The sequence below is a fragment of the Gymnogyps californianus genome, chromosome 3 (assembly GCF_018139145.2).
Source record: "Gymnogyps californianus isolate 813 chromosome 3, ASM1813914v2, whole genome shotgun sequence".
NCBI lineage: Eukaryota > Metazoa > Chordata > Aves > Accipitriformes > Cathartidae > Gymnogyps > Gymnogyps californianus.
Genome location: NC_059473.1, coordinates 21,458,354 through 21,530,442, shown reverse-complemented (window position 1 = coordinate 21,530,442; position 72,089 = coordinate 21,458,354). Strand labels below are relative to the sequence as shown.

The 72,089-nt window shown below is 43.9% G+C and overlaps 1 long non-coding RNA gene across 1 annotated transcript; it reads right to left on the bottom strand.

The window, feature by feature from the left end:
* Positions 1-32,540: 32,540 nt before the first annotated feature.
* Positions 32,541-68,294, bottom strand: LOC127014822 (uncharacterized). Its single transcript, XR_007766223.1, has 3 exons — positions 68,234-68,294; positions 67,178-67,262; positions 32,541-32,884 (listed from the first exon to the last, which is right to left on the bottom strand). It is a non-coding gene; the product is annotated as an uncharacterized LOC127014822 (long non-coding RNA).
* Between the last annotated feature and the right edge of the window lie 3,795 nt (positions 68,295-72,089).

Genomic DNA, 72,089 nt, shown 5'->3' with positions numbered 1-72,089 from the left:
TAAATTTTATTAGTATTAAATGTTTCTAATGGGAGTTGACAAATACTTGAACTGAGTTGCTTTTTCTCCACACTTGGCAAAAGGAAAGGGACAAAAATTCCTATTACACAATGAGAAATGCATTAATACTAAAACCCATTCATCTCAATTTTGTACAAATATAATTTAAGACCTTTTACAACCATTGGTGAAATTACAATGTGCTGTGGGGAAGTTGCAAAAATTTTATGAGAGTAATAAAATTGTCATTGTAATACCATTATAGGGTGCAGGGACAATATAGATATTTGAATTACCTATTGTCCTTATGCCAGGTCGAAAAAGCTACATGCAGGAATTACAGCATGTAATGGAGACAACTGGTGAAACAAACCAGAGAAATGAAATCCAGGTCCACTTTAGCTGGCCTAAGACAAATCCTCATTAGAAACCCGAACTCAGAATACCCTTCCCACTTGTGTCAACAACAATGAAATTTAAACGGGCGGACTGTTTTATATTTGTGTCAACGGTAGCACAGAGACCAACTAATTAAGCAGAGATTATGCGTAATAAAATAGCGTCGCATCCAAAAAACTGATGTTTTTAGCTTCTGTGACATGTTTCCTAGGGTTTGCACTCAAGCCTGACTGAAGGTAATCATGGTGGTCCCCCTTGTTCATAGCCAAAAAAACTTCTCAGGTAGCTCATGGCAAACCCATGAAATCTTACCTGGGATTAAAATGGTGTTAACTTTCTAGAGGTGAAAATTCCTTTCACTGAACAATAGTGTTGCTGGGCTATATCCAGGGAAAGAGCATTGCTTTCTCCCTGCCTGTCCAAGAGACGAAGAAAAGGAAAAAAGAGAAGGGAAAACAAGAGAGGCAATTGCAGCCTTGTATGTTAGCAACATTTCACTGGCTGTGTTCTAGAGAGTAATAAAAGAATTGAAATAGTTCAAGCATCTGCCCTTGGCTGAGGGACTTGTAATTATACACTACAGACTCCATTCCCTTGGAACAACTGTCTTTGATTCCTATCTCTTCTTTTATTACAGATGAAATGCAAAACTCCTGATGAAACCATTACATTTCCACGTGAAATTCACAACTATAAGGGGAAACCTCTGCAAAGTTGCCAGACTTTTGAAGGGGGGCAGAAACATGTGGGCAAAAGTTGTAAAGTTCCCTTCCAAGTTTCAAAGGTCCAACCACTTGGGGCAGCCTGCTCTGGAGTTTGGGGTTTATTCTCCTCCTTTGAGTAAACACTTTGGAATGGCAGTAAGAAAGTTAATTTTATTTCCTCTTTATTAAGAGTTACCATATTGTGAACTCCCGTGGTTCAGCTGATCACTCTCCTTAAAATCACTGACTGTTTAGTCCTCACCAGGATTATGAGAACCATGGCAAAATCTCCCAGTAGACATTTCCGAACACCCAGCAACTCAGTGAGACCTACTATGCTTTTAATACCCCTTAAGGTTTTCATCCTGACTTCAGACGACACACTTCCACAGGCGGGAAAGACTTATAAACCTTGCTAGGACCCTCAAAGCGACAGCTGGAGCTTGCTCTGTCTGCCCAAGTCTTCGCCAGAGGAGGTGGGGAGGGAGCGTGAAAGAAGAGGCAGAGGTGCCAGCCGGTGCTTAGCCCCTCTTTCTAAGCAGGAATCCACAGTCAGGCATCTGCTTTGAAATCCCCAGCAGGGTGTGCAGCAAGCGGGAGTCCTGGAAAGTGGGTCCTGGTCAATGAGCGTGCCATTTTGGGTCCTCCTGGAGGGAGGACCCGGAGGACTTCAGTAGCGGCTTCTGAAAATGCAAGCTGACATAGTGCTGCTGCCTCTCCTGTGCCCCACCTGGAGGTGGCAGTACCAGGATCAGCGCTTATGGGGGAAAGCCACCACTTCACTGGCCACAGAGAAAACATCTAAGGGACTCCCCCCCATGCCCATACACACACGCTTGATATTTTATTGAAAGCAAATTCAGAGCACACCTTTCCGTGCTCAGACGGCCTAAGCCTGCCCCCTCAGCTAGGGAAGCTGTTCAGCAGCCTGAGCTCCCGTCACGCTTATTCCCATGTTTCACATGTTGCCAAGAGGCAAGAAGGTATTTCCCTACACTGCAACCTTTTATTTTCTGTTCTTTTTACTCTGGCTAATATGTCTTCTTGGTAACCACAGTATAATAAATTTCATAGAGCATGACCGGCATACTTAGTTCATATTATTCATTTGCAGTCATTTATTTTTTTCCAGCTCCTCTTCCCTTCTCGGTCCCCTCTCCCCAGCGCTCACTCTGTGGAATGATAATAATACACACAGAGAGCCGGCTGGCTGAGAAGGACTTAAAAACAACAAGTAAGAGGATCTTTCTGTGCTCACACCTGTTTTAAGATTTGTTATCCTTAAAAAGGAAAGCTGTAGGGATTCACTCTCTTTCTTCCTTGTAGACCCCAGTGGAATATACCATTAAACCACAGGGAGGAGAGAAAGCCTTCAGTGCACTTAAATATACTTATGTCAAATCCATCTCATTCTTCCTGCCTTCTTTCCTCAATCTAGCCACCGTTCCCAAGGGCTGGAGAACATTACAACCCATTCACTTTATATGAATGGGCACAGACAGACTTTTTCACCATTTCGATATGTCTACATTTGCAGGCATATCCTGTAGGCCAACTGAAACAGCCTTAATTTCAATTTACTGTCTCCCTGAGGAACATGCCATTCTCCTGAAAGTGGAAAAAATCCTCAGTGGCCGTTCCCTGCCCCCCTTCCCTCCACCTCAAGTCAAGATCTGAACTAGAGGGAAAATTTCTCCCAAGATTAATGGACTGCAGTTTTGATGCTTATAACAGGGCACATGATCTTTATTAAACAAGTAATGAACAACTTTCACCAAAGTACTGTATTTGGAAGGTGCTCAGTGTTACTGTACACGACTCATCTAAATCATTTTCCAAGTCCCTATAGAATGGTGTTATATTAAGAAAAAGAAACCGTTCCTCAGTGGTCATTTAACTCTGCCTTGTTTTTCAGCAGTGCTATCAGTAATGACAAAAACAACACTAATAAAAAAGTAGCCAAGAACTCGGCTTACTAACTTCGGATGCATGCTAGGACCAACTTAGTAAAGCATAAAGGTGAGATGATCCCACCTTCCTAAGACAAGTATTAGGGGTTAGCTATTATTGCAACAAACCATAAACAAAACAGATAACAAATAAAGATTCAAAGAATAGTGGGAGTATGGAAAAACACCAGTACTGCTTGCCAGGCCTTTGTGGTTACAGCTCTGATTTAGAGCAAACCAGCATGTAGAAATCTGGATTTAGGAGAGGGATGTGTGTTTCTTTGCAGAAACACCAATGCCTTACTGTTATTCAGGCTCTGTTGGTACCTAGTATTGCAGGATTTCACTGGGCCTTTGGTAATCGTCTGGAAAAGCTGACAATGTAGAAGTCAACGTGTAGTATTGCTATGGTGCACAGCTCTGCAAGGTTGTAGTTAACCATTTATCATCTAATAGCCACGCTACAAACCCAGTTGTATCTCCTAGTGCTGTAAATACCATGATATTCCAACAGGCTTCTTAGGAAAGTATCAGACACTGGAGCATATAGCCAAAGAGTGATTCATGTTATTACACCGAAACAGTTTTAGCTTTGCTGATGCATTGCTGAATACTTAATGTTTTCTGTGCCGTCTCTTTTGGGAGGATGATAGTTCATAGATTGATGGGCCTGGTCTAAGTTATCCAAGTGGCCCGACGCTCTAAATTTGTTCACAGTACTGCATTTAGGGCAGCTCTTTCTGGTGTGCTCACATTTGAGATGTTCAGTTATGAGCAGGCATAGGTGGGCATAAAGGGGGGGATATTCTGGTCAAAAGAAGTCAAGAGGATTTGGGCTGGGCCAGAACTGTCATCTCAGCTTCCCACAGACCAGCAAATTATGGTGACAATAGCTACCTCCATTGTGGAGGTTGAAGCTGTTCCTTTTTCTGTTGTAGGCGAGCATTTTATTTATTTTAGCTACACTGCAATTAAAAATAGCAGCAAACCAAGAAGTGGTTAGAGTGAAGGCACAGAAGAATCGGCCTCAGTGGAGAAATGAGTTTTGCTTCCCACAGTTACAAACAGCCTCCGCTTAGCAAATTGGACGTCTTTTCAGATCGCAAACGACTCCAGAAAAAACAAAGTCCCAACTGCAACTTGAAGGCCAGAGTTAAGTCTGCTGTACGTGGCCATGACTAAGTAAGGAAGACAGCAGTCTCAGAGAGTCTTTTCTCCTCTGAAAATGCCCATCTTTTGATCTGTTTTTTGGGGTGTCCCATTATCACGTAATGGGAATGGTAAATCTTTCCAGGGAGTATCCAGGGAAATTTTTAGACATAGTCAGGTTCAGGATATGGCACAAGGCCATCTCTTTACCAAATTAATAAATACTTTACAGCAAGCCATGAAAAGTCTTTGGAGCCATTATTCTCAAGGTTTGTTCTGGTCATTGCTTCTGTGTTAGCATTACACCATAGTTCCTTTGCAATCACAGATGCATAAAAGAAACAATATGCTGAGACTAATGCTTTTCATACTTAGGAAATCTTTTTCTTATTAGTAGCAAGCAATGAGGAGAGTACCCCTCTCCCATTTTCCGCTGACTGTACAAGTGTCCTAGACTGTGGTTTTTTGAAGAGAAATAGAGTTAAAGAAAGGCTAAAGCCTGACCTGCAATCCGTCAGAGGCAACTTTCGATGCTGCGTTTGCTCAGTTTGGGTTTGCCGAGGGCTGGAGGTGTTGGGGGGCTGCACCTGAGAACCACACAAGGAACGTCGCTCGATCTCATGGCTACATTTGGCGACCTGGGTTGGAGCTGCCCTTTGCAGCCTTCTTCTCGTGGAGCAAGGCGGTGTCACACTCCTGCAGAGGGGTGTACTGTACGTGTGAGTATGGCTATTTAACCTGCACAGTCAGACTTTCCAACGGAGTGTAAAGCATTTGCAATTATCATTTGACCCAAGCATTATGTTAATTGGCTTGATTCTTAACTGAGAGAAGCCTATTTTTCAAAAACCCAAGACAAAACCTATTAAACGTCAATTAGGATGCAGCCAGGGAAGGTGCAGATGAGTCTGGAGTAATTACCGGGCAGTGGCTGACATGCGAGTTCCTGTATTTTCAGCCAGAGCAGGTGATTTTGAAACCCAACCTCTCAGCAGCTGCCAGCTGGGCAGCATGTTTGCTCCTCAGAGGCTGCCCAGGATGGCCTTTCCCCCGCTGACGGCTCTCTGCAGTTTGCTGCACATGAACAACTTAGCACCGAGCAGGCTAGTGAAGCTGTCAGCTTTCATACCCAGAGGGTGGTGAACGGCAGGACCCAACCACTGGAACACCACTGCAGGGAGGTGGTGGATCAGGGCTGCGTTGGAGCAATCTCTGTGCTGCTGTACCCGTGCCCCTCCTCAAAAAAAGCCTGCAGGATAAGAAAGAGTGATAAGGAATTGGGTGACTTGTCCACCTCTGCATCCAGGAGTGGAGTACCTGCCTTGTCCCAAGAGATCCCCCTTTCCCACGTGTTGTGAGGAGCTGGCATCCCTATGCAACACAGTCTGCATGCTCAGGGATGGGGCAATGGCCCAGCTTTTGAGACAGGCTTTCTCTATAACTGGGAGTGAATCTCATCCTCTCTGTGCTCTCCTGCTTCATGCCAGCATGTGAGATAGACCAAATATGGGGCTTGAAGGGAGAGGCTACCTCATTCACGAAGCAAACATGTATACCTTGAAAAACCAGGCAAGCTCTCATGCGTGCTACATTCCAGCCTGTGACATGGTAGAGGACTGGGGATAATGTGCACTCTAACACCCTAACCCAGCACTTTCAGGTGGCTCTGTTATGAGCTTGGATAGCTTTTTTCCATATTATCCCCATTTCACATTCAGAAAAATGAAGCCTAGGATAAGGCATGAACTTGCTGAAGTTCACCTGACAAAGCACGGGGTATAGAATATGTCTTGTATACTGCCTGGTCTCTACAGCCAAGGCAAACATATTGCTGTACATTTAAAGAGAAAGGATCCTGTGAGCAGAGCTGGAGCTGCAGACTTTTCTTAAACACACACTCAAAGAAGAAACCATTTTTGGGGAGGAAACTATGCACCTGGAAAACATACTTAGTTTTAATGGATATTAATGTCTTGTAAAAACAAAACAAAGCCTAGAACTTAATAATTTGCCTAAAAATAAAGACCATTTTGTTTATAGTGTTAAACCAGAATTAAATTATCCAGCACATGTTTGATATTCTTGAGCCGAAGCGTTTTGAATCTGATACAGACAACAAATTAGGCAAGGCAACACGGTGCAGTGGATGGAGGGGGTGAGGAGACAGGGGGTAAAGGTGAGCATGCAAAGCATGCTGCGCCAGAACATCACTGACGCTGGCTCCTGAATGAAAGCTGAAAGACCCAGGTATCGGAAGGCAGATGGAAAAAATGGGAATGCAGTTCCATCTGCGGATACTGTTTCTTTTCATGGTTCTCACCGCCTGACCTCGTTTTCCCATCAGTTCCTCAGTGACGAGATCAAGGTGAATTACTCTGGGTGGGTGAGTCTTGACAGAGCAAACACAGCTGCTGGCGGGGAGCGCTGCTTTGAGAAACAACATGGAGAAAGCAGGAGGCGAAGGCTTTTCTAAGGCAGCCCCACTAAAGGTACTTCTCCTTTTCTCTCTCCAAGGCTTAGTTCCTGTCCCACTGCAGTCAATGATAATTTCCCTCTTGACTTCAGTAGGAGGATTGAGCTTCTGGAGGGCAATGGCTCCTGACCCGGTTTCTCCTCCTGTTATTATGTTAGGCACTACGCCTGAACAGCTTCTCTTCTGCAGGCTTAAATGTAGCCGACTTGTATTCCCTTCAGAACAATCTTCCCAGCCCTTATTTGTCTTCCCCATCAGATGGTTCAGACAAAGAAGCAGCTTGTATTATGCTGTGGCATTGCCGAGGTGAAAGGACTCTGCTCTACCCAAAGAGTGGGTTTGGGGCAGGGGCCCAAACTCAGTCTGCAGTGGAGGTAGAAGACCCTTCTAGGAAACTGAGGCTGCATTGCTTTGCCTTTTAAGAGAATAAGGGTGTACTTCTGCTGTACATGTAGCCATCTAGAGTGTACTTTGGCTTTTTTTGAGTCTTCCATGTTTGTTTCAGCATTTGAGTTATATGCATATTTTGCTATGCACATAATACATAGCTTGGCAAGCAAAAGATAGGAAGGGTAAATGATGGTATGTTTACCTTAGCTCATGGGGATGTCTTAGTGGTTTAACCTTCAAATGTGGTGTGCCTAACTTTTCTCTAACCACAGGTCCAAGTCCCAGCTGGGCTGACTCAGCCTTTATCTTCCTCAAGATAAATTCAGTCCCGTTCACTTCACAGTGGGTGGGTATTTCAGATGAAGCCTTAAAAATGAGAGTTTTGTCTGGTCTGGGTGGACCCTAATGATCCCTTAGCACTTTTCATGAGAAAAACATTGGTTGTGGGCCAGAATTCCCATTCTTCGCTACAGCAGTGTGCTGGGAGTGTGAAGAAAAGGCTTTATGGTGCTTAAAGCACAAAGACACTAATGCTGTGGTTGAAGCAAACACAGTGATGCTGTAAGCCAAGCTTACTGAACCCCATGGGCATACTGGGTATGCCCTAAAAGAGCTGGGATTTGAGGTCTCTGGCTGGCTAGAAGGTCTTGTACAGCCCACTGGAGTAGCATTAGGTAACAAATGTTCTTCCCTATCTAGGAGATTTAATCCCACTGCGGAACAGGAAACAAAAGCATTCAAACGTTTGCATAAGAAGCAGAAGACAAGGAGTAGTAGATCAGTTAGTAAGGCACTTGCACAGGGATGTGAGAGGCTGACATGTCAGAGCACACTCTGAGCATATGGGAAATATAAGGATGTCCATCGCTCTGTGAGCAACTCCGGATAAAAATTCCATCATGTTCCTAAGAAACCTTTCCAATGACACCTCTGTCAAGATCAGCGTATTCGTGCAAAATTCTTCTTTAGGTAAATCACCATTTAAAAAAAAAACAGCCCAAAAATTCCAATTAGCTCTACTTTTCTGACAGCATAGCCACAGAAATGCTGTAATTAACACAGCATCAGGTTCCTTCCATCAGCTGCAAAGGTAGCAGTCCTTACCCATATGCCACAGGCAAGCAGGTTAAACAAAATAAAATCTCTCTGCACAATTTTGTCAGAGCTCAAACAATTTCTGAAGCTGGTTAAAAAGAAAACAAGTTTTCAATTGCATTTTTGCCTCAGTACATCCTTCAAGGCTTGAATGCCTCTGTTCTTCCAGGACTAGGGGCACTACAATAGCACAAGGGAGACTAACGGCTTTATATTTCTGGCCAAAGCGGAAGGAATGGAAAGATCATGAAAGATGACCAGTTTGCCTGAGATCTCTATCTGTTTTGCAGGCACAGGTGGTTTGGTTTAGCATCTGAAATGTTTGATTCTGAAGCAAACCAAAAGCAACTTCCAACCCCTAGGGAGGAGCCCATAATTAGTACAAAGAATGGACAGTGCTGGCAGGTCATGTGGGCCTTACAGAGCTATATTTCCAGAAGAAGGCATTTGTTAGTGTAGTCAGCACACTTTTGATAAGGCAAGCACATTTCAAGCATTTAGGCTTAAATAAACACACTGATTAATGTGCTGTAGGTGGAACATAACTTTCCACTGTACTGAATCTCTTAAAGTGTTTTCTATTCTAGCAGGCAGATCTGTGCAAAATGTTATAAAATAAAATACAAGGAAAATGTTGGAGATAATTTGGAAGCATTGTAATAAAAGCTTAAAATTAATAATGTTGTCCAGTCAACATCAGGGAATTTTCTCCTTGGCTTCTTCACTGTGTGGCCTATTATATGGGTAACTCAAATAAGATTTCTTTCAGATCTCCCTGGTATGGTGATGGGATTGAAAAGTATTACTTGCATGTGAAGTGATTTGAGAGTGTGCACAAAAGTGCTACAGAAGTGCTAACTAGTATTATCAGCTGTGAACAGATATCCTTATTATCAGCAGACACTCTTCAACAGTCCTACTCTAGTATACATCTGCAGCCAACAGTGATCTCATTTTATACAGCAGCAGCCAAAGAAATAGGTTGGGTTGCTTATGATTAAAATGCATTAGGGGTTAGTAAGCAACTGTGTAACTTTTTTTTTTTTAAACTTAGAAGGGGCATGGCTCAGTACATGGTTGAGTAAATTTATAAATATGCAGTATTACTAAGTTCTGTTGTCCACGTCTATTTTATACTCTGAAGAGCTTAACAATATAAATATTTTAATTTAGAAAATGCTTCTTCAAATGAAAAGTGAGAATGAAAATGATAAACTTTTTCTTACTTTAACTTCAGGGTTCAACTGAGCCATTCATGTGCTCACCTGCACCGTGAGAGCTGGCAGAAATCTGGTATAACTTTACGCGACCGTATTTATCTCACCTGTATCTGGTGTAACAATTCTAAGACTGACGTATTCCAGGCAGAATTGCAAATAGAAGGATATGTATGCATACATAAAAAAGCATGGGACTTGGAAGCCTGGACTTAAATCAAAGGAATAGGGTGAGGAGGAAGAGGAGGTGCTGGCAGCAGTGTGTATCTCGGCTCAGTGATGAGAATCCCCTTTTGTGTTGTGCAGACTACAGACCAGTAACAGCTGGTAGAGTATCTTTAGTTCAGGCAACCTATGCTCCTTAACAGAAAGACCTCCTCATGTTATGATGTTCTTGGAAACCCTGTGTACAGAGTAACACCAGTCCTCATTCCTTGGAGTCCTCGATGTTTCAGTAAAAGCCTACAGCACCAGAAAAAGGAGCCTAAAATTTGTTAGAAGCTCTGAAGAGAGAAGGAGATGAATAAAGCCCCAGAACTGAATCCCACTCAAGCTTCAGGATATTTGAAATTCGAAGTTGAATGTTGTAGTTTGGACTCTTGTCCTGATCTCTGCAGCAACATCTTGCTGTGCAAGGATCATAAAAAAGAAACCTACCATTGGGTTATGTCCCTGTAACCTTAGTCACCTGGCTCTTGAAGCAGTCATTAAGCAGATTAAAACTGAATTTAGGATGAATTTTTGAGAGGTCACAATCATCCAAAAAGGAGCCAAACAGCGAGCACAGCACTTCTTTGGTGGTGCCTCTCTTAAATGCACATGACTTGAGCCATGAACGTTGGTTGTCCTGCAGTAAGTGCTGCAGAATGTTTCCACTCCCATTTAAACTTTGAATTATAAGAAATACCATGTTATTTGACCTTCTATCTTGTCTCCCAGAAAAGCCAGGTTTTAAAACAAAGCAGGTACAAGAAGAAAATGGCTGTTACAAGTGGAAAGGCTGCACTTGCACTTTGAGAAAGTGAACAAAATCAAGTACATTCAGGAGTCTTCAAGACATAAACTGATATAATGAGAGATATTTTCCTGGAAACATGTCCCTAGCTAGCAATGGTGGCTTCCAAGCCGACAGGAGGCTTCCTGAAATGGACACATTTACCTTGGAGCAATCCTATAATTTGTAATACACCTTTTGCCTTCATCCTACAATATAAGGGGCTGGAGCCTTGTTCTCATTTACTGTGGCAGGATCTTCAATTGATACAAAAAAGCCAACAGAGCTGTGCTTCTTTACAGCAGAGAAGGCTCCGGTCTATTAACAACAGTAAAGATAAGGTGAAAATCCAGTTTAAATGGATGTACTGTAATTGATGTAATGATCAAAAAGAGCAGATCTTCAGCTTGCCTTAATCACCATACCTCTACTGACTCAATGTTTTTAAGTCCTTTTCCAGTGTCGTTCCAATGCACAATATCCAACTATCCAAAGCCCTTTTGCACAGTCATTGCTTCTCAGTCAGACGAGGTTTCTGTCCTGTCTGTGGGCAGGTAAACTGAGGCACAAACTGGTCAGGTAGGAGATTTAGAATTGCCTTGATGGTCAATGGCTGACTTGGGTAGAAAGCCAGACAAGCTGGCTGGATTACTAACTTTTGGTCTTTTTAATACTGGGTAATATTAATAAAAAGGAAAACAGCAGCAAGCCTGGCTTAAATGAAGAGTTATTGATTTGGTCCCAGAGTATATTTAAATATTTTATTGCACAGATGGAGCCCCTACAACTTTCTTTTCCTTCATCCCATAAAGGCCCTGTTTTACAAGGATACTTGCTGCCCCTTGGGAGGGCTGGATCCTGTTTCCTCTCCATTTATGTGTGTTTTTTTGGGGGGAGGGTTGGGCTCAGGTAAGGAGAATCGATTACTCAAGTGCAGGACAGAGCAGCTTTCCCTTATGCAAGGGCCGAGACTGCTGCCTTTGCTGTTCTCCCACCTACTGCCTTCAGGGCATGGCTGTCCGAGGGGTGTTTGTCTGGCTGCAGACCTCCCTCCCGCCTGAGCGATGCCAGCTGTATGCCCAGGGAACCTGCTGCCACCTTCCAGAGTGGTCTTGTTTAAAAATAGACTTGTTAAAAACTCTGCACCCAAGACTCATCCCTTTTGGGCATTTTTACTTAGCGTAGATACATTTCTGTCCTGCCTAAAGGAAGGGTAGGAGATTGCAGGGGAAATTACCATCTTATTTATCCTAAGGTTTTCCTAATAGTAATTTCTCAGCCTTTTGGAACCTGACTGGTCTATTAAAAAGCAGAGTGCAAAAGATAGCTCCCTCTTTCCCACATCAAAAAACAGATTTTTTGTTTTTTTAGTAAAAACGAGAATTTTTTAATGGTTTCCATGAAAGAAGAGCTCAGACCCTGAAATGGATGGGCTCCACAGACAGAGCAAGACACATGGGGAGCGATAAGCTCTAGTCGGCTTGCGTAAGACTGAATTTGGAAAGCTCTCCCCCTAGCTTCTAGATAAGGGGTTTCCTCTCGAAGGCAGTGACAAACATCAACCAGCCAAATTGTAGCTTTCTGCCTAGCAGCACATCATTTACAATGACAAGCAGCAGATGGAAACTCTTCCAGCAGACATCACTGCTAAACACACCGCATGTCTCATGACCTGCAGGGAATGCAAAGTCTGGACACAAGTCATTTTAAATAAAAAAAACCAAAACAAACCAACAAAAAAAGTAGAACCATTAAAGGATTATAAAAACCCACAAACCAACAAAATATCCTTATGATTTACCTGATTTGTAAAAGTAGAATTTCTGTGGCTCTGCAGCCCCATAACAGAAGTTCTTGAAGTACCAACAAGTGACTTGCTAAAGGCACAAGCCAGCAGGAACAGAAAGACAACCCATATTTAAGAAACCTCACCAAAAAAGCCATCTCAGCAGCCACCAGCAAATTCTGCTTGACGAGAATATAAATTATTAGCCTATGATGTTCTGCATTCCAGAGGGCAAGGATAGCTTTTCCTCACTGTCTAATTCTTCCCTTCTTCTTGGAAAATAAAGCATGATGTGTATTGAAGAAGAGGAGTACCTTTCTTCTGTGTTAATTCACTGCGTATTTCTTGCACGTTATAGGATCTTGATCTCATGATTACATACATTTCATGTTAACTTAATCTATTCTGGGTCTCCTTGCACATTACAGCCCCTCTATAGAGTCTGAGATATATCCTACTTGGGAAGCGATGGGTTAAATGACAGAAGCAGTCTAGATATGCTTGAGCTTTCTGTGCACAGAAGAAAGACTAGATCTTTTCCAAGAGTCTCTCACACCATTAGTTTATGTACTATGGTATTTGTCAGAAAGTTCTTACTAATAAACAGGACATTTTTGTTGTCTCTCCCATTCCAAACGACTAATCACAGTAGAATAAAGGGTAGAGTAGCCTCCCACTGATAGCATTAGATGTCTAAGTGTGCAGTGCTGCGAGGCATGAGGGAGGAAGAAGTGGATAAGCTTCCTCACTTTGTGGCCAAAGTAGGTGATGAGAAACAAGTAAGCCTGTTTTACCTATGTTTAAACTTGACTGCTTCACCATTACAAATTCACTTTTTGATTAAGTACCTCCACCTGAAGAGCAGGACAGATATACCCAGGCTAATTTATTTTCATTTTAGCCCCCAAATTACGCCTTCATTTTCACACCAGCATAATTTCTTTTTTTTGATGGTTGAGATCTGGACGTCGGGTCCATATGCCCCCAGCAAAGCTCTGCCTTTGTACGTGGACAGGGTCTCTGGTGACAGGGACCACTCATGGTGGCTGTTGACACGCACTGAGAAAAAGTGGTTTTTTTAGTTAGTGACAGAAGAACTATTTTGGGTCCAGCATGAATCAGTGTGAACCTTCACCCATCCCTGACACTGACTGCATTTAGACACAGCTGGGCTAAATTCAGCATTTCTGAAAGCGCTGAAGGTGGAGAATGGCAGTACTGGAGTGGTGCCTTACGGAGGCAGGACCTGTGCAGTACGCTGGAACGGGGAACGTCATGAAACAAAACAAAACTGCTTCCTGCTCAAACAGACAAGAAAACCGACAGTATTTGGAAATGCCTGGACAGTCCCAATAGACTTTACCCAGAAGCGTATCAAAGTTTGGTTTGGAGTAACAGCTACATGTCATTGAAAAATTACTTTCTCCCCCCAGATAATTTATAGAGTATCCAGGAGTGACCTGTCGTCATGATCTCTGCCTTGAAAGCAAAACAAAAGCAAACAATAAAGACTTTTGCATGGATTTCTGCTGAGTTCCAGCCCTTAATTAAGCTGTCCAGGGGCTGCCGAGTATCCAGTCTGCTCTCAGGGATGATGGCATAAATCCAGAGCAAGCCTACTGAAGTGAAAAGTGCAAGTCCAAACAGGAGTGGGAGAGACTATTTCTTGAGCTAGGAGAAGAGTCCCAATGTCACAATCCATTGGAACCCAGAGCACCTTGCTCATGGAGGGTGATAGACATTTTGGAGTCAGCTGGGCTGAATCTAGCCCAGTTATTTGTTTGCAGTACTAATACTTTGTCTTCAGAAAAGCTGCAAGCCACCTATATGAATCTGTTTTCTGGTCCCATTTTACTTGTGCAACTCAGAGCAATCCAGCAGAGCAGAGTCACCTTAACAAAGAGCAAAATTATTGAGAGGAAGAGCTTTACTCTATCTCCAATTCACCAGTAGGAGGAAGATAAGCAACATAGACAAAACCCAGTATAGCCCAAGAGCAAGGGATGAATTCAACCCTCCGATGGCTCTGCATGCATCAGATGGCAGCTCAGAGCTAGGCAGAGGTACTTGCTAAGTGTGTTACTTAGTTGCAGTTAATTAGACGTTATTATTAGTTTGAGAGATCTACCTTTCAGAGAGCTTGCACTCACTTGTGTGATGCTCCTTTCTTGTCCTAAAAAAAGATCTCTGTATGCATCCTATCTTAAGTTCAGAGTCTTTTTTGGGGGGAAACCCATCAGCCCTACATTTCCAGGACTGTGGTAGGATAGGCTGCATCCCAGACATTGAGTCTGTGTCTAACCTCATCACATCAGCAAAAGAGTTAATGCTGGTTTCCCCGGTGCCCGGGCAGTGATTGACAATGCTCAGACTGTCTCGCTGGGGCACCTGCAGATAACCACCTGAGATAGATCAGCACAGGAAACCATTTCCACACAGCGTGAACATGCAGGTGGTGAGCAATGTAAGGAGCATGATTATTATCCCTTTTCTAGCTAACTGTTCTGGGCCCCCTGCATGACGTCTGCATAGTTGAAATGTCATCACTCAGCCAGATGTTGAAGTCACATCTATCTAAATCCAGTTGGATATATGGAAAGTATTGTCTATTTTGAAGGGCATAAATCAAGGGACATTTCTATGAATAAGGGATTATTACTAAATCGTGCACTTTCTATTAATAGATCCCTATTAATGCTGCAGGTGTTAGTATTAACTGCTCTTTGAAGCATTACTTAATCACCCCCTTTGCAAATCCCCATAATCTAGCTCTCATAAAAATACATGGATTATTGATTAAGAGGACCTCTGGGATCCCTAAAATGAGGTTCAGCTCAGATGCCTGCACAGTGCAGGAGACGCACTACAGATCGCTCCCTGGAATGTCTGCCAGGTGTTTGCAGTTTCATGCATAGTGTGTCTTGGAAATAATAAAAGAGGTGGGGGTGGAGGGGAGGTCATTCCCATCCAGGAAGACCAGGCTCAAGTAGAGGAAGGAGAAGGAGAAAGAGGACCATTAGTAATAGCTGGAGAAGTTGAAGGTGCAGAGATTATAAGATGGGCTACTTCCTCCTCTCTGGGAAACTTACGATAGTGAAAATAAAGAGCAAGCAGATCAAATACATGTTAATTTATCCTCAAAACTAATGCATAGCATGCAGTCAGGTCTGTGATGTGCTTGTAAAGCACACAAGCAGTTGGGACAAACCTTTAGAAATGTGCTAGGTACAAGGGTAGCTAGGAAGGTAAATTAATGTTTAAGAAACACATGAAGAGCCCTAAATAAAAGATGCTTCCCCACAGCCCAGTGTTAATATTTTAGGACTACATCTGCAAAGCTTAGTGCTGGTGAGAAATGAGCAGATGAAGCTAAAGCACGCCCTTCCTCCCTGCTTAGCAGACCTTCATGGTTGAGCTCTGTGTGGCTCAGATGTGCAGAAGAACTTCAGGGCCACTTAAGTGGGGCTTGGGCAGAATGTGGTTGCTTAAAGGTGTGCTAAAGCGATGCTGTGCGGGCTAGAGACCCTGAGATACTTCAGGTGCCAAGAGTAAAGCAACGTTATTCACAGAATAATAACAAAGTCAGTAAGAAACAGGCCCCGTGCCCACAAGACTACCCTGCTTCCTGAGCTGTTCATGTAGCGCTAGCTGGGAGACCCCTCCACCATAAGCACTGAGGAGCTTAAGAAACCTTGCAGAGAGGTCCTTGAAAGTGTAATCCACCCCATTTCACAGGCACCTTTGGCAATCCATAGTCCCAGGCACATATATTTGTCAGTTCTGTCTGGCGCCTGTATAAGCCCCAAATGCCCCCGTCTTGCGAGGCTGAGCAGCGTGGTGCCTTGCATCGTACTGCTGTTGGCTGGAGTCTCTCAACTAGATGTTTGCAAATCCCCTGGCTGGAGCAAGGGGCAGGAGGGACCGTGGCTCCGCAGCCTGGTAATTGGGAGTGGGAGAGAGTGAGGATCCCCACCCATCTCTCCTTCCAGGAGGGCTGAAAAATGGAAAATACATAAACAGGACCTTAATCAATCAAATCACACTCTTCGAAAAGTACTGGAAGGTGAAGAAAATTTCTCAAGAAGAAGAAAGGATAAGAAGAAAAAAATCGATCGCTCACAGAGCTGCTTGATAAAGCACCATTTTCCAGGGTGCCACCATCTGTTCTGTGTTATGGGGAATAACCTTGATGTTATTACATTACAGGATTATTAATATACAGTAGTGTGTTAAATCTCAACCAAATGTAACAAGCACAAGAGAGACATGTTAATATCACCAGTGGCTGGAACAACAAACACAGTTCAGGAAAGTGCTTCTGTGAGGGTGCAGGACTTGTTAAGGTGCTTAAAAGCAAGCACATTCCCAGCGGCTCTGCTGAATGGGCTCATTTTCTTAAGCTGTGGCTCCAAAGTCAGATTTTCCCACCCCAATTCTCCAGCCTTTCACAGGAAAGGGGTACTAGGGCTTGAACTCTTGTGCATCGCCAAACTGCAGCTGGTTCAGCAGGCTGGTACCCTATTGACCATGTAAGGCACCTCGTGGCTTTTTTCTTTCAAGAGGACCAGTCTGAATAAACAAGTACTTTGCACAAGGCAAGGAGCGTTGCTGCTCTGCTCTGCACCTGTATCAGGTATCTGTACCTGAAGGAAAATGGAAAAGACGTGAAAGTGCTTTCATGCTGCGCCCTAGTATAATTCTTAGGAGAGTCCAACTCTTCATTTATATTATAGCACACAAAAAAATAAATGACCAACAGAAAAAATGCGACAGAGCGTGTAACTGTTGTCCTAATGTTTCTGCTTTTCCTTTTCACTCCTGATATGGGATTTTTTTCCTGTTCCCTTTCCACTTTTGCCTTGAATCTTGGAAGATGAACAGCTAGGCTTTCTCAGCTAACTTTCTCAAGTCATCTTGGAGCACTTGGAGGTTTTTCACTTCACATCCTAATTAAGGGTATATCAGTGTCCCGTTGGGACTGAAGCAGTTAACGAACACCATCCGGCAAGGTCACTTATAAACTATTTGCCCTGAGATTGAGGGCAAACTCTAGTGAATTCCCAAGGAAAGAATCAAATGAACCTGTTAATGAGCAGAGCATTAGGAGGAAGAAAAAAATAAGGCAGGATCTGAAGTCTTAAGGAAATGTAGGAAATAAAGGTTTGTTTATCTAATGGTTTTACTGGTGTCAATGCACAGGACTCCCCCTCCATTTTAAAGCAGTTGCAAACAAAAGATTCAGTTGCAGATAAGCTTTGGGACTTGGCTTTTACATGAGACACTTGTAAACATTCCTTAAAGATGGAGAGGAAGAGGGACATGTAGCACATTGACTTCAAATAAAACCTGGCAGCAAGATTTTCTTATATTATCATCATTATCTGGAGCACCAAGATGAGTTTTAGTCACACCTTAGCCTGTTTAAACCCTCTATATAGTAAATCAGATTCTCTGTCCCTGGAAAGGTTAGTTTAAGGTGTTCACTGCAATTTTCAAAAAACACCACCATAACCTGAAAAGAAGCTCTTGGGACATTGCCAGCCTATAAGAAATCTCATAAGAGCCTGGTTTGGTGAAATTTTAATAGATAATCCAGAGAATATCTCCAGTGTGAGTTTGCCTGTCAGTGAAAAGACCCAAGGATCAGACATGGCCCCGCCCCCCCCAACCCATCAAAAAATTCACTTGCTCTCTAAGAGCAACCAGACTGTTTTTTGTGCCTATGTCTGTGAGTGGGCTTAACCTTCCCTCTGAGCGGGCCTAGGATGGGGTCGGTTTCTTGAACTTAGAATTCCCTGTATTTTCATTATTTTCATTAAGGTCTGACATATGGCACAACTAAAAGCTGTACTGCAATAACACAAAATGGGTCCAAAACTAGAAAATGTTTGACCTGAATACAGCTGCATGATTAATGTTCTTTCAGATGAGAATGAAAAAACAGCTGCTTAAAAAAAAATAAAAATCAGTTAATTTCTAAAAAAAATGAATGTTTTTGTTAAAATATAGGAGAAATCATTAAAAAAAAAATCTTATCAGAGCTTGTACTGCAGGTAAAGGAAAGTATCCTAAATTGTCCTAATGTCCCTTTCTGTTTATCTGCAGAAAAACTGTGACACGACCTCCACTGGCACTCTGTGCCTCTGTTTTTTTTAGAAGTAGACCAAAAGCACCACATACTGTTTTTTTCAAGCCTGAAGCAGCAATACAGATGGGAGGACTGACTGGGGGTCGGAAGCTTTGCAGTGAGGCAGAAAGAAAGGATATAAATGAGATTTTCTCCTTCGTCTAAGTTCTTCTGACACAGAACAAGGGAAAAATTCTTTGATCCCTCAGAATTGTCACACGACACTGGTGCTAGAAAACACATCTTGACTTTTCTAAAGCTACAGCATGACCCATAAAAAACCTTGTTTATTATTTTTGCCAAAACCAGAAGGTCCCCAGAGAAAAGGTAACAAAGAAAGGCACAGAGGTCCCTGGAATGGCTCTCTATGATCTGAAACAAGTGAGTATCTAAACTGTACATCTGGTGTTTCTGATAATGCTGGATTGATAGCCTCTTACAGCCAGAGCATCCTGAAAGATTTCAGTTTGGCTGTTACCCCCTCCTCCAGGTGGATGGCTTTCAGGTTCTCGCATCTGTTGGGATTTATTGTCCATACCCTGCTCCTCAAAACAGCTCCCTGCATCGCTTGCGGTGCCCATCAGTGGAGGGCTGACAGACACTGAAGGTGTCTTATCACCTTCCAGCCATCCTGTGGTAGCGTTGGTGATAAAGAGGGAAATATAAAACAGAAGAGGGCCCCATAATTGTTGTTCCCTGCTAGGCAGTGAGGAATGGGTGCACTCCACATAGATCAAGCAGAAGGCTGTAAACTCGGCACGCCTGCATCTGCCCCGAGCTACACACAGTCAAGAAGGGTCTCTGGAAGTGAAGGAGAAAGATGACTGACTTCTGCTTCTGGGTTTTTGTGCTGTCCCATGGGGAGTGAAATAAATGGAAGTTGGGTGGTATCCGTGCGTGATAAACCCCTCTCCCAAGATATGACTCCATGTGAGACTGTTGTTGTTCAGTCCCTTCTGCACCCTCCAACCACGGCAGCCTTCATGAACCGCAGGCAGCTTCACTGTCAGGGCCACTTCACAGGCAACATCTTTACAAGCTGATATTTGGCCCATTTCTTTCCCTGCCCATTGACATCAATAGGATATTTTCCACTTGCTTCTCTGAAGCCAAGGCTTTTTTTTGAAGCAGAAAAAAGCTACTTTGGTGTGGGACACTTTAACAGGAATGCTAAATAGGTTAATGGATGAGGACAGCTAGCCAGCAACCAAGAGAAGGGAAACTTTGATGAAAGGCAGGAAAATCATAATTTAAATAAGCAGTACAGTAATAGGTTCCTAATGTCCACGGGGTCTCCCTTTTCAAGGCCTTACCTGAAATACAGACAGTCCAGCACTGAGGTCCATGTATTGACTTTGGAAGAGATGAGTGATCCTCACTAGAGTCTCCTATTCTGTAGCCAGGGGATCTAAAATGTCTAGATATTTTTGGCCCCTTACCTCCCCGGCTAACCTATGCCTCCAGTTTTTGAGCCAGAATACCACGTTCAGCTCAAACATAAGTCAACTGTCCTGACAGAGAAGTCAGTAGAGGTTTCTAGCCATTAATCCCAACTGAATTGCTCCATATCTTCTTACGACATTTGCAGGACTATGCGAGTTGCGACACCAAAACACAAGAATTAGCCAGCTGGCCCCAGCCAAGGCTAATCTGGCTCCTTTGTCTCACAGTGACCAGACCCAGATGCCTCTGAGGAAAACTGGTTTCTATCATAGGCATGGTATCTACCATGGATAAGTTGTCCTCACAATTTGATATGCTACGGTGGAGGTTCAAGAGGATTTTCACTTCCTATTCCTATTTCTGTATTTTAGCAACAATTCAAAACATCAAGGGAACTTTCAAAGCAACTTTCTCTATTTCACAATGTCTCGGTAAATCAAACATATGTAGACAGAAAATCTAATAAAAAAACTATGAGGAGTTTTAATCAGAAGAGTATATTGAAATGTAGATAGTAAAACTGCTGTAACTAACTGCAGATGCTAAAGAAACTATAAAGCCACAGTCAGCATGGTTTGCCACATTACTGTGTTAGATTGGAGGCTGACTGTAGTTTTACTATTTGACTTAATAAACTGGTATTTTTTTATTATTATATAATGCACCAAGCTCCTGTAGTTTTACTATAGTAAATATAATTCAACCGTAGTTTAAAGAGAGATGCTGTTTTCATTTGCTTTTTTAATACACACAGTGAAGCTGGGAGAAGTATTTTAGTAACACTTCTTCTGTGCCCTTCCTTTAACTTTCATATCACATACTTGTGTTTAAATATGTGATTTGTCTTCAACCATTTTGCATTTTGCTTGTGCTTTCCTTGCAACAGGAAATCTTCTTCAGTGATTTTTGCAGCACAAGAGTTTGATATTTGAGATGGAGACAAGTGACAACATTTGGATTCCAATTTCAGACAGATATGGAGGTTTCTGCATTTGAAATACAAGCTATTTGGCACAATTTTCATTCTGAAGTTTCTATATGAGAGCTTACTGGGTAGTGGTTTTTGGTCCATGTGGAAATCGCCATACTAAAGGACAGATGGATGGGCTGTAAGGAAAGAGATGCCTATTTTTCCTTATGGTGTTATATTTGTACACTCAGCCTATCTCTTTCTCTCTGCACTCCCTTCCTTTCCCTTTATATACCCACCCAGACAGCGGCAGTGTGATGTTCTCTGGGAATTGTGTGCTGGTGCCAGACTGACAGCCATAGAAACCACAGACGCAGAAAAATATGTAGATCTTACTTTCCTTCTCCCAGAGGCTAGGATGACACAGCTCCAGCACGGATGGGGAGAAAGCAAGTTTAAAAAAAAAAAAAAAAATTCACATTAATCATCAAACTAATGCTAACTGACAGTGATTTTCTCCATGTGTCATTGTTAATTGTATTTTTACTGCTTTACATGTGAAAATACATCTCAGTAGTCAGCCCCTGCAGCCAAGGAATATTATGGCAAAACCCAGGCCCGTGATACTCATTGAGGCTGGTGTATTAACATGAGCATTCAAAGTATTCACTTTTATTGTATGCATGCACACATGCACACACACGTGTACTAAAGCTGTAGGCTTTAGTAGCGTGCAAATGTGTTGGTTCTCCCTATTCTCCAACAGCAATTCACAGTGGCTACCTGTGGTCCAGGAGAGCTGTGGGCACGACATGCCCTTCATCCCAGCTGCCCCAGGGCATGCTCTCCGTAGCATGGGAGGTGGTCTGCTTGGGTTTCTTGCTTGCACAAAACACAGCTTAGCGAGGAAATCCTGGCACAAATGGCCAGAAATCCAAGCATGCCCTTAATTCAGACCTCGTGCATTACTCCAAAGGCATTTGGAGACAAACTGAGGGTTGACTTGCCTGTTTTCCTCACCACTTCTCCCTAAAGCTGTCACTGCCAGATTTTCTCACTGGCCAAAAACCTAAAGACTTGAAATTCCTCCTTTTTTTGGCTGCCCTTTTTTTTTTTTTTAATTAACAAAGACAGCTGGGAGGTTATTAAAAAAAAAAATTGTACTTGGTAAGTGTGATTTATTGCCAGTGCAAGGATGGCCAGAGGACATTGAGTTAACTTTGGTTTGAACGAAGACAATTGATCTGAGCAGTCAGTGCCATTGCAGGAAAGCTCTGGTCCAAACCTGACCTCTGCCACTGAAACCAGGTGTAATCATTGACCAAATGGGAGCAAAGAATCCAAAACACCTCTGAGTTTTGGATATAGGCAAATTCAAATCCAAATATCAAGCTTCTGCAATGAAGGAAGATTAAACACTACAACAACCATTCCCCTCACTCCTTTCAGCTGAAATGCTTGGGGGAAATTAATCTTTGGACCAAAATCTATGAATTTAACTTTGCATCTTATGTCATCTGTGAGACCTGGACTTCAAATCTTCTCTACTGTAAGCAAATGAATTCCGTGGCTTTGGATGTCACATCACCAAGTCAGGCTGACTCCTGAGAAGCACACCACCACCAGCAGCAGAAGCAAAATAGGCATAGCAGAGCCACTAAACATTTAGCCATACTCGGTCCATCTTCGTCATTTTTGCTTCCTTCCTCAGTCATCCTCCCCTTACAGCCCGGGAAAAACAGGCAGCTATTTTAGGTGTCCCACCGTTATCACTGAGATGCAATCTCTGCTAAACAAACTATTTCCAGTGCATTGCCAAGTAAACCCTGGGCTGACCTTTGACTTCGTCATCTGAAATATGGCCATAAAAATAATGAGCCTGTAAACTGCTTTTGGCAATTATGCCGCTGCTGGAATGAAAGGACATTGTCATTAGCATGCAGCTTATGAACCCCAGCTTGCTGGTCCTGGCAGGCGGCCAGCCTGGGAAACTGAGCCGGCCTTAAAGCTGACACAGGTTCAATGGGATAATTAGGCAGCTTTTTTGTTCAAGTCTGTTGATATAAATGTGGTAGAGATTAGCCTTTTCCCCCTCAGCTCTGGGTAATGGTCAGGGCTAACAGGTGTCAGGCTAATGGTGGTACGGGAAATTAATACTTGGTTTCCTGGTACCTTCCTTTGTTGTTTTTCCCCGCAGAGGAATTCCTCCAAATCTTCCAGCACTTTGCAAGCGCCTTCCCTCCCTCTTTCCCCTTTCTTATTTAGCTTTGCCCAAAACATTTTATCAAGAAGAGCACGGTACCAAGTTGCATACAAAAGAGCTAGGAAGTGCCGACTGGAAAATAAATTACCGTCAATCAAAACGGTCAATCAGCCTTCCATTTATTAGGCTAAAGAATAAAACTTAAATTTCAAAATAGCAATGGGCCAGATCTTTTTTTTGAAGTTAGGAGGAAATCTCCAGGGAAATGAGCCAAAGCAGAATAAAGGACACCCAGAATGTCGCACAGCTCTGAACAAACTACAGTACCACTTATAAAAGTGTTTAGGTCACTTAAACATCTGGTTATCTTAACTAACTTGGGACAGGATTCTTGGCGCTCAGGAGGAATTGAAAATGCCAGATCAGCTAACAGCTCTCTGTAGGTCCTTAAAACAGGGTCTATCTGTGCTTAATGTCAAAGTAAGCAAGACAGCAAGAGAAATCGTGAGTGTGCCTTTATGCACACTGTAGCTAGCCGATAGCCTACGCAGAAAGCAAGCTTTCATACTAATTTTACTCGTACACACTGCCTTTCATCTTTGGCTTTATTGCCAAAGCACTGTAAAGGGAAGGCTAGGCCCTATATCAAAATCACTTCACCCATCCCCAAAATGCAGCTACTTCTGGGCAGAGACCTGCTTACTAGTGCATCAAACACACGTGGCAGCTTAGCCGGGGGGAAAAACCCATATGAAAGGATATTTTTCTGGTTACATGCCATTGTTTATGCAGGACATAGTGGTAGGTAGCCTTTCAATTAGAAGAAAATGCAGCAGGGAGGCCAAAACCTCCATTCTGCTAAGGCGTGGGGCAGACAAGCAGAGACCTGCCAGCACATGCCGTGCTGCTGAGCCCTGCCACCCCTCAGCTGCCTCCAGCCGGCGCAGCTCAGCCCCGACCACCGCTGCAAAGGAGCAGGGGCAGCCCCCACCCCCTGCCTCCCTGCAGAGCCTCCAAAGGCTGCAGCACCATCTGCTGAACCTCATGGTGGTCTTGGCAATCACGTAGGCTTTCCTTCCCCTTCTTTCCCTATTCTTTTTCTTCTTCCCCATTAGTATTCCCTTTCTCCAAGACCTACAGCCCTTGTCTTCCCAGCCTCCCACCCTGTCCTCTGGCTCCACACTCTGCACCCGCTTTCTGGGATGCACAAGCCACTTGATTTCCTCCTTCTCATCGCACCAAACTGATTCTCTCCTGACCCGTGCTGTGCCTCATCACTGCTTTGTTTCAAAGAGCAGCCAGCCCACTAGTCAACTCCTAGGCATAAAGGTCCTACATTTTTTCCTGCTCCCATGGAGAAGCTGAGGCCAGGATATGGCTACTCAAGAGACCTCCTCTGCATTCATCCCTTGCTTTCACACCAGCAAAGCATGGTAAAGGCGCTGCAGGGACTCCTTCCTTCTCAGCCCCTTCATTTAGCAGAGGAGGTTACCTTCCCAATGCTGCTGCTCCTTCTGATTTACTGCAGCAGCAGAGGTGCCCTTGTAAGCTGGGAAGGATGGGGATTGCTGCAGTCCAGCTTCAGTCCTGCCTGCCTGCAGCAGAGAGAGAAGGTGCTCATCCTTTACAAAGCCTCTTGACAATACAGAGAGGGTTCAAAGAGTCACCAGAATGAGGCTGTATCTCCCCTTTCAGTAAAAGCACTTCTTGCAAACCTACTGGACCTAACTTGGACCGCTAACGCAGCCATGGAGACATGGGACTCAGCCCAGAACACGTATTTCCCAGCTTTGCAGGCCCATACACAGCGTATCACGGGCTATGCCCTGCCCAGACCACCAGGCTGAAAGTCTGACATGGCCATATCCATCTGCAATGTGGTCACAGCAGTTTAAACCTACCTTTACCATGAGAACCTCAAAGAAGTCAATATATGGGGCACAGGAAAGAAAAAGCTAAGAGATAGCTTGCTGCCTTGCCCCCAACACCTCTGTGAAGAAAAGAGAGCTAATATGAGAGTCCCTCCTTCAGTAGCTGAAAGATCCAGTGGCTGGAATTTGGGAGTCAGCAAATGTTTCAACGGGAGATAAACTGTAAGCTTAAAACAGTGTGAATAAGTCACTTGGAATGAATTACTGTGGGCTGTGGTAAATTCTCCATTTTCTGGAGTCTCTAACTGAAGAGCAAATGCATTTCCGAAGAGATACGCCCTGGTTTGAAAACAATTTGTTGGGCTAAAGGCCAGAATCACTGGATGAAATCTATGGCTTTTGTAATAAAATAGGTCAGACTAGATAACCACAAGGGTTTACTGCAGCCTGAAAGTCTATTAATCTATCTACTATAGAAAAAAGCAATGAAAACATACTGTGCCTATAAAGTCCTGCTGCATACAAGAGGTATATCTGAGTTTGGGTACCATAGCAATATTTGAGTTACCTCAGCTTTGGGCGGGTGTTGCTCATCACCTGAATATGAGAGATTAAAAAAAAAAAGCAGCAATAATTAATCTCCCTTTGGTAGATTGCCAAAGACTGCAAAATAGAGGCAGCACTCATTTAACAGAGATTACGACACACCCTTTCCTTAGCTTTTCTTACTATGAATGGCCCAATAATTAATTTGCTATAAAAGTCAAAGGGAGAAGGGTGCTACTCTGTCCTAGCAAAGACTGACACCAGGAGAAGACGAAACAGCCTGCCCTGCAAGAGTAAAACCACCAAAAAACCCCAAACACACACAGTAAGACAAGCTACATTCATTTCATCAGCAACTTTGATTAAACTAAAATCCCTGCAAAGAACAGCTTCTATTTTTTCTGCTTGTGGAGCAGTTCAAAGTTTTCAAGGCACAAACCTAATATATTGACTAAGAAGAATGTGATGCCATGACTTCTGTATGATAAACCTCTCCTTCAGATAACTGCCTGTGGTCAAAGTAGTGCTCCAGAGTCCAGAGTGGCTGCTTTAATACCTGGGTTGATCAAAACTGTTCCTGGTTTTGTTTTGGGAAGGAGTGAGTAGAACTGCAACAGCTTTGCTTTGGTGTAGAGGCACTGGAACTGTTCTGCTTCACAGTCAGCAGTGTTTGCATGGAGACGAGGCAGTGAAGTGGCTGCCCAGTCACGTTTGGAGTTAAGATGTGCTGTCAAACGTTTTTTTAAAAATCTGCGTCAATAAGCCAGTATTTATTTGTGTGGCAGTAGCGTTCAGAGGGCGACCTGCACACGAGCCAGCACTGAGGCAGGACCTGCAGCATCCCAGACCCTCCGCTGTGCAGGCTTCCCAGTCTGAGGCAGCAAGAGGGGCGAGAAGAAACGAGCAAGGAAAACATCTTTGCCAAAGGACACCCAGAAAGTCAAGGGGCAGTGGGACAATAAATCAAAACAGAAAAGACAGATGACTGAGCAAATAGGATATGAGGATTTTTCCTGCTGATTCCTAGAGGATAACGGCAGAAGAGCATTGGCAGGGCGACACTTCCAGCATCAAGGCAGATGAGTGCATGAATTAAGGCGGTAGCCTGGCAATAGCACACAGACACTGTTTAATACTGGGCTGTAGTACTGAGGATCCTGACAACCTGCCAGCACTGCAGGTGCAGGCTGAGAGTTTGTACCATGACATTAACTCACACGTAATCATGACTCACAAAGTCTTCCCATAAGAGAAATACTTCTTGCCACAATTCAGTGTATTCTTCACGTGCCACACATGAATCATTTGCTTAAGTCAGTGTCCTGATCCAAAGAAGCCTGACCTTGAATTACTACCTTCTATAAGGCCTTTGAGTAGTTTAGTACTTAGTGTATAATTTTAAAAGTCATAGCCAACAGAGAGGTACATGCAACGCAGTCACTTGCAGACACAATCTAGGGTCTCCAAAAAACAAAGAGAGAAGACAAGAGAGAATAGCCAGAAGCCCAAAATAAAAGATTTAAACTCTCATTTGTACTGATTGAAGATGGAAACAAATGCTAGGTCTGCATTAAAAAGTGGATTCCAGGAGCGGGAAATAAAAACATTCAGACTCAAAATTCAAAACACCACTGAAATGTGGAATCTGGAGATGGGAGAGGTCAAAGAGGATTCAGGTCTTGCCCTAGAAAAGTTTGTTGTCACAGACAGAAAGAAAAAAAAAAAAGAAAGAAAAAAAAAGAAAAAAGTGAATGTTTGCTGTTTCTCCTAAAACAGTGTCTTTAAGAGACCTTTTAGAAGCAGGGTATGGGGAAGTGTGGGATAGGATTTCACAGCTTTTGGCAGCTGTCTTTTGCCTTCTTTCTCCATGCACAGTGAGAGCAGATTTCTCTCTAAAAGTATTGGTTAATTCCATGGGGAACGAGGAAGCCTCACGAGGAAAACATTTCTGTTGAACCCCCATTTGCACCAGTTCCGCAGTGATGTACATCCAGTTGGCTTCATTGGCATCAAACTTCATCTGTACTGATCTTTAAAAAAAAAACAAAAAACAACAAAACCACAAAAAAACAGCCTTGAAAAATCCTTTCTCTCTTCCCTGACCTGATCTAATGACTGGGGATTTTTGGTTCTCAGTATGCAAGAAGATGGATCCTTACCCAAGTAAATGCAAGGCATCTTCCTAGTGGGCCCTTATATCCCATAGAAACTGCTTCTCTCTGAGCTGCCACACAACCCACTGGATTTTCCCCTTGCACTGCACCAGAAAAAGTGCTTTTCCTTGTTTCACAGAAATCTCCTTATAGCAGTCATGAGTGAATAGTCTACCCTCAAGAAAGGATTAAAAATATTTCCAGATGAGCTCCCATGTGGGCAGCAGTTGAGAAAAATCTATTACAGGATTCTGAATACAGGATGTGCAATATCAGTAAGTTAACCATCCTGCAAAGAATTCAATGTTATTGCAAGGCCTTTCAACATGCACGTCAATTAGGAAAACACAAAGACTCAAGAAAAGAAGGAATAATTGCTGCTGAGATTGAGGTGGGGCTAATGATGACTAATGCACTTGTTATGGAACATTCTTCAATTAATTCCCCTGGGGAGGCAGTAAATCTCATTATCTAATCTCACACACACGTCCCTAACCTGCACTTACTTTCAAAAAGTATGCTGGGCACTTTCTATGCATAAAGGAGGCCAAAATGTGTATGGTTTTCTGTGAGAAAGACAGTTAATTTATTTGTTGGAGGACGGCAGAAATTCTGAAAGGTGAGAGGGAAATTCAAATATAATTATATTGCACAAATGTGCCTAGAAGTCTGAAACAGGGTGAATTTGGAATAGGACCTCATCTCACAGTCACATCAAGACAGAGGGAAGTTGCTTTTCTCCTTGAAGGAAACATGAGAGAGGAGACTTTCAGCTATACCAAGAATAAAGACTAAAAATACTTTCCATAGAAAATTCTAACAAAGGTTTACAGCATGATCACAAAAAAATGAAACGCTTATAGTAATTCTTTGAGAGGAAAGTACTGTTTGTGCAGAATATTCTCTGAAGAGATCTTGGAAATCGTTACAGTTCATTTGATAATATATTGCCTAATAATAGTTTCCTCTTCCCTCGTGCTCCCTTCAGTTGCAGTGATTCATGATGAATTCATACTACGTGATGAAGTCATCCAACGATCTCTGAATAACGATTAAAAATGTTAGTACTGTATATTGTTCTGGCTCAAATGCAAGAAGGAGCTAATAAGATAAACAATAAATACCTCAATATTTCATAAGTACTGTTCTCTGCAACAAAAGGTATATACAGGTGAAAAATATGGAAACCACAGGGGAGAAAGGCTGTAAACAATAAAACATAGTAGATAAAATATTTGCATTATGGAGAAATTACCATTTATTCCAGCTGCATATAGTAACATTTGAAAGGTTATATATAGCTTTAAGCATTTAGTCTTTATCTTATATAAGATTTTAGTCAAACAAGACCAGGAAACTCACTGAACACTGTTAACCAATATACAACAGGTCTGAGGCAGATCCGGGCAAATCAAATACAAACTTCACATAATTGGTGAAAAATTATTGCCATTGCTTACATTATGGATAATGTGCTGCTGTTTAAATTTGGATGGATTATATATAAAGCCATACCTGCATATTACCCAGAAGCCTGAATAGTTATTAGCTCTGATTTTGGTTATTCCTGACATATGACTTTTCCCTTGAGGAGCATTTTGGTTGGCTGGAAAATATCTACCCTGTACAGTTGCCCTTGTGGAAGTCCATCTGTAACATGTTTGGGCTCCTTAGTTCTAGTTTAGAGTCCCACCCCAAATAAATATGCAATTGCCTTGATGTTGGCAGGTGCTGAACACTAGAAAGACTCAAGTACTGGCAGGTCCCATATTGCCAGACTTTAGCATGCGGCTACGAGATTTAGGCTCCCCTTGCTCATGTTTAGACACCCAGGGAAACCTCCACCATGTTTCTTCCCTCCCTCCTTCTTCAGTGAACTGCCAAGACAGAGAGTCGAGAAGAATGAAAGCAGCCTTGGAGGCCAGATGTCCACCCATGGTTCATCATTCAGCTCTTCACCCAGGTCAGCTCCACAGAGCTTTTGCTCCAGATCGATGCTCCCATTGCTCCTAATGTTTGGAAGGGGCAGCGTTTCAGGCTTCTCTCTGCCACTCTGTTCCTACTGGCTTTTGCTTTACTATTAACAAACGGCTCTACCATACACTCAAGCATAAGATGAATATCTGTGTATGTGAGAGAAGGGGATCTAAACAGTCGCAGACTACCAAGGATAAGAAGGTTTATAAAATAATGCATGCAGACAGGAAAAACATAAAATTCAAATGCCCTCAAAAATAAAAAAGAATCACAGAGACAAATTCAATTTCTACTTTTTCACAGTACAGCATGAAATACAGAGGAACCCCTCCCTCGCTTTTCTTCATTACGATCAGTCAAAACCTGTGCTTAAAAGACCCTCAGTATTTAATGCAGAAATGAGATACTCATTAAATGTTTGTTCTTTAAAAACTCTCACTCTGTAAAGGGAATTCAATCTGCTTCTCTTTAGATCCCCATGTTAAAGGGCCTTATGGTGGGTTTCTCATAAGCAACCTCTAACTATTTCGGCTTGCTGAAAGTATAATGTGGAAAAAAGTGCATTTATTGAAAAAAAAAAAAATCTTGAAAGTTTAGCCATTAGCCTCAATGCCAGTAAAATCTTCTGGTTCAGTCTGGAGTCTCTCAGGGGTAAATGTACAGGTGCTAAGTGCTGAGCAGCTGCAGCAAGTGATGAATTTAGGGAATGGTATGAAGTTTAAAAACCAAGATGACCAAATGAGATACATTTTACAATCAAAGCCCAAGCTTATGTTAAAAATTAGAATGCCTTTATAGATGCTTTTGTTTTTCCCCTGAGCCTTCTAAAATCAGTATGGCAGCTAATGCAGAGCTAACGGTGAAAGTATTGAGTACTTCTGGCAAGTTCTGCCTCAGTGAAAAGCTGAAGCATAAAATCTTTGTGGATTATTATTATTTTTAATGTGTGTGTGGTAGAATGAAAGGCACAAGATCAATGCTCACACCTTACTCATTTACATAAAAGCCTCCTCATTCTACTTAGACAGCCCTAAGAAGATATGCAGTGAGTGTAAACAAAATTTGCACGTGTTTCTAAGTGCTTTCACCTTGCCAGAATGGTATAAAGGAGCTTTAATGTTACTCACATTCTTATCCTGTGAATAAGAAATCATTGGATTCAATTAAGTGTGTCTATGCTGGTGCAGTGTTAGCCACAAAGTGATGTAGAAATAATCCCACTTCTTGACCTGAAAATTTGTGGCAGTAAACATTACATTATCACAATTTAAGAGTCCAACTAGCAAGTCAGTCAGTCCATCCATCCATGCAGGAGATCTCCACGTGGAGCTCAGCGGGTGCCTGCATGGGCACTCAGAGCATCTCTCCCCATCTGCACTGACCTGCATGAGAAGGGCTGCTTCTGCTCACCTTATGCCGCTGGAAACGAGTAAAGGCTCCTCAGTGGTCCTCAGAGTTGTACAGGTTTTTAAACTGGAGCCGTGATGCAGGCCTATGGCTTTGTGCAGGACAGCATGGCATGTGCGGGAGGGCAGGGATCCCTGCCACAGCACCAGGTGTGGAAGAGGAGAATCCTGTACTTGGACATGCTGTGAGAGTGGAAAACAGCTCAAGAACAAGCCATGATGTTTTGTTATAAAATCAAGCTGATAAAGAGTCTTTCCGAGATGTCTCTTGAGTAGGCAGAGCAACTTGGGTTTGTCTATTTGTTGAACAACATCCTCACAGTAGTACAAATGGGAAACCTTATACCTTTTTCCCTATTTAAACACCTGCCTCTGTTACCTACATGTCAGGCTCACCCTGAAATTTCCTCCAAGCTGTGTGTGGCCCCTGGCAATGCCACGACCTGGTGCAGTTGACAGGAGAGTTCCTACAGCCTTCCAGAGAAGCAGAAACCAGGTCGGTCTTGAAGTAAAAACCATGTATTAAAAACATCAATCTTCCTCTAAAAACGATCAATCTAAATGTACATATTGGACAAACCACTACCAATATGCTTTGCTTTTATTTTTCTTACAAGAAAAATTAAACAGCTCGTTTAATGAATTAGTGATTTTCTCTTCCATCATTAAGTCATTTATAGAAAGAAAAAAAAATACTCCAAGTCCAACCATATATTTATCATGTTTAGTGCAAAATAAATCCCATACCAGTTCTTCTATCCTAGGCTTCCCAAACTCTTGTACACGCTTTATAAACACTATTAATCATGCAGAACCTGTCAGCAGCGTTAGCAGAGCACATAATGTATTTGGAACATTTGCAGCATAACAGCTTTGAATGTAAAGGTCATCATCTCCACATTAACTCCATCAAAATAATTGGGTAATTTTCCTTTAAAAAACACACAAAACAGTTTCTCCCGGAGATCCCATGTGGCAGCTGAATCTGACATCTGTGAAAGAAAGCATGGAGCTGCATGTATAGTATCACAAAGCTGCATGGAAGATCAAAAGAACGTATTTGCTTATGTTAGCTCGCAAACAGAGGAATGTCAAACCCAGGAACTACACCAATGCATCCAAGTCAAGCCCATGCAAGCAAAGCATTTTTTTGCAGGAACGATATAGCCCTTGTCCATCAGCGAGTGGAATCCAGCTGGTCTGCAGAGTGCCTGAGGAGTTACCGTGGCTGAATAAAGCCCCCTTCCTTCCTCCTCTTCCTTCTACTGGGAGCGACCGTGGATCTCCTCCACTGGGCATGGGAGCGGAGGCTGGCCTCCTCTGAAGGCATGCCAGCGCTACTAATCAACTAGCGGAGAAGCTGTCAGCGTTTCTTCCTTGCCTCTCCCGCAGCCCCTTCGGCTCTGCCTGTCCCACGACCCAGGGCTGCACCTCGTCCTTCTGCTTCTCTCTACAAAACCTTGCCTCTGACTAAGCTGATAGGCAGCCACAGGTACGCAGCTGCTCTTATAAATAAAATAGTAAGGGATGGATGACAAAGAGAAAGGATCAGCTGTCTCCTCCACCCTTGCTAGCACAAAGCCCTCAGCCCCAGGCATTCACACAAAAAAACATCATTCTGAAAATCAGGGCAGCTGTCTGGTCACAGTGAGCGTCTCATTCACCTGTTTATCACACCTTTGGATGCCTTTGAACATGTTGGAACAAGGTCTGGGTCTCATCCCCAGTATTATATACCAGTCCTTGAGACTTAAAGAAACAAATCCAAACCATTAATGTGCTGGGGATTTCCACAGTTTAGGCAGCGGTACTAGCTCTTAGCACAATTGCAACTAAACCTGGGTTGGCTGCAAATATTCTATATTGATGAGTCTAAAAGGCAGCTCTCAGGGGTTACCTTCAGGCTTTGAATTTCATGTGAATCTGCCTCTAACATGCCATGGGTCCGATTTGAAGGTAGAGAGATTTAAATTTTAAACAAGCCCTTAGGTACAACACGCTTTTGTAGTAGCATAGGTTCACGGCCTCTTCAGTGTCTTCCAGCCTCCGCTGCTCAGCCGGAGGCATCCCAGGAGCAGCCATGGCACATCACCTGAAGTAAGGAAAAGATCAGATTGAGGGCAGAAAGGAATCAAAAATCCCTCTGAGGAGGGTGGTGTGCTGAGGTGGGATGCATCCTTCGTCTGTCCTGGAGCTCTCTGAGCTCCAGCTCCCCAGGTTCGGTGTCACCCCAGCGAGGTGGCACCCCTTCAGCATGCTCTTTTCAGCGCTTGTGCTTCAGACGGCACTGCAGCAATGGTCTGTGACGGTCTGTGTGCGACACCACCAGACAGATAGGCTCTGCTAGATCAGTCGGCAACTGTGGGCACCCTCAGCACGAGGAAGTAAGCAAAGAGGAGTCTGCACATTCGACGTCATTTATGAAGGTTTAGCAAGGACATCATACACAAATACACACACATTACACGGCCATTTTTATGGAGTGAGAAGTGGTCTGAGTCAGAATAAGACGAAATAAACCTGTGACATTTTAGTGACTGGAATCCATTCCCTTTTTTGCAAACCTGGTGGAAAGAAACTTTCCACAGCTTCATTATTAATGCTTTTATAAAAAAAGGCTGCTTCAGGACTTGCTGCCTGACCATTCTCTACCATGATACACTGATGCAGCCCTAGCCCATAGTTTTGCAGGGTGGAAACTGGAAGTTCTTTGAATACCCATGATTTACCTCTTTTGGTTCAAGATTCTTACATATGAGAAGTACAGGATGAAATTATTGCATCTTATATCCCCCATTTTGGTTCTAAATCACTGCAGGAAACAAGTAGAAAACACAGTGGGGAGACTGTAACTCCAAGAAGCAGGTACCTTTTCCTTCCCATGAATCAATAGAACATTATTAGCATAATAAGAAAAATCCTCAAAAAAAATTCCAAAGCAGCCATAACAAACCAAAAGTTAACTATTACTTCTCCTTTATGTATAATCACATTTCAAAAAAGGATTTGCAGACAGAAAGCCACAAAAGACCACCAGACAGAATGAGTGATATCATGAGGAAAGAAACACATGTGCACTTTCATCTACCAGCTAAGACCATTGCTGCAAACACCAAGATTCCTCCAAATAAAATGAATTGGGAACCAATAGAGGGTTCTCTGTGTTGCACACTTCTCCTTGTCAGAAGATGTAACTGCATTATGAAGTTATCCGTATAAGCTACGTTATTTCGTGTAGTCAACAGTCAATGTAATAAATGGATTCCAGCCAGTGCATCAGTTTTGAACTTTCCCAGATTTGTTACCCTGGAGTCTGGAAGATGCCTCTTGCCATTTGGGGCCTGCTCTAGTGAACGGTTTCCACGTGCGGAAACCAGTGGTGGTGTGAACCCCAGGTACCTCCTTCAAAATCAGACAGCCGTCTTCCTCTAGCTTTAAAATAACTCCTTTCATGATAACTTTTGAGAGAACACGCCAGTGTGCAATGCACACCCCTTGGAGCCAAGTTAGCATATGTGTTACCAGGGGTTAGAGCCATGGAGAAATATATCTTCAACTGTTTGTGTTCTGAACTGAGAGTTTTACAGCACAAGGAACATAAACCTGTCCGAATGAGCCGATGTTAGAGAGGAGAGTCAAAACACCCAGCCCATCAGGACGACCAGGGATACTGATAGAATCTTCACGGAATTATAAGTAATAAAATCACTTAAATCTGTCCAAATGGTGGACTGGAAAATTCGTCAAGTCTTTTATACCCAAGGAAATAACCAGAAATAGATTCTTTCATCAGCACTGAATTCTCATCCAAAGCCAAGCTGGTGTTTCTGAATTTCCTAGTGTCCTCATCCCTAGATAAGGTCACTGTGTCCTCCTTGGCATTGCAAATCTTTCCCTTCCTAGTAATGGGCGAGGCCAAGTTGCTCTCGCACTGGCCTTACATGGTGTGGTGGGAGAAAAACTGCTTTCGTTCACAGCCATTTGATTCATTGCTGTCACTTTTAATGAGTGCCAATAGCTTAGATTTTGCAAAGGAAATAGCTGCCTAATATAACTGGCCTTTGGCCACCAACTTGTTTTCAAATAGCATTGGCCTGCTCTGACCATTAGCCAAATCCAAATCCCAGACAGAGGGAGGGATGAGGCTTTGCGTTTTACTGTTCATCCCTTGTACTGTCCAGGGACCACTTTTAAGCCATAAAACTATACCTACAAAGGGAACCAGACGGGGAAACAAGTGCACGGTCCAACACATTGGGAAGGAGGTAGCGAGAGCGGCCTGTTCAGGAGATTTCTTTCAAAACGGCAGACAGCAGCTGCCGCGCACGCTATCAAAGTCTCAGCGAAGCGCTTGCCATTCAGCCTCCCTGTCAAGCTTTACTGAGCCCAAATGCAAAGCCAAGACACAGAGCACAAAATCCTGGCCCCACAAAAAGAATTGGCAACCATTCCCTCCCAACATCCAACCTCAGGGACAAGGTTTCAGCCTCAGCTTCAGGCTCTGCCATTAGCTCAGCACATTACCCCAAAACCGTGCAGTCCCAATCACCTTTCCCAGCTTTCCCGCCCGCACAGAAGAGGCACATTTCCACCGCTGTGTGAGCTGCTTGGAGGTGAAGGGCTCAAAAGCCTTACTGAGCACCCATGGCTGCTGTTGTGCTCCTCTCACACAAAGCAGAAAGGAGGATGCTGAAGCTGGGACTGCAGGATGGGCTAGCGCTTCTGACAAATACAATAAAAGCCGCCCCAGCAATCAGTAAACAGTGGTATAATTAGCAAATGTTTTTCTATTTACTTCCTTTAATATGCAATAGGGGGAAATGAAATAAAATGTCAAGGACTTCATCAAACAGATGGTTCTGCACTTATTATTTTTCTCTGCTGTATTGTTTGCGTCAACTAAAGAAGAAACTCCTTTACGAAGTGTGACTCATGGATTCCTGGGAAGCTGCATTCTCAGCAGGGGAGGACAGGAAAGGGGAGGGAAGAGGACTCAGCTCATGAGCTTTTATTAGGAGTATTATTATGTCTCATTAATTAATCTGACCGCCGCTTTAGTGACGTCTCGGTCTCATTTCACAGGAAAAAATTACTCTGGATTGCCAAGTTAAATAGACAATTACAGGAAGACCAAATTATGCCTACATTGCATTCCCTCAGGGCACCAGGCCAAGTTCATGTCAAATCCATAATAACTAGACTACCCTCACTAAAAACAGCTCCTGTGGACATACGTCATGAACCATTTGTAATCTACACAGAGGATGTATTGATCTTCCTTGGGCTTCCTTTCTCATAAACTCATAATAGCAAAGACAGAATTTTTTAAGTGTCTAACTCTCTGCAGCACATATGCAGAGCATAAGCTGTGTTAACTCCAATAAAGCCTAATTAAAGCATAACCATTAGCTGTTTAATTTCCTTTTCCTATCCCAAGGGGCAGCTGCCTAGAGAGCAGGAGGAGAAGCTTAGTACATTTCAGCGGAGGAATGAAAAAAAAAAAGCGCTTGTATTTTCCCTGAAGAAAGACATACAGGTAAAATCCAGGAAAAGTCTCTTTACCTGGTGAAAAAAACCAACTTCCTAGATCTGCTTGGAGTACAGAAGAGCTGGGAGATCCCTAGGAAAAGAAGGGATGTGAACGAATGTGTCCAAGAGAATGCAATGCCCTTAAAAACTAGTTGACATCAGAATGACTTAGGCCTTCAAACCTCACTATCGTAATTCCTTCTCCCACCTGCAGCCCCCAGCTCTTGGTCTATTCTTTCTCCTTCCCCTCACGTGCAGGTCTGCCCTTTTCTTCTCTCCCCCATCCGACGGCTTGCAGCTGGATGGGCCACATTGTCCCCAGTCCCAGTACGTTCCCCGACTGGTCCCCTTAGCTCTGGTGCTTTGGAGTCCCCTTTCAAGCACAAATTTCCTTACTCAGGGCAACGAGTGCCAGTGGCTCAAGAGAAACTGGTGTTAATTGAACCAGAGCACCAGGAGCCTGGCACGACCATGATGGCACAAACCCTCCTCCTTCCTCCCAGTCCCAATTCTTCTCAGCACTTCTCTCAGGCCAATCGTAATTTGCTTTTTTGTTATACCCCAGCTTAGTCTTCACGTATGAAGAAGCTTTTTGGACGACACTGCACCCTCCTCATCTGCCCTGAGCACACACCTGGCCTGTGGCCCCTGCCGAGCGCATGAGATCTGGGTCACTATCCCTCCTCTGGCACTCTTTGCCTTGTCAGAGGACGCACAGCCTCTCTTTCCCTTTCCCTCAAGATGGAGGTGAGCTGAGCTCCATGTGGCTTAGTCACCACCCAGACCTGGCAGATCACTGCCACCACCAGCCTGCCCACCACTGACAGCCCCAGGTAAAGCCATCTGCAATGCAAACCCCAGCGGTTTCCAACTCACGCGCAGAAATAACACTTTCCATCTCCCTCAGCTACAGCTACGTACTGCTAAGCACACCATGAACTATTCCCTTCTGCGCCACAGACCAATATACACATGCACGTTTCTTGCTCCACACTACTGTCACCTCCTTCCCCTGCCAAAGATGTGGTTTTGGGTTGTTGTTTTGTTTTTGTTTTTTTTTTTTTTTAAAACAGTGAGAACAACTTAACTGCATGGACAGCGTTCAGATCAAGCCCCAAGGAGCAGCCAACTAAGTATGAATGTATCTGTCAGCCTAGTGTAAATTTTAGCATGGTGTTGCACATCCGTTCTGTTGTTCCTGGCAAGCGGGGACAATGTCCTTGCTGCACGGTTCACGCTGGTCAGGACTGGCACAATAGAAAAGCATAACTAGCCTCATGGAAACGCCTTCCAAGCTAGTGTGGGGATCCTGGAAGGGGCTTTGTTTTCTCTTTCTTGCCTTAATGCTGTACAAACAAGCAATGAGTGTTATTAAATCTCTGTTCCTTTCCCAGGCTGTAACACTTTCTTCCTTTTTCTCTCTACTGCCCCAGTTTAGGGTTTTTCATGATCCAAGCCAACCTATTCAAGTGACAAAGCAGATCGCTTTGCAACATGGCCTCCAGCCAAAACTCTGACCTTTTTTACAGCGAGGTGAAACGGCAGCATTTTGATTATCATGGTGCTTTTGTTCTGGAGCAAGGAAAATTGTTTTTCCTTCTTTAACAACCAAGTGGCTTTTTACCTTACGAGCGATTGCTTGGCGGGGAGAAGAGTAGCAATTTTGCAAAATTGTCCAAAGCTGGTGACAAGATATTCCATGTTTTCCTCTGGCATTCATGAAATGTTTTGTCAATTCCTCACAATTCCTGTTAATCTTTCCTTTTAAAAACTACTGCTGTATCTTCAAATAGCACTGTTGAGCTGTGCAAGAATGCCTACAGCACCCTATGCTTTATTTTGAGATGCATGAAGCATTCTTTCTTATTAATTTTAAAAATAGAAAATTCTTTAAAAAGGGAAAATCCCAATGAAAAATGAAAACTCCAAACAGTCTTTGTGGTGGAGGCTGATCTGCAAAGGATTGCACACCGATAAAGGCTTTCCTGTTCTGAAATAGCAATAGGAAGAGGTGGAAGCATCAGCTTCTTGTTTGGTTCTCAGCTCCAGCTCTAAGTGAATGCAGCCTGAGCCATGTTGCACTCTATTTTGCTGGCTTTTGCCAATTTAATCTTGATGTTTTTTGCACAGAGTCCACCCATTCTGCAGTCACCTCCCTGCAAAATAACTAAGGGATCATCAGCGCAAAGGAGATTTTCCAACAGTGCAAGAGGAATTCTGAGCTAAGAAGGGAAACTGCACGTAGCACAGAGCCCGGCCTCTTGATTGCTAATGCAAATATTAATTTATAATCATGCTTTGAAAAATCATATTTCACCTGATATTAATATCCACAGAAAAACAAAGGGTCACATCATACAAATGCTCATAAAGGTTAACTTTCAAGCTGCAAAGTCAGAATCTTCTTTTTTATACCAAAAATAAATCTACGTTCTGTACTTCAGCATCAGCTTAGGCTACCCACCGAAGGATGTGTGTACCTATCTTGCAATAGCTTTACAGGGAATGAAAAACCTACAGCAGTTACAGTAGCAAGTTTCTTAAAGCTTAGGGCCGCCTTCTCTTGGCTGCTCCTCTGGAGAAATTTGGAAGTGAGGAAGAAAGGTTTGTGGGTTTGGGAAGGTGCATGTTACCCTTTCCTTAAGGCACCTACATTATTTGCTAATGAAGGTACAGAGAAGCGCACCAAGCCCTAACTCTTTAGGAAGGTAAAGCCCACCCTGCACAACATCATATGTAGTAGCAGAGCTCCTTCTCTGCAGGTGTGGACATCTGTCTCATCTTGTACTCTGGTCAAATCACCTTCAGTTCCTTCATTATTTACAATCTACTGCCCGGTGGAGAAGGTGTTTATAAGGAGGGTAGCTGCCAAGCTTCACAAGTCAACAGCATAATCTTCTGGTGCATGTTTTCTCCAAAGAGCCTTCCCTCTCTTTATGGTCCCCCTGCCAATCAGTAGTGCTACGGCGAAGGTGTTTACAGGCAGAGGTGCTGCAGCACTTCACCTCCTCTGGCAGCATTACATAGTTGTAAAAATCATCATGTAATGTCTCACTTTTCCAAAGCAGGAGACGTCACGCGGCATGATGAAGATGCTGTCTGGTGCATACTCCTCCAGCAGGCCAGGAAGAACATCTGTCACCAATATTTCTGCTTCAGCTCCATCTGCACCCAGTTGTTCTTTCTGCAAGTTCCTGTGTTATTTTTCTTCCATATACTCAGACACCCTGCAGTGGATTTGTTATCTTACATGGATTGCCATGGTCAAAGCATTTGTCCAACAGATGCAAGAAAGAAATGAAGAAATTAGCACCAAGTAACAACACTTTTTCCAGAAGAGAAAACATATACTTCTTTTGTGGCTCACAAGATATTCTACATATTGAGTGTCTTGATGTTTTCTCTTTTACAAGGGTATAACAGGAAGGGCTCTACTTCTGGCCCATTAGAAAAAGCCATAGTAGCATGCTTCAGGGTGGTAGGACAGAATGAATACATATTTGTTCCGAATGCTATCAAATAAATCTTAGTACTGGAGACAGGAAGGAATCACGCTGCAAATAAGCTGAAAACAACCAATCTGTAAGAAGACATCAGAGTCAGGATGAGATATCAGATTGGGCTCGTGATGCCTACATAGAGGACTTGTCGTCTTCTTTCATCTCTTTATTTCAGTATAAAATAAGACTTGAAAGAACACTGCTTTCCTTGGAAAGGAGGAATTGCTAAGATGTTAGAGGAAGAAAAAGTATTGTGTTTTGTTTACTCAGTCCCTGCTTGTTGAACCCACAAAAGAAGCTTGCACATAGTCCAGTTAATGCTTTATCATTCATGTCCCTTATCATGCACTGAGGGCACGTATTGTGCATGAGTCATAATTAGCTTGTTTGTATAATACTAAAAGGAAAACAAACAGCCCCATATCTCCCTGTCACACTAACAATAAGCTGACACATACTTAATCAAAATAGAGGATGCTGAATTAATTCAAAGAGGTTGACTTTCAAGAGGGACAATTGGAAAGTTCTCTCAGAGCTGTTAGTCACTCAGGCGGAGTTCAGCCAAACACAAGATGAAATTTGTCATATTTGTTCCAGAATTAATCATTTCTCAGAAATTATTACAGTTTGCTTTAATGTATTTCCAGACATTGCCATGAAGCAGATGATGAATGAAAGACTGATGCATCTAAATATTAAGAAGCTCAGACACAAGAAAAAAATCCACAGGGAAACTTCCTTGCTCACACTTCTGACACAAAGCCAAAAGCACCTTCCCGTGCCCTGGCAAAGCCTGCACCAGTGGAAAAGTTTAGGGGGAAAAAAAGACACCCAGTTAACCAGTTGCTGAGAAACAAAATGACGAGTAGTACCATTTGTCAAAGAATCTCTTTTCTACAGCTGGCCCTTTGTTAAAGCACTACAGGCAGAGGTTGCTGGAGCAGGAAAACGAAGCAATCGCTGGCCCTTTGGCTGCTCTGCAAGTGCTCAGGATAGGACTGGCTGTTCTGTACAGCTTTAGGTATTCCAGAAATAGTACACCATCCACTGAAGCAATACAGGACATTTGGGTGGACTCTACTGGCAGCACTGTCAGGTATAGCAGCAGGATGAACAGATCCAGACACCTCGTCAAGGGATGACCCAGCTCAGCAAAAGCCTGCCTTATTTACCTGTATCAGACAAACAAGAGGAGAGGAAAGATCTTCCATTTACAAGGCAGAAAGAGAAGAAACATGGTATGCTGGATACCTGCATTAGTCCATTATGACTATTTTTTTGCACTTGAGCAACTATGTGCCTTCTTTCGCTAGGTATAACACTTGGGTACCCGTAGGATCAAGAGAAAGAAGCTAAGGCACAAAGACACTTACATCCAGAGGTTATGCAGGCACCCTATACATAAACATCTAAGTTCAGCATTAAATATGGCAAAGAGCAAACATTCTCTCGCTTTACATTCACTATCATGCCCTCCTTTCAGGCTTATACTTGTTACTTGCTTGCCCAGCAAATAGTACTTTTGTTAGACAGCATCAGATCAGTACTTTTGTTAGACAGCATCAGATCAATGTAGGTTCCTAAAGAAATATATGGAAAAAAGATGAATACTTAGAAGTCTGTGGAAGTACCTTTGATTTATTACATTAATAATACACAAGTTTTCTCTTACAGGTAACAGGAAAAAAAAAGGGGGAGGGGGTTTTATAGCTTGGCTAGAGTCACTCGCATGTCTCCTGATTTAAGTGAGTAACAAAACTGTTACGAAATGTATTTGGAACAAGTCACACTGCACGTGCCTGATAGTCTCTTTCAAAGCTTAGTGCTTGTCCTCCTCAATTTTGCTTCCTTTCAGACAGTCTGGCTTTTTCCTGCCAATTTGCTCATCAGAGTTCTGCTTGTGTTTACAGCACCACAGTTGAAAACCTGCGTGGACTGAGTCAGAGATGATCATCTCATCCAACGTGCAATGATATTCTTAAGCACAGACTAGCCAAGTCTTTGGGAAAAAAAAGTTCAATGTCAGATGATCAGTCATATTAGCTTTGTACCTCTGAGCAATGAATTACTCATTTTATATCTCCAGAAGTAGGGAAAAAAAAAAAAAAAAGAAGAAGAATGCAAGTCATGACTTAAATCTGTCTCTCAGAGTAGGCAAAGATACAAATTACTTAGTGGAAGAATCATGCAATGTCATGAGTTTTGGATGCTTCTACTTTTATTTGAGAGGCCAACACGTTTTTGAGCGGATTAAATGTGATGAGTAAGCAGTCTTTTCCAGCTCTGCTTGAAAAGCTACAGCAGCTACAGAGTGTTAATTCATGTTATTTGACTTTTCAGCCTACCGGGGAGGCTTCCTGGGGAAGCCAGGAGGTGACTTGTGGCAGCTTTCAGGCTGACTGTCAGACCAGCTTCAAGAGAACTAATTTGTCGCCAAAAGGACACACTGACTTTTGGTCGGTAGTTTGGAGGATCACAATTTATGCCCAGATGAGGACATTTTAAAATTTGCTGCACACAAAGCTCATCTTATTTTATGGCCATCTGCTGACAAAACCAGGTAAGCCACCGTGTGTCTGACCACCATTTGGAAAAAGCTGGGGTGTCCTCCTCTGGGTTATGGCCCTTCACTGTAGAAGTTCAGGTGTTTCCGAAAGTAACCCTTTATTTAATCAAATGATAACATGAAACAGAGTATTTAAAAGAAAACAACAAATTTTAAGCTAACTAAAACAAAAACCTTAACATAAATCTGTTTATGAAATACTGTTAATAAAAACAGAGTGCAAGTGAATTCAAGGAAGTTTTAGTGCTTAACAACTCCCCCCATCTGCACTACAAGTGTTGTGACAGCCGGAGTCTCACGGTCACTTGTCACATGAGGATTATGGTTCAACTTTCATATTCAGCAGAGAAACGAGAGCAGCAGCCACCATGACCCAGCAGCCCCAGCTGTTTCATTTGCACCTTCCCCAGCATACTGTGCCCTCGCTGCCTGGCTCCTTGGGGGCTTGCAATGCCACTTGGGTTTGACTGTGGGCTGATGGCACCAGGATGTCCTCCCCATTGGCGTGATCGGTCCTCACCTGCAGCCTCGCTTGCAGTAGGGGTGTAAGGCTGGTGCTGCGCAGCTGAACAGCTCACTGTCATACACGTGCCTGATGGTGCCCCAGGTCTCAGCCTTGTGCTGTCTTTGCCTGAGATGACCATGAATCACCTGGTCTTTGCATAAGACAGAGTCCTCTCTGCCTCCAGAAACTCTTCTGTCATCCTCTGTGCTGCCTTCTGGGATCTCACAGTGCTGTGAGCCAGCTGCTGATGCAGATCAGAGTATCCGTAGGCAAACAGAGACGGTACAGAGGAGACCACCTTGTCTGCGCATGCGCCTCTCTGACCGTGCCTCTTGCCAGCATGCACCCGGGGCAGCACCGAATCCAGGCATGGTGCTGTGAAATGCCCCAAGACATGCCTGAAGAGGATGCCTGAGCCACATGCAGTCATCAGCAACAAGCAGCACATGGCCCAAGCATCCCCAGTTAAACCTCCCTTGGTTTCGTGTGCTCACACAGCCCAGCCTGCTTTGGCATCCTGTCTGACAGCCCTGGTCCTGAGGGTATCTTCCTGGTCTTTGCTACCATGTCAGTGCAAAGCAGAGCAAACAGCATTCATAGCCCCAGCCCAGTGCCAAAATCACTTAGCACAGTGCTCTTGCAGCGGTGGATGTCATCAATTACACAGCAGCTAGGGAAGGTCATCCTCTCAGCACAAATATTTATACAAAGAGCCTATGGCAAATGTCTCCATTCTTGACACTTCTCTGTATTTACATCCTTAAATAAAACTGCTCAATAACTCCCCAAAATGAGCCATACCAAACACACTGTTGGACTCTCAGTTAACGTCACTTGTAATCCTTCTCCTCTGAAGCAAATCCTCAACATCCATTAAAACCACTTAAACCATCCATTAAGACCAGCCTTCAAAGCCTGCCCTCAAACACCCTGTCCCCCTAGCTAATCATTCCTCCCGTGGTCGTCCCTCCTCCTGACCAGCAGAAATCACTTGTAAGACATGCTTGAAAACCTAACACATAATTCCAACAGTTTTCTACCAATCCCACTACTCTTGTGCACGCCCCAGCGTCACCACCTGGGCTGTACTTCAGACAGATGCTCTTTCCCTTCTTCCACAGTCTTCTCTAATCAGAGTCGTTTCGGAGAGTACTCGGAGAAGAAAGAAGATGGGGGAAGAATATTGCACCAGGGTCCTGTAACAGGATATAAAGTGGGATAAGCAAGCTACAAAGCTACTCAGAGTATTGCGTCTTTCAACCATGGCTACATGATAGCCTGCAGTGAAATTCCGAATGGCTGGTAATGGAGCTGTAGATATTTATCAACTCCAGTGTTTCCCATTTGCTGTCTCAACAGTAACAAAAAACAGTAAAGAGAGAGAGAACACTCAAGGAGATGACATGAGGAAAAAAACTTGAGATCGGGGCAAAAAGTTATACAGAGACTGGCAAAACAGAGGCATTCCCCGGGTGAGGCTCTGCTAACCAGCCTGCGACCACACACGCATACATCAGGCATCAGCTGATGGCATGCCCTGCACAGAAGATACATCTGTGACTTTAAGAAAGCCTATGGCTCTGAGAAGTAAGGGCCCAGCAGCAAGGTAATAGCAAAAGCCTTGGAAGAGACCAGAGGACAATAAGGTATCGCCAGAACCAATGCAACGTCAGACTGCTGGCTCCTGATCCAGGAAAGTAGTTCCCATAGCCCTTCACATAGGTCAGAATGGTTTCTGCACTTGGCCACCAGACTGTGAGATTTAACACTCACGAAAAAGAGGAAGGAAGAGGGTTGTTCTGTTGTGTATCACTGTACAGCACAAAAGCAAGCTTGGCTGAAGAGGTGTGAAAAGTAGAACCACATCCACATGACAAGAATTCATTTATGACCTGTCCGTGCCTCCTTCCACTAAACAGCTATTCTTGCTCAAAGTGGTCCACACATTTGGAGTCTCCTGCCTTCATACGGGCCACTCAAGAAAAGATATGGAGTAAATCATGGGGAAGAAAAAATTGAACAGATCTAGATATTTATTTAAAAAGGTGATTTTTTTTAAAGAAAAAAGCCAAATGATTGAAACCTTAACTTTTTTTGCATAAGCACACCAGTTTCAACTAAAATTTTGGCAGCAAAAACTTCTTAATTCCAGGAGGGAAACAGTGAGTCAAAGAAACAGAACTGAGGTTCGGGGCACTAACCAGGGACAGGAAGGTCCCCCTTTAAACTCCACCTCAACGACAGACTGACTGGTGAAGAACCAAAGCAACATTTTGAGGCATTCCCATGAACGGTGGGAGAAAGGCAGGGAAGGGACAGGTCTGAGACCCTGCAAGCGCAAGCTGTACTCATTGTACTGTTGGCAGCCCTTAGAAAGGGTGGGTGGAGAAGACATGGTATCCAAGAGCGTTTCTCTCTTTTCTCTATCTCCCTTTCTCTTTTATTTTTATTCTCAACAAAGTGTGTTGAAAAGTTACAGCTTTCTTCCCCAGCTGGAAAAGGAATATGTTTTGAAATCTCAAAATTTTGCAGGACAGGGAAACTGCTCTCTGCCCAGCTCAAAGGAAAAACCACATCACCTACAAGATCTGCACATGCACACTCAGGAAATACGACTCTACCTAGAGCTTATTAGTGCAACTATAAATGAATTGTTCAGCTCCCTGCAGAATTTATGTACCTTGCTTGGCTTGCTGACTTTGGCAGTTTCTTCTATATTCCAAGCAATAAGAATTATCTGCTGCATTTCTTTTCTTGCATGGCTGGTTTAATACAACTGAAATATTTTCCTGTGTTCATTCTTTGTCATAGATACTTGTCAGACTTCAAAGAAATAGAGTACTATATTTGCAATTTTTCCTCCCATATCCCCTGTCCTGGTTCAGCAATTGGCATTTTCCAGTCTCAATCTTTTTTCCTATTCTTTATAGAAAGTTTCTATAATTTATTTTAATTCCTCTTACCTAAAAAAAGAAAAAAGAAAACCCACAATAAAACCCTTCACCTTTCCCTTCCCAAGAGAAATAGTCTAGAATAGGAATATATTTTCTTTATATAGTGCCTGGATTAAAGATATTTTGGAATCAGAAATTTGGTTGGTAGAATTTGATTCCTGCAGCTGTTTTCTTAGCTGCAAAGAAAAGAAGAAAGTTTCTATGTGCAGCACGGAGAAGACTGAGAGCCTGAGGGTAGAGCTATCCTCAGTCTGAACGAAATCACATGAAATGTCTCCGCTACAAGACACAACCCATACCAACACCACAGATCCCTAATGCTGCCCAGGACCTGACCCATCTTCACTGACATTAAATCAAAGCCAGTAGTAACACTGTGGAGCTGCCGGCAGCATGGCAGGGAGAGGAGATGTGGCCGTGTCCGCATAGAGCCTGCCAGGAGACCTCCCCCCGGCATCCTACTACCTGGGGTCTGATCAAAGCACTTGCAGTGCCCTGGGCACAGCATCACAGCACCCTCACCCTATGGAGCCAGGTATGCCTTGCCAGAGGGACAAAGCTCCTCTGCAGGCTGTGCCCAGAGATGGGCTGTTCACATGCTTCACCTGAGCAAAACAGCCATTGTGGTCCACAAGGAACAATCTCCTTTCCCATTCATGCAAAACCTCATGGTCTGGGGCCATTACATGCCCGATGGGATGGAGGAGCCCTGCAGATGCAAAGCGGGTGCTGATTGCTCCCATCTCCACAGCTCACAAGGGGCAAGAGGTGGGAGCCTTCCTTATGGCCTTGCTCACAAGCAAGTCTAACTTGCCATGGGTAGCCAATGGTTGGAGGATGCTAGCTCCCAAAGGTTGCCATCACCTTCTTCTTCATGGTCTGCTGTGGGAAGAGGGTGGCCACCCGTCTCACGAGTACATGATGAGCTTGGCTCAGCTCGCCAAGGGGGATACCTCTGTGTTCTCGCCCCACTTAGGGTCATCCTGGCTTTGAAGTAGGGCCTTTCCCGGTCCTTTTCAGCTGATGATGGTTGTCACTTGGGTCTCATGGAAGACTAACTTGAGTTTCTGGGAATTCCAGGGCATGTAGGGTCAGCTGGCGGTTCAGAAGATGCAAAATGAAAGGGCTTATAGCACAGGGCTCTTGGGCTTGCAGCTGATTTCTCTACGCCCATCCTGACTCGTACTATTGACTAGCACATTAGAGGATAGTGGATGGTTACTTCCTTGGCCCACAGCAAAAAGAGGTGTTAAGAGAGGGAGTGGGATCAAGATAGAAAAGCTGCTTTATGGCTCCCAGACACCCACACATACTAGGACTTTTTCAGCACCAGTTTATGAACCTGTAGTTCACAGAAAGACAAGTAGCTACAACTAATGCAAAGACACCCAGTATCTCTGTTTGCCAAAATTCATGTATGTACAATATATACATAACCTCCATAGCAAATGCAAAGCATATAGTCAACTTCCCTGCTCTACCAATACAAAATTATTCAAGCCCACAAGCCAAATAAATGACATAAAACTTGAGCTCTTTTATGCCCCACAAAGAGCGAACCTCCAGCTCTGTAGGTCTGCAGCTGTATATAACCTACTTTGCTTGGCAGAGGCAGTCTTCTGGTGTGCCACCTGTGCAAAGAACCACCACTATCTCCAGTGCTTTTCTGGCAACTGGCTTAATCTGCTTCATTAGTACTGGTCAGGGGAAACGACATTTCTAATTAAAATGTTCAGCAGAGCTATTCTTACCAGAAGCTTTTGGCTCACAAAAGTCTCATTGTGGAGCTGCAGAGAGGTGGGGGGGGGGGGGGGGGGAGGGGAAGGCACTGCAGGTACAGATCTTGTGGTTGTCTTTGGCAAAAAAGAAAAGAAAAGGCAACCATGGGAATCTGTTCCCCAGCATAGACTTTAAGTTCAGGGCTGCTTTCCATGCTGACTTCACAAATGACGTTTCTGTAAAAGTAACTACCTTTGGGTTGAAGTATAGCCAGTCAAGTGGGTAACCAACACACAGCTGACAACACAGAGATACACGGAAATATCTATGGTATATTTGTTGAAAGCTGAAAAAGGAAATGCTTGTCCAAAAAAAAAAAAAAAATCCCTCAACAATGAAACCCAGCCCTTGGACCAGTATGCAGTGTGGAACATAGCTGGAAAGAGACTAAGGACGCCTGTGTCCAAAGTGCCTGATCACTACAGCAGAACAAAAACATTCTGAAATGGCACTGCTGTTTGTCCTATCTGCAATGAAAGGGGAAAAAGAAAAGGCAGATTTGGGCGAGAGTAAAAACAGAGGAAAAGAAAAAGACATTGTTTACTTGTTTCTGCAAGGACTCTAGGTGGACACAGCAGAAGAGGGGATGGGCCTTGGCTAACAGTGTCTTTAGATAAAAATCATTCCTCAACAGGAAAGGTGATGAAGATTAAGAGCCAGATTGATTGATAGGGGCAACAATGAGATGTGGCATATATCCAAGTCAAATCATACCATCTTCCAAACAGCCCAAGTGAGATGATACGGTCTGCATCAGGCCAAAATTAGAGCCTGGCATATTTTTCATTGCAACCTTCTGTTTCTTTGTAAAGACCTGGAGGTATTGAAATCTAGGCTGACATAACACACTGCAGGCTCTCTCTTTCAAAGGGGAGGAAAGAGAGGGCTTAATCCAAACATATAGATTCTCTTTTGCCCTAACACAGCTCCTGTAAATTCCCAGTGCCTTTTTTTTTTTTTTTTTGGTCCTTTTTAGTGTTTTAAAGACAAGAGATAGGGCAGAGAGATCACTATTATCCACATGGGGAGTCGCATGGTCCCAGCTTGCAGCTCAGGTTTGCTTGGTTGCACCCATGAGAGCACCCTTGAAGGCAACTCCCTCCAGCTTGGGAAAGCGTGGGGATGCAGCACGAGAACAAGGCCATGCCAAGGGGACGGGGGGCCACCGCAGGGCTGTGACCAAGCATCGTCACCCAGCTCAGTCCATGGCCCCAGGGGCTGCTCCAAGGTCACGAGTTCTCTAAGTTATGTAGAAAATAATTTCTAAATAATTAAAAGAGCTACCCGCTGACAATTCTTGCATGCTATTTAAAACTCTTATCAAGGAAGGAAAACAGGAGACTCAATGTACAGAAATACATGCTCCCACCTGGAAATTATGCTATAAAAAGGAAGTAACTTAAAATAGGAGTTAGGATGCAAAGAAATCCAACATCCAGCTTCCCAGGCTTTATGCGGATCCAGAGCTTGGACTGTAACAATCACTCTTATTTCAGTAGCACCCCGAGCCTTGAACCAAGACAGGCCAGTGCGTGATGGCCAGCGGCTGCTTAATATTTAATGGCACAGCAGGAGCAGTATGTACATTTTGGGACCTCCAGCCCCATCTTGCGCATGTGATACAGAGGCCAGAGCACCCACGGTGAGTCAGCTATCCATTTTGTGCTGTTTAGCAACTACCCACAGCATCGAGGCAGTTTCCGCTGCAGACCTCCAGCTGTGCTCTGCCTGACCCTTTGCCATCTGCACAAGAAGGGAGAACACGCAACCAGAATTTAGTAGGTGGTTTTGCAGGTGCTCCATACGTTACGATGGAGCCAGAAGGTTAATTATGGTCAAATGCATTTTGTTTCCATTGACATACCCCTCCTCTCCTCTGTCAGTCAAAACTAACTGGGTAGCTGTAGCAATGTGAGAGGTCCCCCTGCCCTTTTGGGCAGCCACTTCTCCTATTAGCACTTTGCAGGATTTGATGAACAAGAGCTTCTCTCTGCAGTGTTTCAAGAGGTGAAAAGTTGGCTGATATTGGATCTGAAAAATCAAAGGTGGCCTGTGACTGAAGTTACACTGATCTTCCAGGCAGGTTGGACTCCCTGAGTCCATCTCTGCAAACAAACAATGATCTGGAATGAGGCAGGAGACTGCCGGAGGCACATGGAAGAAAAGGGATAAACACACTGTTGGGTTCAGCTCTTGTAAGCCACCGTATTACATGCTTGTTGTTAGGGGGAGCAATTTAATTGGAAAAAATATTTCTGAGTGAATTTTCTACATAAAAATAACTAATTAATGGAGGATAACCCTGGGAACCAGCTGGAAATGTCTGCATTTAAACCTCAATGCAAAGGGAACAAATTAAAACCCAGAAGAGGTATCATGGAAATATGTGTACTTGCTCATTGCATGACTGCACGTTCAGGTCAGTTATCCCACTTCAGTGTTTACTGAGATCGTGCCTGTAGATCCTGAGACGTCTAAAGTACAAAAGCTTGCTGTACCACATTGTTAATTAATTTTGCTAAGAAGATAAAAAAGGTATTTTGTGCCTGATAAAAAAGTTGTGTGGTTTGGAGAAATTGAGATGAATGAAGTTCTACTAAAAAAGACTAGATATTGAATCAAGGGAGCAAACAAGAACATAGACTTCATGTTTTTAAAAAAAGCAGTTAAAAAAAATAGGTGAGTTCAGTAGGGAATCCTTCATTTTTTCATCTGTGTATTATTTTAACTCAAACTTGTCTTCCTTACTGTGGTCTCTCTACTCAGAGGTGCAGCAAACAAACCTCAAAAGAACATAATACTCCTCTGTATCATCTTCTTTCCTCCCTTGGCTGCCTCTTACCGGAAAAAAAAAATACAGTAAGATCTGTTTGAGGTGGCCTAGTCATGTTGACAAGCTAGTCTTTAACCAGAAGTCACACAAGAATTATAATCAAAACCACATGGGACTATTTCAGGAAAGCATGTGGGCTGCTGGAGTGAAGGATCTACTGTATATGGAGAAATTGGTGTCTCTCTCCTGTATTCCTCTAAAATGACACGTGCCACAAATAATACTGCAGGGTTTGGGGCTGAAGCTTGCTGGCCTGGAAGATTTATTTACATTTAGCCCTTGTCTACATAACAAAAAGCTTGACCACCCCTCATCTCAACATTAATGAGAACATACCCTGCTTGCTTTTACCCAGTTCTTGGAGATGGTTTCTCCTGAATAAACACAGTAAGAAATAGCAAGCAGAGATCTTGCATAGCCTCTAGGCTACAAATGGATCGTTATTCACACAATGCTTTTCTCCTTAAAACCCACACATTGTCAAGATTATTTATAGGACTCCTCCCAGCAGTAGCAGTTAGCAATATAAACAGCCAGTAAATTTCAGGGGTGCGCTGGATGCAAAGATAATTCTGGTTTTGCACTTTCACTGGGTATTTTGGGAGGTTTTGTCTATGAACTTGGAGCCTCGTGGGACCTTCAAAGCCAAAATAATAAAATTCACGCTGTTAAACATTATTCATTGAGTTGAGAGGTTGCAGCATCATGTCTGAAATGGTGGGTGGCTTTTTAGCAAGCGCCCTTTGCTGCTGAACAGGGGGCAGGCTCCAAAGTGAAACTCGCCTTGTGCGTTTAAGGGAGATTGTCAAAGGTGTTGCTGAAAGGTAACTGCTTAAGTGCCCCTTGGTGCTTTTGAAAACCTATTCTGCTTTATGAACCAATTTGCAGGTCCAGCCCCTCTGAACTGCTCAGGCAGTGTGCGATAGGCAGAGTGGCACCCTGGTTAAATATTTAAGACTCAAAGCAGCACCAGGAGCTCCCATCGCCTGCAGCCACACATGCCTCTGGGCTGATGTCTCTAGCAGGCAAAGACAGCTTTGCACCACGTGTGGACAGCTACCAGAAGACTGCAGCAGGGCCACTTTTGGCAGAGGATGTCTTGCAATACAGTCTAGAACCAGCTTCTAGATCCCTTTTCTCCATGTTGCCCAGGACTTCCCAGGGGTCGGCTGCAAATGCCTAATACTTCATTTCCTCTCTTTCCCCAGCTCTTACATGGGAATGAGTCGTTTTTATTTGAACACTTGGCCTTCCTTGCAGCAGCCCTCGAGAAACAGTCAGTACACTGCCTTAAAAACTGACTATGCAAACAGATAGGACACAGGACTGGAAGTCAGCAGGCTACAGCTTTCATCCCAGCCCTGCTTTTAGCCGAGTATTACCCACAGAAGGTCGCTTTATTTGGACTGCTAGCACTTTGGGGTAAGGATAACACCTTTTATGATTTTGGACAGCATCAGCCTTGGCAGAACTCTGATTTTAGGTGAATCCAACCACAACAGTAAAAGGCAGCCCATAGACAAGGTCCCAGGATAATCAGCATGATCATGGCAACAGACAAACATTTTTCAGCTGAAGACACTGAGAGCTAAACCCAACGAAGTTAATGAAGATCTCGTACAACTCAGCAGCTTGTTTTCCGTAATATTTTCACCAAGTCATTCCCTCTAACCTATCTATTAAAGATAATGTTTGCTAATTATACAGCTATGCAGCACTGATACTAAGTTAAAATATTCCAGCTGTATAAATAGAGAAACACTTAGGCAATTGCTTTTGATTTAGGTAATAGTTTTACTTGCTACTTTAGGGCTATTTAAAGAAGCTGCTCTCCCTGATAATGGCTAAAATAAAACAAGCTGATGGATCTGTCATCATTCCTGATGAGTGGATGCCGGCATCACAAATCAATCCCACAGTCAGCTCTCATTAGCACCTTGCTGGCAGTATCCCTCTGAAGAAAGGACCATGCCTGAGTCAGGGAGAAAACAAGGTTTCCCCTGACGCTATCACCCTCAGAGACTGAAGCACGCAGATACTGCAGTCAGGTCAGTTGGCCTGAATCTAAAAAAATGAATGGGAAATTCTGATGCCTGACATTTTTCTGAATGCTCCAAAAGGTGCTGTATTAACTCAGCACCTTGTTCCCCAAAAACCTGTGGTGTTGGTTCAAAATGATGCGACAAGCAAGGCTCCAAACAGGAAACAGAAAAAGGAAGTATGGTGCTGATAATGAGGCCAGGCAGTAAATCAGCAAGAAACAAGCACATTTTCAAACCATCACTTAATTCATGTGAAGTTTTTAGTATTAACTTGGATTCACCTTTCTCCCTGATCTCACATCTTCACTCACTTCATGACAGCAAGTATTCAGGGTTGATATACACAGTCATTCATAAAACTGTGAAAGTAATTTGCTCAAGAGTAGAAGGTGCAAAGAGGTGAATGGAAAGGCTACAACTCTGGCCCAAGCCAGGACACCACAAGAAGTACAACTATGTTAGTGCCCGGCAGAGGAAAGTGAGCAGAGTGGGGCCTGTAGAAACGTAGCAATAGATAACCCCTTCTTGGGATGGATTACAATGGTACTATCTAATACACAGAATATGCACTTATATGCTTGTTTTCCCTCATCAAACTCATGGGCTTTATTTGCAGGGTGAGCAAAGGTGTGGGGGGGGATTTTCCTGAAAGGACACAGAGCAAAAGTAAACTCGCTTCAAAATAATTTTTAATAGTTACCTATCCCTTGAAACTGAGAAAATATAGGGTAAGATAAGTGCAAGATTTAAAATTCCGGCTATTTAGGATACACCTGGATGCACTCCTGCATAATAGGTGGTGCTCAGATTGTAGCTAAAATAAGAGTATAGAAACATTACATCAAACCAGTTGATGTAAAATGCCTCTGTTAGATGATAGGAAAAATTTGGGAGAAATATGTAGTCAAGCTGCTCATATACTTCTCACATATGGGCTGAGAACCTTTTAAAAAACATGAGTATGTTTGATGAGAGTGATCTTTAACAAAGATTTGCTTCATGGCATTGGCAGGCAGCTGGGAAAAGCACAGTTTGGCTACTGGAAATCCTTCAAGTCCTGTTGTCAAATAGATGTTACAGGTGGTTGCTCTCTTTCAAAAACAGGCCAGTTTTGAGGGGTGCAAGAGTTTGGAGAGATTCTACCTGTGTTCAGAAGCACAGGAGGGATATGCTTCCAGATGAGATACACACCTGCATTTGGTTAGAAATCCAAATCTGGTGGTGATAAGACAGGTATTTTTGGTTGAGTTTCCAAAAGTATTTTTCAGTCTGAACAATGCCTATAAGCTAAAGTAAAAAAAACAGTTGAATGGAAGTCTTGAAAGATTTTGCTTGATAAATACGAAAATGTATTTTCCAAAATGAGATTGTGCTTGCCAATATCCTGGGGTGGATGTCAGCCTGGTGGCTGTGCCGGAGCAGGGTGCGCTTTGAACCAAAGGTGAAGGTACCAGTGAACCTGGGTATGAGACTGACATAACTCCTCAATGACAGGCAACTGGCTGTACTGCAGCTTATATTTATTTGGTTGGCCCATCCCTAAACTGATCGGGCTGGGGTTTGTGGTAGGATGAATTTTAACTGGATGCTCTTAGTTGTAACAGCATACTGCATTTTAATTTGGTTACTTAACAGTTTTCACCAAGAGTGAGCAACATGCTTTAGGAAGAGAAGCAGATATCTCTAATCTAAGCACCTTCGCTGTTTTGTCAGGAAAAGGACAGGTCACATTTGTTTGACCTTTTTTTCCCAAAGTCCAATCTTTGCCCAGTCATGCGCAATCATCACAGAAGTTCATTCCCCACTGTCAGCAGGACAGGCAATACAGAAATAAGTGCATGATGACATCTACTTGTGTTAAAAATAGCAAAACAAAACAAACAAAAAACCCAAATTAACCAGAAACAGCAGCCTGTTCAGTAAAAACAACATGGTATTGGCCACTTTAAGCAGAGGAGATTTAAACCTCTGGGAGTCTCTGGGATGAATCTCCCAGGCTCTTGCAGCAAAAGGGTCTCTCCATCACTTGCTGCTTCCTCCTTTTCCCTCCATGTGCAGTCTCACACTTGCCCCAGGTGGCTGAGCTCCAAGGCACCACTGCTAGCCAATTGCCTGCACTGTATTCTCCTGGGTGGAATAAAGAGCCCTTTAAAAATAATTGTGTTTCAGTTAGGAGGGAGGCAAAAGCATGTGCTAGACCCAAGCATGAGGCTAGAGAGCTCTAGCTAGGGAGAAAAGCTGGTCTGGTGTGTTTGTTTGCCTCTTTGAGGGGCTGCTTTAGGGTCTGGCTCCAAGTTCAGGATTTTCCATGCTGAACCTGATTTGAACCTGAATCAGAGCCCAAGTTTCCTTTGGACATAAATCAGTTTAGGGACAAGATCTGTCCAAAGACACATGTGAGCAACTCCCATTGAAGTTAAGGGCTGATGTGTGCGTGTACATGTCTGCGTAACTGTAGGAAGGTCATGACTACGTGCCTATTTTATAAACTTTGGGTACGTTTGAAGTGGTTTTTGCCTTTCGTTGCTTCTGTACTCAGTAGTGATTCTTGTTTCTCAGTGTTTGGAAAGAACAAGGCTTCTCCTGACACTAGCTGTTGCTCTCAGAAGACATCATATGTAAAGTCTCGCTGGATTTCCATCTCGGTCAAATGTTTACAATGAAGTTCTGGAAATGAGAAAGTCAGGGTTATGTCCTTCTGCCTGGCATACACATGCGGTACATGCTGTCTCGCTGTGGCTGATCAGAGTGAGCCAAAGCTATCCAAGATGTCCTGCAAGACTGAAAATTTGAATCAACTTCTCTGCACCTTCTACACTGCTCCATGCCACCTCTGGTCTCTGTGGGACTGCACACACTCACATGGGTACAGCAAGCGGTTAACCTTAGGTAGGTAGAGGTTTTTAGTTTAAAAGAAAGCCGATAAGAGCATTCCCCTTCAGCAGACCCATCTCGCAAAGATTCTATTATTCTTATTCATTCCAAGATGTCTTTTTCTCCATGTGGAAAGAAGCCCTCTAGATTTCTTTAAAAGAAGTCTTAAACGTTCAGTTAACCTGCAGGCATAACAAGGTGGGGGTGGGTGGGTGGCGAATCACTGGGGGAGCTGTTATGGTACATGCTTGGAGCACGTGGGAAGTTTCTTAAAGAATTTGGTTTTTTTTTTTCCTGTCAAAGGCTCAAGAAGTGAGGGCCAGTTTCAAGTGAGAGTGGCAGCATCACACCTTGGATAAAGCAAAGATCCTAAACAAATACAGACTTAATTACTTCTCTAAGCATCAGATGGGAAGCTATGTATCACAGGCATGCCATCAAGTGAGCAGTCTTGTTAAACATATAATAGATGGTTGATCTGTTCCGGTCCCTCTCTACAAAGGGCCATCGCTGTCTCTATTGGATGTAGTTTCCATGGCAGATGTGACTTAGAAAATGATGGAGTTTGCTTTCTGGTTATGATAACCTTAAATACTTAACTACCAGCTTTGTATACTGCCTTCAAGAGACTTTTTTTGTTTTTCTCATGAAAACTATAACAAAAGTCAGTTCAGCATCAAGTATAGAGTTGCTCTGTGTGTGGAAAAAAACTAATAGCTCCAAGTACAGCACAGTATGAAGTGGATCTCCATACCTTCAAGCTCTCAGGGAGAAGGGAAAAAAAACACTGGATCAAATTTAACTTTGGCGTAAGCGGGTGCAATTCCCAGAGGGATTTGCACCCGCTTATGCCAGGATTGAGTTTGGCTCATGGAACTTGCAGGGTGGTCGTGTAATTAAATTATATGGTGGTTCAGTATATTTCTACAATGCCAAATGATGCAATATTTTTTCAAAAAGGACAGCTGTGCATTATTTAAAACAAACCAGTCTACCACCTTCGTTATCAGCTGGCTCTCCAGATTCAGCAGTTTTTCAAACCATCATTGAGGCATCTTAAGCTTTTGTCTTTAGACAGGAACACTGACAGTCTGAATTATACACTGCTTCCTCCTTATTAGAAGCTGCTTATAAAAAAAAAATACTGCCACTGTGGTCTACAGTTCAATGAAGTCCATTGTAAACTCCCCAGTATAACATAAACCTCCCTAAAACACATAAAATTATTGGCTTCCAAGGCCAGTCTCGCTGAAAGAAAGCTCTGTATTTAGTCTTTGCTTAAAACACAGGTATTTGGTTTGGAATTCAAACTCCCAACTCAGTTTTAAAAGGTTGGGTCCAAGGAAAGTTGACACGGACCATGTAATTTTAATTAAAGAAAGATTTTGCTCCTTTACGGCCAACAGGGGCATTGTAACGTTGACATATTGATGCTAAATAATTATGAGTCCATAAATAATTCAGTATATAAAAATGCTGTATGGCTGGTGCCAGGTAGCGAAGGGAAATAGCATTGAAATAGCTGACCTGCCAGGTTACTACTACAATGCCAGGGGATAGACAGGTAATGTGACCTAGCAGCTATCAAAACAGTGAACACCACAGGCTACACTACCCACAGAGAGCACTTGAAAGTGGAAAACCAAGGGCTGTCCAGTTTTGTCACCTCAGTATTTTAGCACCACTGTCATAGAAGAGGATAAACTTTTAGGAGTGGTACCAAGGAGAAAGGCAGTAGGGAAATCACATGCAGAAAGAGAAATATTAAAAAGCAAATTAGAGATGAATTTAGGAAGGCGCTTTTTTTTTTTTTTTTCAGGAGCTGGGCAAATACCACAAACTTATTTCCATGGATAACCATTCACCTTTAAGACCAAATTCAGTTCAGATGTGCTCCTGACCCTTTGGTGTTCACTTTCCATGAACTTTCAGAAGTCAAATATTCATTGGCATGGATAACTGGGGAAAACAAACTTTAACCTCTCACTCTAGGGTATTCATGCCAGCAGGGACATATTTTAAGAAAGACAGTATTTTAAAAATTTATGTCTTTATTTTAAAGCTTGATAAGGAGTCTGGCAGCTCTGGACCAAATGAAACATGTCACACACAAGTTTGTGATGAGAACCATACCCACGGGGCCTTCCAAATATGTTTCTGCTCTGTGCCATTAGCTGTGATAACACTTGAAAATGCTCTGCCCATGTGTGCTGTGAGATCAATACATTTTATAAGCAATGAACATGAGGATGACAGGGAATCAGAGGCCTCAGGCAGGTACGCTCAAGCAATCTGCCTAAAGCTTCACAAAGAGATACACACAAATGAACATTGCATTAAAACATTCCTCACTTAATTAACTGTAAGATAGCAACCACGTGACCAGGTTTCATAGGAATACTCATCACCTACAAAATCTCCATGGCCTGATAAAGAAAAAAAAAAAATAAATTTTCCTTTTTGTTTTCCAAGATTGTCCTTCCGGGTTCATCCGCTACTGTTCTGCTCCTTTCCCTTTGGAAAGGCTCAGTGGCTTCATGTACCTCCTTTGATTATGAGAGTTATATTGACCAAAATGAAAACAACTGACCACCTGTCACCAACAAGAAGCCAAGCAACGCAGCACAAACAAGAATATCCAATAGGAAACCCCTTGTGTTGGATTAAATTAACAAAGCAAAGACAACTGCTAACAATGGTACTAGGAGACTTTATCAAGTCAGGGCTTGCTGGAAGAACAAGTGCTGAACTGGAATAAAGAGGAAATGCTGGACTGCTCCTTGCATCTGCCAAAATTAAAAGACTACCTCAATCCAGGAAAACCCTTGCAGCCAGCAAAGTGTATGGTTTTAGTAATTTACCTCTGAAGATTTAGTTTTCCATGCTTGGGCTTGGTTCATTGCCCCTCTCATGCCTACCTTAGATCTTTGTGCATGCTCCAAGCTGCCCCTGTGAGTACAGTCATGTTCGATTTTCATTAGTGAATTAGAACAGAAAAAAAATAAAGAAACCTTTTCCCTCTAGGAAATAGTCTTCAAATATCTGTGTGCCCAGTTCTGTGTCTGCATATATGGTGCCAAAGACACAGCCAGTCCTATGCACACAGCCGGAGGGCCAAGCAGCACGATGGCTGCAGTGGGAGAGCCAGGTCTACCTCCAGGTTCACACACACCAGCTGGTGGGATGCAGGCAGCTACCTGTGCCAGGTCCTGGCAACTGCAAGGGGGTATGAGCAGCGGGAGTGCAAAATAAAGCCCAGGGACACTTTTAGATGCCAATCCAAGGTTGCTGAGGGGTTTGTTTTGTTTTGACCCCACGCAACTCTTGTCACATCTCCGCTGCAGGTGCAGCCCTCTTTCATCCTCTAAATCAAGACATTTCCTTTCCCATAGTTTGGGAAAAGAATAGGCTCCTCCGACTCCAACCAGAACAGCACCTCCCACTGAATCATTTCTTCCCTCTTATTCCTCTCCTCCCCCACAATGACAGCTGCCTTGTGGTTGCTGTTGCAAGAACCAATGTTACAGGCAGACCTGACAGCTTGTTAGTGCAGTTTGCTCTACTCAAAACCTTCATCCCTCCTATTTTTAGAGAGGAATATACCCAGATGCCTGACCTGGATCCCTAGTCTCACTTCACAGGTGGAACCCACGCTTCAGTTTTGGAGAAACAGAAGACCCTGATGTCCACTTGTGGACTGGCTTCACAGAGCTAGGGAATGGTCTAGACAGAGGGCCACCACCAGTATGTACCCCTGAAATTTCATCAGGACTCACGAGAACTTAAAATGGTCACTTATCACCACATTTATTTAGGAAGGGAGCTTTGCCAAGGCCTCAGCATTGGCTGAATTTTATTGCCTCCAAACCAATTAGGCTTTGGGGATGTTTTCCAATTCAAGAGGATCAGAGCAAGTCCAGGCCAGAGGGCATGAGTTCTTGGTTCGCTGCAAACAAGATGCAAGCCACCCACCACAAATTCACATGCACACCAAGCACTGGGAATTCTCATAAAATTATCACTCTCCTTTTTGCTGAACCCTGCCAGATGATAGAAAACAAAGACAGAAAAACCCCAGCTTGACAAAGCATCTCATGGGTAAAGGGCCGAGGGCACCTAATAATGAGGGATAAAAGCGTGCAGAGAGGATGCAGAACAATTCATTGATCATAGTGCACAGGCTAAGGAGAAACGGAGACAAAGCTTAATACAGAGAAACCTAAACAGGACAAAAGCAAGCTGGATAACACAGTTCACAGCTTACTGTTACAAAACCAGCCTGGGCTGGCAGAGAGGCACCTCCGATTTCTGGGTGGCTTTTCCACCAGTTCTTGGCTCCATTTCCCTGATGGAGCAAGGGCGTCCCTGTGGGGAAGCTACTGACATGGTCATTGCCACCTTGATGGAGCCAACTTTGACAAACACATTTGTTAACAGGCCAGAATTAAGTCAGAGCTTTTATCTCCCTTTATACCACCTTTCCTAAGAAGTTCCATGATCCAAAAAAAAAAAAAAAAAAAGCCACCTTATTTCCATGGCTGACAGCCCAATATGCTCAGTCCAAAAGAAAGAGCAACGTGTGCCTGTGCAAATGGTTTACTTTCCAAGACGCCTTTGTGATTTGTCAAATTAACACCTGGAGAATGAGACAAGGAGGAGTTTCATCCCCACGCAGAGCGGGCCATCCCCCAAGTTTCCTCACGACCTCTTTTGCAGAGGCGGTTCCCAGAAGAGGGAGAGAGCAAGTTGCTGTACATTTGCCGTGTGTGGCCTAGCTCCTATTCCCAAGCTCTTAGCTGCTTAATTACCCTGCTTCTGAAGGGTCAAGCTTTGGCTAAAGAATACCCTGCACTCAGTTATCCTTCATCCTAATGAATGCTAATAAAAAGCATTTAGTTGACTAATGCAACATAAAACTCTGCCCTATTTCATTGCATCTGCTTAATAAGAACCTCATTTAATATCAAATTACTGCCTGCTCAGCCAAAGCCTTGTATTTGTGGTAACAGGGCTGCGAGGCGGGAATATCAAGAGCTGCAATATGGAAATTCCTCACTAATATTCTCTGCAGGGCTGTGCGATTACTTAATTCATTTAGCTGAGCAAGTCTGATGGCTCGGCCAACTGTTTCACAACACCAAGCACAATGCTAGGCAACTGGCCTCCCCACAGGCTAGTCCTGCCGTATCGCTTTTCCTGGGACCCAGCTATTAACAGTTGCTTTGGGGATTTCAAAGAGGATCACAGATAGTGTTACCAAATGAATGAGCTTTAGCAGCGAACATGAAATCCTGCTTCTTCCCAGTCAATCAAACACCAGCCAGAGGATGCCCTGGGAGACAGCAGCCACAAAGAAACAGCGTGGCTGGGTTTTAACTTCCATCTGTTCGTATGGGGGAGCACCAGTGCATGGACAACTGTCTACATTTAAAAATATTCCCTCTTGCAGTTTTAGAGAAACCTGCCCTAAAACTCCACCCTGCCCCCCTCCTCCTCCTCCCCACAGCCACTTGACTCAGCTGGCTCCTGTAGAAAATAAAGTTCTCCATACTGCATATCAAACCTTTCAGGGCAATCTAAAAAAATGTAAACAGTGATAATTCCCAGCTCCCATGAACAATCACTTACCAGAACCATTTTCACACACATTCTTCACAGCTTTAATCAAACCTCAGACAGTAATGTTTTAGGGGAAAGGATTTAGTCAGTATATTTGAGGTAGCAGAAGGAACCATATTAAGAAAGAATGCTAAATGTTACCATTCATAGACCATGGGGTTTTAAAACAATTAAAAAACATCCTACCATGATTTTAACTCTGTACACAGTTTTGGCAAGACCAAATACTGAAATATTTCATCCAGTCCTGGTTTACGTTTGTAAAAAGGATATTGAAAAATTGGAGAGGGTGTAAAAAAAACCACAACTCACAAATGTGATTCAGCAGCTGCAGAAGGTGCCTTATAGTGGAATTTAAAGCGTTTAATTTGCTTAGTTCAGTAAGAAGTGACTAGGTTATGGAATATGTGTGTCTTCACAGGAGGAAAATTGTCTGAAAAATGTGATGAACAATAGTAGAATAATTACCCGTGGCACAGAAGTCAGGCTGACACAGTATCCCGTGATGGGCACAGGCTAACAAGCAAAGCAATAGCTCTGGCAGTACTGTTTTCAAAACAGATGTCTGTCTCAGAGATACAGTTTCATCAAATAAATTATTGCACTTAGGAAAAGATGTGGGTGGAAGGCAATGGTCTGCAGCAGGTCAGACTACAAGTGGTATTGGATGGGGTATGGTACAAGTGCAGAAACTGGCAAGGGAAAAGAGTTAAAAAAACCCTTGAGGATACCCACTGTTAATAGAAATCTGCCCAACTCATGTGAGAAGCACGGCAGGGTAAACTCCTGCTGTGCAGAAACCTCCCTCCACACAGGGCATTGCTCTGAAGCAAGATAGCTTGTCCCTACATATCTCCCTCTAAATCGTCTTATTTTCACCATGACTTTCCACTGTTACAGGCTCCCTTGCAGACATAACGCACACGTGCTAACACTAGGACAAAGCAACTGGACAACAGTGCAGATATTCTAGCACATATTTTCCTATAAGAGGAAAAACCACGTAGAGGGCCAGGAAACCTGCATTGTTTCAAGACTCTCCAGGGCCAGCAGATGTCCTGAGGGCTGCAGAGAAAAGCGTTTGTGGGAAAGGTCAGTGCCTGCATTACGCACCAAGGCTGCTGCCGCTGCACCACGTCCACCTCCCTGGCAGAGGGGAGGTGGATCATGGGCACAGAGTAGCAAAGTAGCATTAGAAAATTGGATATACCTATGATGGCACACTAATGGATCTGAATGCCTGCATTTGGTAGGCAACAGTGACCCCATCTCTTTCTGCTCCATAGTACTTCTGCAGATGGTTTCTGTGGTGTCAAAGCAGGAACAATACCATCAGCTTCTGCCTTCACCATTGTTGTCTTGTGCCCAGGTTGACCATTTGCACAGTTTTTACACTGCTGCTCCTCGAAGAGTGCTTGGAAACCAAGGTTGTGCCCAACTTTGGCAATTATAAAAAGCTGTTTTGCACAGGAAGCCATTGCTTTCCACCCCCAGTTTCTCTCAAAAATCAAAGCTAGATAATTTGAGGAAAATTTTCATCCTTATTTGCATGTAAAAAAAAAAAATCATTCCCCCTCCACGTCCCTGCCCCCCCCCCCATCTGCTTTCCCGCTCTGCAACCCACAGTCTGTCACCAGCAACACGCAGAATCCAAAATTCAGTAGCAACCTGGGGTCCTATCATGATTCATTCTTTGGTATCTCTTGTCTGATTTTGCTTTCAGTGGCAGGTTCCAATGGATTTGTGATCTCACTGTGAAACTCTGGAAAAACCCTAAAATAGTTCAGATTTGACTTAAAGCTGGAGATGCACTTCATGGGAAGGACAGAGTTTGTGGGAAGAACTCAGCCCTTGTTCATCCATGAACGCACAAACCACGGCCAAACTTTGGCATGGAACAGAAATCCTCCTCCCCCAAAATGGCCTCATTTCTGATTCAATTAAAATGGAATAACCTTACTCTGCTGTTAGCTTTGCCAGTCTTCAGATTCTCAAAGCCAGGATATTTCTTCACCTGCAAGGAGCACCACAAGACTTAAAAACATCAGCCTTGCCAGGGCTGGGCATCTAACATTACTTACACAGATGCTGAGAGGGGACCGCCGTTATACCCAAAACTGCTGCTGGTGGTTATTGCCATGACAGAGAGATGTCCCCAGTTGCACCCCGACGTGCCTGGTGCAGAACATCACAGTTTGGCTCTGCTGATGAGTGCTTCAGAGGAGTCTGGCGAAACAAGCCATTGTGTGCAGTCTGGAAGGAGCTTGCAAGGAAGAGCAATGTGGCTCCGGGACACCTATGGTGTAAACAACTTCGAGCTGTATTGCATCTCCCCCAGCACCCTAGCAGCATTGCTGCTTTATGATCACACACTTAACTGTCTACTTCCAGGTAAACAACCGCCTTCTGATCAACCACCGCTACTTTTTAAAATTCATTCTGCCTATGTACTCCATAACTCCTTTGAACACCAAAAGGCATCTTTTTTAGCAAATTTCTAAGAAGTTCTCCTATTGTAATGCAAAATACCAGAGTGAGCCAACAGGGGAAAAAAAAAAAAAAAGGGCAAGTCTAAGTCAGCAAGACTTGTGAACAGACAAGAAAGCAGATGAAAACCAGCACAGCCCTACAGTAAAAGAGAAGACCTCCCTGGGCTTGTGTTCAGCCTGACAGCTCCCTGCCTGCCAGCTATCATGGGTGGGAGGAACAGCAACGGGATCAAAATCAGAGACCCAGAAGGAAGGAAATCCCCGCAGTGGACTGAAAATCCAAAATCTAGAGCACCTCTGGACAAATGTGTGTTGAGAGTAAGAAAATGTCCTCCCACACCTACAAAGCACTTCTGAGTCCCTGCCTCGTCCTGGCCAGCCCCAGAAGCCATCAGGGCCTTGTGGGTTTGTAGGACGATGGACAGAGCAGGTGAAGAGGGACCAGTGCCCCTGACACTCAGCAGCTGGTGGCAGAGCCACTCAAGCCTGCATGACCACCCGGCCCCTTCCCAGCCTGGGCATGATGGGACCAACACTGGCTTGTGCCACCTCTGCCAGGCAGCCACTTGAACAGGGCTGCTGCCTCCGAAGCACCTCGGAGGAGTGAGCATATGGCAGGCCACAGTGTCCTCTAGAGGTGGAAAAATATCTTATTATTTGGTGACAGAGGAGGACAGGAGGGCACTTGGAAGCAGGATTGCTCCACCAGGCCAGGAGGGATTGCTCCAGGCTGCCGAGGGACAAGGGTGGAGGACCACTGCTGGGCACGGGCACAGGAGGGCCAGGCATGCGTGGGGTCACACCACCCGGCTCCTTCACAGGGGACAGTGCCCCCAGCACAATGGCAATGGTCAAAATTCACTTACTCGGATCCAAACCACATAAATAAAATAGCTCCTCAGGGCTCTCAGATGTCAACCCCCAAATTTGGCAGCTTTACTGCCCATCATGCCTCTTCTACTCCTGGAGAGGGTTTATAGCCATTTGAGTTGCCAAACATAATCAATCTGATGCTGGGTGGGCACACTGGGAGGTAGCCCTGCATGGCAGGGTGGCTGTTTGGTTTGGGCTCTTCAGGCCAGGTAAGACAATCTTTGTGAGGATAAGGAAGTAAAAAAATACATGCAATTGCTCTGTGAAGTATTGGTTTGGGCCAGGAGCTATTTCTGGTGTTCCTAAACATGAAGAGCCCATGAGTTTGAGTAGTCCTGTGAGGCTTCATACAATCGTGGAAAATGAGGCTCTTTTAAGTGCTCTAAAACTTGCTTTCAGCTAGTATCCTTATAAAACCAGGAAAGCCTCCTACGTATCTTTCAAAAATAGCTATGATTTAAAAAAACTATTGATGGGAAAGAGAGGAAAAAGTTTAATATCCCTGAAATAGGCTTGATACTCTTGCCAGAGGCACTGTTCCTTGAAAGACAGATGCTCATACAGAAGATCCCATCCTTTCTGTCTGTATCATTGCAGTGTAGCTGCTGGTAAGCATCAGTCACCACAGGCAACGCAGTCACACAAAATCACTGCATGAGGAAGAGCGCACTGAGGAAAGGCAGAAACCACGTACCTGGAGCAGCACGGAGGTAAGGGGCTGCCAGACCTGCTGGAGTCCTGACCAGTTTCTTGCTGCCCTCTCCTATCACTGCTGGAGCCAGCAGTCAGCCTAAACTCAAAACACTGGGGGGTGGCTCTTCCAATCAGGAGGATAAAATTAGATTTGGAAATGCTGTCTCCTTGCAAGTAGATACTGTTGCATCCAAATAAGTACGAAGGCTTAATGTTTGACAAATCAAGAATCAAATGAATGAGAGAAAGACAGCCCCCCCCCCCCCCGTCAGATCATTGCCCTGAAGCTCTTGCCTTGCTTTTCCCTCCTTATCCTCTTAGCTGTAGGCTGCTGCTACTGCTATTCCCTCAAAATAGATATCACAGTGTGTCCTGGCATCCACTTGCCCCAGGAGTCCCAGCAAAGCCTCTCTTGGTCAGCCAGGTCTTGTAGGTCATCTTTCAAGCACTAAACTCTGTTATTGTGAATATTACTAAACAAAAGAGCATTCAGTAATTCCCTTCAGTCCAAGAAGGAGGACAGCTGTTCCTCCCACCACCCTTTTGACTTGGCCTTAGACCAATTCAGAGCAAGCCGCAACACAAAGAAGCTGGGGAAGTCAACCACAATATAAAGAATTATTTATAAATGGATAATGGCTGCAAAGCCAGGGGTACCAAGCAGCTCTGCTTCATGGAGGAAATGCTCAAAGTGCCAATATCCTGCTTGTTCACCAATCAGCGACTGAGAAACCAGATGTCCACAAGAGGACTGAAAGCCTCTGGGAGATTTGTAAAGGAATACTTAATCTCTGTATCCCAGTCTTGCAGCCCTAGTTGCTAAACCAGCCTGAAAAGTACAGTATTTCCCCCAAATTCTAGCCTAAGAGATGAAGGAGAATGAAAAGAACTGAATTTTAGCTTGTTTTTAACCAGCTCTGACCGGTGGCCAAGCTTGACCATGTGTGGCACTGGCTGAACTGATGGCAGATGTCCAATGGCAGAAGCTTACCCTCCCACTACATCCCAAGCAGCTCCAGTAGGTCCAGTGGGGTGAGGCAACAACTCTTCCTGCTCAGGGTGTATGATCAAGGGAGGCTGTAGGATCACCTGTTGCCTCAACACCCTGGGCACCACGTATTGCATACATTTTTAAGCAGCAGAATGTACTGAGAAGTGATAAACACGTTTTGTGTTAATCTTATACAGGCAGGGTTTCTAAGCATGAAAATACAAACCAAAACACAAACCAAGGTCCCTCAGTACTGAGTTCACCCGAAGATGCAAATCTCCAGGTTTTTGCTGGACTGATCAAGCCAACGGATCTATCTTTGGTAGAAAAATCAGAGAAGTTTCCAAGCCAGGAGACCTAATGCCTTGCTCGGGCAGGGAAGAGCTTCATTACTTGCTGGAATACACGGTTAGAAGCTGCACTGCTGCAGCACGCCCAGCAGGTGGTAATATTTGTTAAAAGTTTAGCCAATACAGCCCCTGAACCTGAGCGTAACCAAACAATTCCACTATTTGAAAAGAATATGATTTTTTTAAAAAAAAGTGTTGGGAAATAATTGCGTCGATTTGGTCAGATTTCTGCTCTCCTTTCAGAATAATCTGTCTCCGCACAGAGCAGTAAGCACTGCGTACTGAAACAAAACTCATTTTCATCTTGTTCATATGTGCTGAAATCCACAAAAGATAAAATTTTTCCTTGGAGTAAACTAAGATTTCTGTACATGGTTTTGTATCTGTCCCTAGCATTCCCCATTTCCAGGGACAGGTGGTACAAATTCATGGCTTCTTTTTCTTGGCCTCCACTTAACTTTAGATTTCTGATATTTGTGTTATTGCTCATTCAAATTATTTATTACCTGATAACTCAAGCACTTGGGAGTTGGCGAAAAACAATGACTGAAACAATCTTCCCTGAAGAGCTGCTGTATTACACAGCAAGCAAGACCTGTGTGAATAAGCATGGGAATGTGTCTTTCTGATCCCTAAACTATAATTAAAGCAAGCACATTGCTCACATGGCCATATAGCACTGCTCAGTGCAGTAGCAGCAGCATCCTGGTCTGTCAGGCTTTGCTCTGGCACAAGTCACCACCTGAAATACGAAGCAACTGAGAACTGGCCCAAACACAAGTGCTTACCTCTTCTCGGATGATGTACAAAGTCCTCCACCCGCTGAGGATCTCCCGCAGAGGAAGATCACTTTCTGTCCAGGACAGGTCCTCCCTGCAATTTTTAAAGAAGTGGAGGTCACATACCTCTCTCTCCTCAGAAAAGCATTAACACATTGCACAGAATAACTCAAGGAGCAGGTTATGGTCCAGTGAGAAAGGCCAACAGGCAACTATTAGTGCTCCAGAAACCCTAGGCTGGCCATGTTTGGCACACTCAGTGTTGATGTTAATTTTTAACTCTTTCACCTGTCTTAGGAATAACTGGGGATTTTAATGATTTTGTTTTAAGAACTTCATTAGTGGCAGCCAAAATGGTTTCTTTGGAGGTTTTCTGCCTCCCTCCTAGAAATCTGGTATCCTTGAAAAAATCCAAGAGAAGACTAATGCTAGTATGCATTTCTATTTTTTCAGACTTTCTTATATTTGTCTACATCAGTAAATGGAGAATATGAGTACAAGCACATCAGAGGTGTCATCTCAACTGTTTTGCTCAATTTCTCACAAGTTTTATGTTCCTTTACTCTCTTTCTTGGAGGGCTTGAAAATAACACAGCCTTTTTAACTTTGACCGAGAACATCTTGTGATTAACAACTGTGAGACCAGATTTCAAGACTAGAGAGGAGCATTACTATAAGCTGTCATAACCTACTCTGATCTCCTGCATAATACAAGCTAAAAAGTTTCCACACTTGCCTCAAACTCTGACTGAGATCTGGTTACTGTTAGCCAGCCAGAGAGGACCACAAGGGTACTCTACTGGCCCATACATGTAGATCCCACAGTTATCGTTAACAGCTTGGTTTAGTAGTGACCATTTCCTCCCTGCCACTCCCCAGTATCTTTTCAGCATAGAGGTCAAGTTAACACTTTTTTGGTGTGAAGTAACTTAAACATTTTTCCTTTATAGTGTGAGAAGAAAAAAGATGTCCTAATCACAGTCTATAAAATAACGCAGATTGCCTTGTCTGAGAGATTACATTGTACTCCAACCCAAAGCCCAACTCCTCCACTAAGAGCCAAACCTGATAAAGAAGACTCCCGCTCTAAACTCTACAACCAGGAACAGCTTCTCCAATGAAAGACAGAAAAGACCACCTCTTTGAACCTCAGCACCCTGAACAGTCTCCAACAGCAAAACAGAAACAGCAGCAACTAGCCATCCTCACATAGCATCAGTCTTCTCCCAGGTGTTTTGTTCAGGACCCACCTGCCTCTATCTTGTGATCCTTATAATAAGATCCAGCTGGCTTCCCTCTCCAAACAGCTATACTTCTCTACCTCAGGCTTTTCCCCTGATTATACATATGGTACGTGTCTTCTTCCCTCCCCATGAGAAGCATGCTCTCATGACATTTCTCTGATAGCATTGCAGGTGTTGGACAACTTTCGTAGGAACAAAATGACCTTCTAACACCCCCTCCCACTAAAGCTCTATCGAAAAATACAGCTTCCCTGCACTACTGTGTGTATGTAACTGTTAAGCTATATGTGACTTGTGTGAAAGGCATTGGGTGGTCTCTCTCTCTGTATTATCTCTGCACATGCACTGCCTGTCCTTACAAACACACCTGCAGGAGGAACCTGCCATGCAGCTGGAGGGATGACCTGCCTCCATTCAGTATTTGCAGCCTTTTCTCCTCCAGGGGACCAGAACTCTTATGTTTCTCTTTTCCTCCCTGAAACAAGAGTAATTTTCCTTATGATGGGATGAGCAACAAAGCCTGAAAGCAGTATCCCACCTGAAAAGGAGGACATTAACACCAGAGACAAGGAAACTGTTCAAAACAGTTTTCTCCCATAGAAGCAGCTCTACCTTGAATAGACCACTTAAATATCTATCAGGTCAGAAGGACATGGCAAGCATAACCAAGTACCCATGACATGTGGGGCTAGGGAAGCCCTGGGATAGACTGCTTGGGGTGAAGGTTGGTCAAAGGTCTCTGAGACGGCTGCCTCCTTGGACACTGGTATTCCTGTTCTCTCTCTTGAGTCCACCAGCTGGAAGGAGAGAGATGAACTGAGATCCCTCTCACACTGAAAATTTGCCTTTCAAATGAGTCTGTAAGCTCATCTTGGGGCTCTGAGCTAGCCAGCCACTCCTCTGATTTTGGAGATCAGTCTCTGAGACCTCTTGACACTTTTCATGCTCCCACAGAAACTATGATTCAGACAGATGGGTTTAGGTGGGCAGGGACAACTCTGGGCTCCCCAAACATGGGGATTATGACCCTTCAGAAAGGAGCCTTCAGCCTCATGAAGAGATCAGGAATCCCAGCTTTCTGTAGGTGATCTGGCAGGAGAGGGACTCTGACCCAAGGATGAATATCCTCCAAGGGAACAGATGTGGCACAGGAGCCTTTGGAAAAGACTCAGCAATCCTGCCTGCTAGTGGGGGAGGGGGCAAAATCCTGCTTGCAACAAGATGTTCGTCTTTTGCAGAGGAAGGTGATGACAGCTGGGATGAGGGAAGGGGAAAAAAATTCAGGGCAGTACCCTGTGTGGGAAAAGATTGCTCCCCTGCCTGCCCCAGCTAGCTTGCACTTGGAGCCAGCCAAACGGGTCACTGGCTCCAGCCAGCCCACAGTGTGGCAAAGGCTCACACCCCACGCGCCAGTGTCTCTCGGCGATTTCCATCTATCTATATTCTGTGCTGGCTCTAGGGATAAAAGCAGTTCCTTCCTGGGAGGGGTGGGCAGAGGATGCAGAAAGAAGTGGGGAAGGCAATGGCTGCATCTGCCTGCTACCACTGCCTCTGGGCCAGGGCTGAGCATCTTCGAGAGCCACATGAGTGGGATGCTACTGCACCTCCTTGGTTCAACGTAGCTACCTCTACAGAGCGAGTATCCCGCCTGCTTTGAACAGTTTCCTTGTCTCCAGTGTTAATGCCTTCCTCTTTAGGTGCTTTCAGGCTTTCTTGCCCATCCCATCTCCTTGCAGGCAAGAAAAGAGAAACATAACAGAGGGAGATACTAATGAACCAATATGTCATTGCTCTTTATTAAGTTTTACCCATTTGGCAATAAATCTATGCTGTGCCTGTTCCTTCAATTAGTTGTCTCTCAGTCAGGAAAATCAGGGCTGCGAAGTGCTGATATGGTGCTGAATAATTACCTGGGAATAAGTGCTTGCGGTTGGACCAGGAACTTTCTCATTGCTATTAGCAGATCCCTGCAAGGCACTGGGAAGAAGCAGGGCTGGGCAAGGGTGGGTGCCACAGCAGTGGGAGCCCACGCCCAGGGATGGAGAAAGAGGCTGCCACTAGCATGCAGCAGCTTAGCCCTCCCTTCCCATGTTGGCAGTAACGCTTGTGGGGAGCACGGAAACCGAGGCAAGAAGGGACAAATTTGGCCCACAGAACATGAGGGGTGTCCAAGAGTAAGTGAATGACTATCAGGTTGCCTTGTTTCCCTGTCCTCCCGGGCCATAAAGAGAAGGAAGACCTTGCCCAAACAGGACACAGCATTGATGTGAGACCCTACTTGCATCTGTTATCTGTCCCTATACACATGCAAAGAGCAAACCATATATATTCCTTCAGTTTAAGGAGAGAGGAGAAGAAAGACTACACCGTACACACTCATTTTGGGGGAGATGCCAGGCAACATGACTCTGTCTTGTTTTTTGCAATGAACGTGTAATACCAGATGACATTTGCTTTTCAGCTAGGTGGGTGGCTTTTACCTTTATGTGCACAATACAGAGCAAAGGCTCTGGCCACACACAGGGAGACACTGAACCTGAGGTAAAACCTTGGAGCAATGTGCATGGCAGCAGGAGCGGCCCAATAAGGAGACCCTTCACTGAGAGGTGTGAGAAGGGAGCAGGCTGTGTATCAAAAGGTTAGGTGTTTCATCATGTGAGAAAACGGCCCACAACAAAGCCAGGAGTAAATCTGTTGTTGCTGGGTGGGCTTAATGGCTCCTTACAATTGAATCGTGTATTCACAGCTTTTTGGAAACTGGAACAACTTGAGCTGCTGTGGGTTAACCCATTCGCACACCCATGGCCTCAGCCTTATGCAAACACCTAGTTTTATTTCCGGAGCGATTACAGGACACTAATGTGAAACGCTTCTCAGGAGAGAGGCAGCCCAGTTTGTCGGCCCCCAAAGCTCAGAGCAATTTAACTGAGCACAGGAGATTTCAAGTGCATACCTGTCCCAGACCTTTACATCCTGGGACATTAACCAGTCTCAGCATCAACTGATAACTCCTATTTTGCACCTTCAGAGGACTTGTCCTCCAAGCGCTTTTCAGCCAGACACAAAGGATTCCCTGCAGAAGTGCAGCGAGCAGGAAAATACTGTCCCCCACCTCAGGAAGACACCCTGAGATATGCACGGGTGGTACCTGCGGGGCTGGTGACAAGGCCTGTGAGGGGCTGGCTGCAGCCCGACTCCATGTTTTGGATTTCCCCGGTTTCTTTGGAAGGGAGCTGAGATGCACAGGCAGGGAGGGAGGTGCGAGATGCTCCCAGAGGTCCCCTACTGCTGCTGCTGAAGGGCCTAACCGTGGGACATGCTATGGAGCTCACCAACCCTGCGGCCGGGTGCAGCCAGGCTCTACGTGCTGGGGCCAGCACAGCTGCAAAGACGCCGTGGGACACATCTGCCTCACAGCAATGACACAAGCAGAGGAACTGGCTCTGAGCTGTGACTGTACAACAGCACCATCCCACCAGACATCATGACATGTCCAGTCTGAGGCTAATTGAATCAGGCGATCTGACGCACAGCTCTCTTGCAGATACACCCCCATCATCATACTGTACCTACCTGCTACTGCGTTATCTAGTCATGGGATTTATTTCTGGGTGTGACTGATTGTCCCTTTAGTTTATTACTACTTAGAAATTTGTTCTTGCATGTTTGTATACTGC